Source organism: Mercenaria mercenaria, unplaced genomic scaffold (assembly GCF_021730395.1).
Source record: "Mercenaria mercenaria strain notata unplaced genomic scaffold, MADL_Memer_1 contig_1768, whole genome shotgun sequence".
Taxonomy (NCBI): domain Eukaryota; kingdom Metazoa; phylum Mollusca; class Bivalvia; order Venerida; family Veneridae; genus Mercenaria; species Mercenaria mercenaria.
The window spans coordinates 3,050-75,138 of NW_026459770.1; the positions used below are offsets into that span (position 1 = coordinate 3,050).

General features: G+C 34.2%; 1 protein-coding gene and 1 long non-coding RNA gene across 2 annotated transcripts; one reads left to right on the forward strand and one right to left on the reverse strand.

The window, feature by feature from the left end:
- Nucleotides 1-26,892: 26,892 nt before the first annotated feature.
- Nucleotides 26,893-29,926, reverse strand: LOC128551855 (uncharacterized). The gene is made up of 2 exons (XR_008368907.1): nt 29,292-29,926; nt 26,893-28,486 (listed from the first exon to the last, which is right to left on the reverse strand). It is a non-coding gene; the product is annotated as an uncharacterized LOC128551855 (long non-coding RNA).
- A 2,996-nt stretch (nt 29,927-32,922) lies between these two features.
- On the forward strand, nt 32,923-36,370 carry LOC128551856 (uncharacterized). The gene is made up of 2 exons (XM_053532781.1): nt 32,923-33,188; nt 35,989-36,370. Exons 1-2 carry the CDS (start codon nt 32,959-32,961, stop codon nt 36,206-36,208), a joined length of 450 nt encoding a protein of 149 aa, XP_053388756.1. The 5' UTR covers nt 32,923-32,958; the 3' UTR covers nt 36,209-36,370.
- Nucleotides 36,371-72,089: the final 35,719 nt, after the last annotated feature.

Here is a 72,089-nt window from a genome sequence, read left to right on the forward strand (position 1 = left end):
TATTTTGGATATTCTCGATATCATTTACTTATTTGCGTACACTTGATCCAGTTCAAAGAGGTGCGAATGCGCACGAAATCTTTAACATCGAAACAGTTTGTGGACGAATGTATATTCGTAGTAAGCACAGTTAACATTATCCTTTGTCTTTTCGTTTCCGGCTCTCGGATGAGTAACATATCAGAATTCACTAACATATTTTAACTCGTTTTCCATAGTACATATTAAAAGGCAAGGATGCCTGGACGAGGAAAGGGGTTGAGGAAGAGGAAAAGTACTATATAAGAGGACCAGGAACGGGATGAAAAGAAGAAACGTTTAAGTAGGACGGATCGGGGAACGTCACCACCGAATATAAGCCACGAGACACTAGACGAGCAATGAACATAGAGGTTGCAATTGTTAGACTTGAGACCGTCATCTAGCGGTACACGTAAGAACAATTTCATGGATTTTGAAAACATATTAAATAATGTACAAATTAATGCAATAAGCACTGATAATTTAGTCAGACAGACAAATCCAGAAATGGTGAGGTGTGGTTGGGATCATTTATCCCTGCATGTACCTGAATCCGTGCAAACAAATATAAAAAATCACCAATATGTCAATCTTGCTATGTTGCTTAAAGGTGGTGTCGCATTGTCCCAGATTGAGGATGGATATATTTTGCCACTTAGTGATAAAGGTCATTTGCAAACTTGTAATCGTGGGGATACGTCCGAATTAAATTCAGTCGAACGCTGGACTGATGCATTTTTGATATATAGCAGTATATACCTGTCTGCTCATCATGAAAATATTCAGGACATGTTAAAGTATATGTCTTGCACAAAAACAAACTAGTTTTAGCTGGCGCACATATGAGGAGCAATTGAGGTTAAGGCAATGCATTAATTTACATTCATGGGGCAAAATAGATACAGACTTGTGGCTCCGATGCTTCTCCATATCTCAGTGGCACTCGGTGGCTACATCGGCAGTATCTACACCGAACCCAGTCAGATATGTAAGGATTTCAACACAGGTTTTTATCAGTGGCCTAATTGTAGATATATGCACAAATGCAAAATCTGTTTTTCATATATCATGGCAAGTTTAACTACCCGCAAGCTGGGTTTAATGCAAGTAATCAGATTCAGAATATCGAGCAAGTAACAAGAGATATGGTACCTGTTGGTGAATTCTTTCGGGGAAATAGGGGCACAAAATGTTATCCCAGAAACGCTGCACGAGGGCGTTTTACAAAATAAAAAATGTCATCAAAAGGATATTTACCAATTAGCAATTTCGCCTGTATCTATAAGACAACTTGAAGTTGAACTTTCTGTTTACACCAATAAGGAAGAATCAGAATTTCTTTTAAATGGTTTTAAAAACAGATTTCCATTAACTTATGAAGAGCCGCGGGAGCCAGTTGAATCTAACAATTTGAAATCTGCAGACGAAAGCCCAACAATTGTGCGTACAAAATAGAAAAAGAGGTAAAGTTAGGTCGCATAGCTGGCCAATTTATCACACGACCGATAGGAAATTTGCGCGTTTCGCCTATTGGACTGGTGCCAAGAAAGGACCTAACGAATACCGATTAATACATGATTTGTCATATCCGCTGGGCGGTTCTGTTAACGATTTTACAGACAAAAATTATTGCTCAGTGCAGATACGAAATTTGACACCGCCGTTCAAATGATCAGGAGTAAGTGCAGAGATGTGAACTTAGATTAAATTAGATATAAGATCGGGGCTCCGTTTATTGCCTGTTACAGACTTTGATCAAATAGGTTTTATATTAGATGGTAAATATTATTTTCAGAAGTGCATGCCGTTTGGATGTTCGGTGAGTTGTAGTACATTCGAGAAATTTGCTACATTTTTAGAAATTTGCGGGCGCAGAAAGGCTCGGAGTAAGCATTTAATTCATTATTTGGATGATTTCTTGGGAGATAAGATACGGGCGAATGTCTCTATCTTATGCGCACATTTAACAAATGTCTTAGTCAGCTGAATGTTCCAATAGCAGACAGTAAAACGGAAGGCCCAAGGACAATTTTGTGTTTCTTGGTCTTGATTCGGAAAATATGCTTGTCAGAATTCCTTTAGATAAAGTAAAGGAGATATTAAAGCATATTGATCATATCCGAAATAAAAGTAGCAAACGGGCCACGTTGAGAGAGATGCAGAGCTTGATTGGAATACTGAATTTCGCATGTCGAGGTATTGTCCCCGGAAGACCCTTTCGCAGAAGACCTATTAAATCCTTTTGCGGTTTCAGCAAGCCTTATCAATATTAATAAATAAAGGTGAAAGACAGGCTTTGCTCATGTGGAAATACTTTTTCTAGACAGTGCGTCAGGTGAAGGCTTAGGTTTTGGTATTTATTTTTCTGGTCAGTGGGCATATGCGGAGTGGCCAAAGGAATGGTTCACAGAAGGCTTTACGCATGATATTACTGTATTGGAATTGTTCCCAATACTCGCGGCGCTTTTTATTTGGGGCAATGAATTAAGATATAAAAAGATTAGTGTTAGGTGTGATAATTTGGTAGTACTGCACATTTTGACCTCGAAATCAGATAACGTGATGGATCTTGTACGCAATTTAACAATCAAATGTATGAAGGAGAATATTGTAATTAAGGCTCAGCATATAAGTGGTGTTCGTAACGTTTTATGTGGTGCGTTATCTCGTTTACAGATAGACAAATTTCGGATGTTGGTACCGGAGGCAGACGCAGAACCAAAAATGGTCCCAAGCCGTCTTCACAAAGAAGGGTTAATTGTATCATAAGGAATAGCATCACTGAAAATACATGCAACTTTTATAGTAACGCAGTGAGAAGTTGTAATAGGTTTAGGGATGATTACAGTTTGAATCATCAGTGGCCGGCTCCATTGTTTCATATTTTGTTGTATATTTCTTTCTGCTTTGAATCTGACTATGCGCCAAAAGCAATTAATTTGTATGTGGATGGAATAAGCTTTGAACATATAATTCATAACTGGCCAGATCCATCGGCATGTTTTATTGTCAAAAAAATGCTGGAGGGTTGCAAACGACTGCGTTCTAGGAAAGATGCCCGTGCTCCGATAACCCTATCTATATTAGTACGTATTTGCCAAGCGTTGCCGCATATTTGTCATTCCTACTATGAGAGCAAGTTGTTTCAAGCCATATACTCTCTTGCATATTTTTGTCTCTCCCAAGTAGGTGAGTTAGTGGCAGCAACGGCACAGTCCGTCGGAAAAGCACTTAAGGTCCGTGATTTGCAGGTCGAAAATGGGAATAAAATACAAATTACGCTGCGTACTTCGAAAACGTCTCAGTACGGCATAGCAACTGTTATTCGTATATTGAAATCAATGTCGACCCAGATTTGTTACGAAAAGCTTCAAAATTACATGCAAGTTAGAATTAACCGCAGTGAATTGTTATTTTGCCATATTGATGGTTCTCCAGTGACGCGAGCTCAATTTTCGGGGTTTCTATCTAAGGCATTAATGTTTATGGGTTCCACATGCGGGAAGTATCGCTCACACAGTTTTTGTATTGGTAGAGCTAGCGAACTGGCAATGCAAGGTGTATCTGAGGAGAATATAAAACAGATCGGCCGTTGGTCTTCAGGGGCTTACAAAGCCTATATTCGATTATAATTAGGCATCCGTACATGTCATAAAGTCGGACCTCCAGGATTAGTGTAAATAGCCCCAAATAGCGCTTATTGTAACTTTACTGTAAATGAAATTACTTTACAGAGGTATGGATCATGGGTGACTCTATTGTTTATTGGGCTGATGAGAGAGCATCTCAACGAGGCAAGAACAATGTTAGAGACATGAGCATTCACTGGAACTGAATGTCGGGCATGAAAATTAGGCAACTTCATGGATACATACAGTACGGTCTTATTCAAGGCAAAAACCCAAGTATTATCATTCTTTACTTGGGAGGAAATGATATAACTAGCTCCAACATATGTAAAATTACAAGACAGTTGACAAACAAATTTGATTATTTATTCAGATGCTTTCCGGAAGCATTAGTTGTCTGGACATACATTTTACTTCGTCTACAGTGGGTACAATCATCTAATACAGAAGTTAAAAGTTCTAGATTTAAAGAGAAAGCGCATTAATAGGAAAATGAGGCAACATGTTCTAAAGCATTCATGTGGCAGAGTTATAATACATACTAATATTGATCGTCAAACACCTGGGCTTTACCGCTCGGACGGAACGCACTTATCGCCAGTTGGGAATGACATGTACTTATTAACACTTTTTGAGGCCATCCCCATGTTTCAGGATAAGCCGGATTTGAGATTAATTGGGGATGATAGTTGAACCTAGTCTAGAATTTTGGAGGACAAACTGCCTTAAATGTCGACACAATAGTTTAAGCAGTTTGCTGTTGCGGAAAAGTCTAGTCAACCGTTGGAATCGTCATTTGTCCTATAGTTTAAGGATAGTCTTGCTAACCAAGGGAGATCATTTCGACGGTAATTATTCTGTTAAGGCTTGGATGGATTACTTCCCCTGATATTTGTTCACTAAGGTGAAGTAACCGGAGTGGGTAGGAAATTCCATCTAGCATCTTCAAATTCAATGGTAGCAATTAGAGGCCAGGGTTCGCTTGATCAGCTATGCTGGGAGGTAAACCCGTGTATCCTCTAATTTGTGGCAGATGCGTTTATGGTTATTGCGATCATAAACAAATATGTGCATGATGCGCGTTTATAGCCATTGCGACTGCAAGGTATAGATGGGCATGACCTTTCGATCTTCGGTTTGCTTTGAGTTTTCATAAATCTTTACTCGGCAAACTCTTATAACAGAGACTGATGTCTGCGATCAAATTTTTCCACATAATTATATTTTTGTTCGTTTATTTGAATCATATGTTCCGTTACAAAAATGTTTTATTTTCATTTCATTTTGTATGAAAATATGTATAATAACAATAATGAAATTATAAAAGTTATTCATTGTTCATTGGCAAATGAGCGGAAAATTCTAGTCAACCGTTTGTCGAATCGTCATTTGTCCCATAGTTTAAGGTTAGTCTCGCTAACCAAGGGAGATGATTTAGGCGGTATTTATTCTTTAACTTCAAGGGCTTGGATGAATTACTGCCCCTAATATTGGTTCACTAAGGTGAAGTAACCGGAGTTGGGAGGAAATTCCATCTAGCATCTTCAAATTCAATGGTAGCATTTAGAGGCCAGGGTTCGCTCGATCAGCTATGTTAGGAGGTAAACCCGTGGTTCCTCTAATTTTTGGCAGATGCGTTTATGGTTATTGCGATCAAAAACATATATAACAGTTAGTTTCATGTGCGTCTATGGTTATTGCGATCATAAACAAGTATGTGTAATGCTGCGCGTTTATGGCCGTTGCGACCAAAAACAGAATGATTAGCGATCATATGTGTTTATTTTCATGTGCGTCTATGATTAAAGCGATCATAGACGTAGGCGTTTATGGTTATTGCGATCATAAACAAATATGTGCTATTGCTGGTCGTTTATGGACATTGCGACCATAAACACAATGAGTGCAAGGTATAGATGAGCATGACCTTTCGATCTTCGGTTAGCTTTGAGTTTTCATAAATCTCTACTCGGCAAAATCTGAATTTTATGCTTACTCCGAGCCGTTTCGCGCCCGCAAGCTACTAATAAAAGTAGCAAATTTGTCAAATTTAATGTAAAGTGTTAAAGAACAAATATACAATGTCTGCACCTTAGGCCATTTATACATGACAGGTAGTTTATATCTGTTAAATTCTATGAGTGAGTTGGTTGATAAGTATTTAATTATAGTGACATATGTACGCTTATTATAAAACACATTATTAAATGTCTATAAGTAATACACATTCTATAATCCAGTGGGCTTATAATTCAGTAAACTCGAAAGGAATTTAAGAAAAAATAAAACATTGTTCAGAATGATATTTATGCTACATTGTCAAGTGTCATGATGTGACAGTTGCATTGACAAAGTGTGAGTGTCTTCAGTGTCAAGGTCTAACAGCTGATACGTCTTCAAAATTGTCCTGGTCTTTTTCACATTTCTATTTCAAATAAAGAAAACTTGTAACCTTACCTGAAACTGTGTATCAAATTCGAATCGTGTGTTTATAAAATATCAGAAAGCTGTAGTGTTTTCAGATAAACTGTTCGGGAGGTATAAAAATTCGAGGAAGCTCGCAATAATATATTGTGGTCCTTAAAACTAATAACATTGCAAAAATTTAAAGTTATATTATTCTAAACGTTAATACTCGTTAAAACAATGCTTCCTTGTGACACTTTCTGTAGGGTCTTGTACATTATCCTTACGTGAACTTGACTACAAGTTGTAAACTTTATTGTTCGAACTATATTTTTTTTTCTGTCATGTAACAGGATGTCCGGTTATTCTTTTGAAAACTAGTTTCGCCGTGTAATATATTTATGTGCATGCATGAATGTTTTAATTGCTATACCAATCCATTACAATACCCACTCTATCTATTCAGGCATTTAACGATGAATATTTATATATTGCTTCAGTTTAGTTTGATATGATCACTATTTAGTCGGATTGTGTTGTTACTTTTTATTCTTTACATGTTATATAAAACGTTTTCTGCTTAACAATACAAAACTGTATAATATTAGTTTCGATAGTGGGTAAATATCTAATACAGATACAATATATAGACGCCAACGTGCAGAAGATTTACCAAAAGTTGAAAGTAAAAAGGAAAGTCAGCAGATGTGGACCGACGAATCACTCGCTATTTTTGACTGTAGAGAGAGACATAAAAACTATGCGTTTGCTGTCGATATTGACCTTGATGAATTTGTTGTGACACAGATTGTAAAACATAATGCGATCAAAACACATTTGGTGAGTTGATGATTTTGCAATTTTTAGCATACTGTTCTTGAAATATATCCATTGTTTAATGTTCTGATTTTTTACTTTTGATCAATAACATTTCGAATATGATTATCTTAAGCAGAAAAAAACTTGTTATGATCGTCAAAAAAAAAAATGCGTTTACCATAAATACTGAAATGTTAATCAGTAAAAATTTGCAAAGAACGGAAAACTCAGGTGGGTGATATTTAATTCATTATCTAATGCATTCTTGTCGTATATTTGTACAATCAAACATAGTATTTATGACAAAAATATGGATTTTAACTAAATGAAAGGTATCCTTTGCTGAAAAACAATTTGGTTTTACTTTCCTAAAAAGGCATTTTTGAAGTTATATGCACACTTGATTAATTTTTGCTCGACCATAAAACATCTATCTAATTAATATGATATATTACACAGAGTAAAGTACATAGTTTGGATCGAAACGGCATCTGTCACATGGAAAAAGCGTTATATTATATATCGTTCTTTTTTATTTTTAATGTTTGTTATAAAAGAAATATGGATCACTAATTCATATAGAATATTGGCCGTTTTGATGGTATTTATCACCAAAGTTCATCTAACAAAATCCCTAAAGCAGGAAGATGATTCTTTTGAAAATATGATAAATGCTACAGAGAATGATGTATTTAAGCCGATAAAGGGTTTTGTCAAAAGTAAATGAGAATCATAGATTTGCAGAAAAATTTGAAACGGACCTGCATACTCAATCTGTTATCAGCTAAAAAGAACAAGGATAATTATCAAACAGGGAATGCCACGTTCCAAAAACGTAGCATCCCCAAACATTAACCCAGCACGCGGACTAGCACACGACCAACACACACACACTCTCGCACAAAGCAAACACAAAGCAAACACATTAGGACAAAACGAACAAATAAGGGAACACAGTGGGGTACCGCCTTGGAACGGTCAGTGGCAAACCCACCACTGGGGAGCTTAAACCGGTTTATGGTGCGCACCCAACCTCACTCTTACCTCCACCAAAGACACGGACCGTGTAAATAAAAGTAATCCTTGCCAGGTAAATATCTAACACATGTAATGGAAACATCAAGGCATGGCATGTAAAACACAAAAATGTTCCTGTATAATAATATTAAAAGCAAACCTTAAGAACCAAATACGTATATACTGAATGCCTTTGCAGAAGACAGAGCATCAAGAGAAACACCCTTAAGGGCCCGGCGAAACAGACCAGAAGACAGATATCAAAACAGTTCAGTCCTGGTGGAATTTAAAAACTGCTTATCATAGAGTCCTCCCCGTCTTCCCTCAGACACAATCAAATAGGGAAGCGTAGTGTTCAACTGTAAAAGGGTTGTACACTAAACATGCGGTATGTCTCAATACAGTTGGGTCGTAACATCTTTTAACGATACGTTTTATAATTTTACCAAATACAGTTGGACAAGGCAGTCTGAACGACAGCTATATCCCCGCCAATGTTATGGATAGTGAGTTGATGGTATTGGGTGGAACTATTAAACATTCGAGTTTTGACCTTGACCTTAAGCTGGCAGGGGTGAATTTTGAATTCTGCACATTGTCTTGATAAGGGGAATATTACAGCCAAGTCATATTAAAATAATTCAAGGGGTTTAGGAGAATAGCAGATGTAGTGGTAGTAGTAGTTGTTGTTGTTGTAATGGTAGTAGTAGTAGTAGTAGGAGGAGTTGTATGTTATGTTCAGTGATTTCGTGGAACTTGATTCTTAAAAGAAAATCAGGTGATTTATTATTATTATTATTATTAGCAGTAGGAATTGTAGTTGTAGTAGTAGTAGAAATAGTAACAACAGTAGTTGCAGTAGTAGTATTTAATGTTCAGAGATTTTCCGTTCGTGTACATGTTCAACTATGAAATCGCAAATTCTCATTCAATCATTGGCATTTGCCATAATAAGTTTCATCATAAGTCGTGACCAGACATCGCATGAAGTTAGAACGTAAGTTCGAACCTAGTTAAACAGGAGTCGTACGAGTTCAAGCCTTAATGAGGTAAATATGGGATTTCTATTCTTTGAAAAGACTAAATTAAGGTGGATTCTGTGGGAGATTTTTTCAATTAATATTGATTTGATTTCAATTTGACCAGGATAGCATATTTTCAAGTTATTTGAATCGATGTTTTTCAAAATAAATTTATAACTGTTAGCAGTTGCTGTTTTGTTTATCTGTAACTTTTATTATTTTTAAGTAACAATCAATTTTTGCCCTTAAACGTAACAGAAACCGGGGGCTTATATTGGATTGAAAATTGATTAGTTAAAACATACAAATAAAGTTCGAATTTAAAGAAAGAATGTGGATAGAGAAGTAGAAGTTAGAAATGGGGTGAAAAGAAAGAGAGTGAAAAGAAAGAGAGCAGGAGAGTGAAGAAAGAGAAAGAGAGTGGAAGAGAGAGGAAAAAGAAACAGAGCAGATGAAAGAAAAAAGAAATAGAGAGGCAGGAAGAAACGAACGAAATTTGAAGTAGAAATGAAAATATTGAAACTGGCAAGTAGAAAAACGAAGCCTTCCCGAAGATCTTATTACTTTGATGTCACAAATAATATCAGATTAGTTCAAACCTTTCAAGAAAAAAAAAGATATATATTTCATGCATTTTAAAGAAAGTAGCTGAAAATCTTAAATGATCCTTGGAAAATTTGAGTCTTCTGTGGAGTCACTTTTCTTTCCAACACTCGACCCTTTTATCTACCCCTGACTCTCATCCGACTTCCCCACTCTTTTCTGTATTTTGCATACAAATAAAATGTACCTGTTGTTGGAATTTTTAAGCAACCCGTCAACAATATTTTTCCGTTACAGCTTCTTTTTGATGTAGGCCTACTTTGTGATGCATGGCTCTAATTCTGTGTTTGGGATGCTCTCTATCCACCCTTTCCTTTTATCATCTATTCAAAGCCAATAAAATATACACAGGGCTGTCTGAATTTCAAAGCTTAAATTTTGATGTTGTTATGAGAGGTTATGAGCTAGTTCCCTGGCATACAGGCAAGATTCCGAAATTGTTAAACAGCAGATATTGATAGGTAGTGTACATCAAAAAAGATATGTACAGCTGAGACAGCTAATCTTAACGGAAGAACTTAACAGGTATACTGCACTGAGGTTAATAGTTTCTTGGATGAAAAACAGGTTGAAAATTTAGAAGTAGCTGCTAGATTTGTTAATGACTCATAACGTTTCCTTCGACAAACAAATGCTTTCAAAAAGAAACCCTCTTTTACACAAAATACTTCTAGGCTCTCATCTGGTAAAAATTCTAAAAAGGAAAGTCTCAAAAATCAAAATTTACAGCAAATAAACCTTCTGAAAAACCCTTACCTCTGCCCACACGCAGCTATTGCAAGAAAACTAGGCACATTATCCATGATGTTCCACTCTAAAGAGGAATCAGGAAACATATCAGACAAAGATTACATGTTTTACCTTTCTGAGATCTAAACCCCAGTCGTATTTTTATGTTAATACTATTATAGTGGTCAAGGATACCAATTCTGATTATATCATGGAGGTTTACAAACCATGTACGTTTATGTGTTTCTCGGGTAGATATGAGGCTCAATAAATTACGTTAAATATTGACCATTTCTAAATGATTCATCACTTAAGCTTAACTAATACAATCGCTTAAGCGAACTTATGTTTGTTTTCTAAAGCAATATATGCGTTTCAGTGCGATCCTGATTAAGCCGACATATGAGTAAGCAAAAATTATGAAACAAATTCATATGCAGTTAATTTTGAGACCTACCTGTATGTCCGGTGTACAAAAAGTATGTTGCTTTTCGTATCTTTACATTGTTTGATATTCTCGGTAGTATTATAATTGGTATTGTTGTAATTAATACTTAAAGTAAAGTGTTTAAGAAAGGCATATGCTTCTCAAGCGTGTGCATATTCAGGAATGTATCTATTATGCACTTTTCCAGTTTCAATATTACAAAAAATAATGACATTAGTATAAGGAATAGCGCTATAGACGCATGACCCTTAACCTTAAATTTGCATTTAACAGTTTCATCTGTACTTATAACAATTCGTCATGATTTATAATCACTATCTGTCAAATCCTGTACATGCTTGCAAATTATGTTTATTTCAACGTCTGTCATATCAGATTTATTTTCACGTTCCTCCATTGTATCAGACAAAATCTTGTTTCTTTTTCAACTTTAACTTGTAACTCAACTATTACTTTTTCATTGATTTTGTGTCTTTTGTTAATTATTATTCTGTTTCGAATGTCTCTTTGATACTTTTAATGTCTCCGAGGTTGTAGTTTGTCTGGACATAAATGTTAACCCTGCATCATTTGGCTTGTCTGACATTTTTAGTTTGATTACTTCATTACCGCTCATATCTAACGGTCTGGTGATTTTGATATCCATTTTTTTTATTTTATGAAGATATAATTCCATTTCTCTGCTAAGAATTTTATATTGTTGCTTAGTAGAACATCAACTTAAGTCAATTTCAAATCTAACAGAGTCCTTAGTTCTTAAATTTTTAGTAGTTTTGAATATTCCCCTTTATATAATCTAATGCTATAATGTTAATTATTTTGACTAAAGGTTTACAATTTACCATAAAATATTTCTAGCAATTAATGTTCTCATAAAGAAAGTCGTATCGATTCTCTGTTGTTTCTGTTATTTTTTCTTTATCAATATTTTGTTCATCATATTATTTTCATTTTTACAGGGGGCTTTCAAATAAAACATAGGGTGAACAATTAAGTCTAATATTCATTGGAGTTTTGTAACATGATTGTTTGTTTTGTTGGGTTTATCGTCGCAACGACGCAATTATAGGTCATATAGCGACTTTCCAGTTTTAATGGTGGCTTCACAGGTGCTTGGCCGAGACCTGGTTTGAAAACATAATGCCCCCACCCCTACTCTACAACGCCTCTTATACTCCTTCTACAACCCCCAGTAACAATTGAACACTTTAAATTGTCCAATCACATATAGATATCATCATAATATCATGTTACAAGATTGTCACAACTTTTTGTAAACATTTTTCTAGTGACATATATAATTATTAGATGGTGGATGTCTAACATACAAAACAGATGTACATGTTCTTTCAAATGCTTTGTAACTCGTACATTTTTTTGTCGATTTCTTTCAGCATGGTCTTAAATTACGCGTGTTATATTATAATTTATGAACACATACCCAAGTTTAGCTTTATTTATGACACAGAGGCTGTACGACCGATGTGACCGCTTTGAAACGTACCGTAAACAACGGGTAAAACCCGTCAAATACGTATGTCAGACACAAATTACCGCTTGCAGTAACTAACATGCAATAAACGAAAGAACTTACGCCACACGATGGACGCCTGTAACGCTTCCACGCAAAGGAACAGCGTATTGTCCTAGAACGTCTTCTTCAAAAACTCTCAGCAGCCATTTCCAATTCCGTTTTGGTGCGTACGCTGATTGTAACACGGCTTCTCATTGGTCAATTTGCACACACCTCCTGTGGTACCCGGTGCTCTATATGTTAAGTTCATCTGAAAACAGGGGAAAATCCATTGCTGTTGGCGGATATTTCGAAAGTTGCTTTTTTCAGAGTTAACAGCTGTTGAAAGGCATCCATTGTTTCCGTGTGAAGATTGTACAACCAAACAATGCCAATCATAATATCATAATATGGTAATTATTTAGAATGCTTCAACATATTGATTAAGCTACTATATCCATATCTTTTTCTAGGGTTTTGGGGAAAAAGGACCCTGTCAAATTGGGAATTTTTAACGCGGTAAATTGTCAAAATTGGGAAAATGTATCGGCAAATCAAGCAAGTTTATAACATTTAATTTTCTTAGTTTAAAAACTTCAGTTTTAAGTTTTACTGGTAGACATTCAAATTAATTACAAATTTAAAGTATGCCTTTGTGAAATTTTGAAAAAGAAAATTCAGGATTGTTTTCCAAGTTGCTAATACTATACTGCAAAAATGAAATACAGTAACTCTTCATTTGTCATGTTTAAACTTTTGTTAACAGTTTGTTTTCACAACAGTTATAATTGATTTCTCCAACAAGTAGACTGGCAAAGTGTGTGTATGTTCGAGTGAAAAAAAACGGGGTCGCGAAAATATGTGACAATTGATTTTAATGGTTTAAGAACTATCTGTCATGTTTTAGGTACTTTATTCAATAAATATTGATGTATATATGCATTTTGAGAGGTTTTTGCGTACAAATCATACACTCTTTTATTTAATTTTTGCCGAGGTTGCAGACGGTCATGTTACTTAAAATAGAAACGAGTTGTTTTTACCAAAATTTTGTTTCATTTCCTTGGCAAACAAAACTTAATATGCAAAAATTATCTTTGAATAACAAAAATAACTGATTTCAGTTAGGAATTTTTTCTTTGGATGGGAATTTTTTCCCCCAGATTGGGAAAAATGGAGCATATTTGACATTGGGAATGGGGCCGAATATCGTCCCCGTGAGACAGGAGGGAAAAGCCCTGGTACTCCTCCCCTCCCTTTCGCGCACAGTTGGAGAAGTGACCTATACTTGGCAAAGTTTTGATAATTTCATACCAATATTAAAAATAATAAATTTGTATACCACTCCAATAAAAACAACGGGTTGTCACAATATAAAAATTGGAGCAGACTGATGAACTGTAATGTTTAAAGATATAGTATGCCCAATTTTCGCTAAAATATTTTAGCATTAGATATTGGTTTAACTTGGAAAAATATATAACCTAGCTGTATATGTAGAGCTGCAATTAAAATAAAATGTTATCTAGCAGTCTTGAGCCATTTGTGGTTACTTATTCACACTGTGTTTACTGATATACTAGCACACACATTTAAACACGACTTACAGGAAATACTTTCTAATAATTGGTCCTTTTATTAAAATATGATATTTTGGCAAAGTATAAATTAAAGTCCATTTATGTAATTAATTCTTGGACTAGCCAGGCAATAGTCAATGGCTTGCCAGTTAATAGTAAATATATTTGGCTTTGGTACATTGACAATGTTCAGTCAAGCCATTCAAGAAACATGTGTATGAATTAATTACAGGACTCTTTGTGTACCTAAATGATAATAAATCACCTGTAGTTTCTTCCGTATGGGACAGATGTTTAATTTATTGGGCTAAATTATAACTTGAAAAAATATGTAGACATTTATTTCTTTCTTCTAAGAATGGTTTACTAGCCAATAGTTGAAATCATTTGCCTCGAACAATTTTGACTACTGACTAGCAAGCCATTCAATAATTGTATATAAAATAAATAAATTGTATATGATGTTGAATCTGGGTAAAGCAGTCATCAAATCAATCTGACTAAAGTACATATCCTATTACGCTACGCATAGGATCTGAGAACGACCTATTCATTGCCTCGTTCTGACGACCCTTTCGCTAGCCAATCAGAGCCTAACTTACAACATCTTGCAAATCTACCTGTAGCCTTGACTTTTGATATTTACAATTCTTATGTCATAATGTATCAGATAGCCGGTTAGCTCAATCGGTAGGCCACTTGCTTTGTAAGCGAGGGGTCCTGGGTTCGAGCCCTGGAATAACTGCACATTTTTGTTACTCTTTGACATTCGAACATGTCGTCTGATTGGATAAAATAAAAATAGCAATACTGGAAATCCAAAATATACAGAAGACGAATGTGAATGGGTCGTTCTCATATCTTCGTTTAGAAGATCAAGTACTTTAGTCAGATTGTCATCAAATTGAAGAGTTTCAAAGATGGAAAAGCCTTTCTGCCACATACATACATTAAGAATTATAGTCTAGCAATATTTTCTGCATGTAATTACTTGATAAAATGTACTGCCGGTTGAGGAAATATACAGGTGTTTTTATTGCAACAGTTACTGTATTATAAATAGAGTCAAATAGGCACGGGCCTTTAACATGAAACAGAATGCTTATCTGTCCATTTATGAAATAACTCGATTGCTATCCGAGGTAATTGCAATCATTGCAATAAAACTTTGAGCCTTAATGGATGGCTTTTCCACTTCATATGATGTTGTAGTCCAGTACAGGTACATTGAAGCCACTTATTGCATCAGTCAAAATGGATCCATAAAATGGCCCCTCTGAAGTATTTTTTCTGATTTTTTCTTTCAATATTATTCTGTTTTTCCTTTACAGTCTGTCCTTCATTGTTTTCATCATCTTCAGAACTACTACTTTCAACATTTAGTCTTTCTCCTCTTTCTTTTTGACTTTTTTTCCTTTGAATTTCCTCCATGTCTTCACTGCTGAAACTACCACTTTCTACAGCAACAGCAACACTTTTCTTTTTTCTTTTCTTTGCAGATGTAACATTGTCGTCAGATGTACCTGGTTTTTGGGACAACTCTTCAGCGTGATTTTTTTTTGTTTTAAATGTAGATTTTCCTAATTTTGATTGATACCGTCCAAGTTGAGAAATTCTGACCTGCTTTCTGTGCGTCATCTTTTTTTTAATGACAAAAGTTTCAAGCACATCTTTCCTAAACTGATTTACCATTGCTGTCAGAAACAACGAAATTATCTTTTGGTAAATATTAAGAATATATTCTTTTTGAATTTCTTTACCTAGAGGCTGTTTTACTTCATCTGGTTCCTTATTTAACATTTTTGCCCACAACTTCCCAAAACTTTTCATATAATTCCTGTTTTTCCATTATTTCTGTGAATAAGTTTTCCCAGTATTTATTTAAGTTTTTATCTATTAAAAGTGATAAACAAATTTCACTCACTTTCTAGAAAAAGTTGAACTTGTTGTCATCAATATTTGTAAATGATCTGTGTGTTTTTGTCTCTTACTAACATCAAGCAATGATTCTGGCTCATTTATGGTAGATATTTTGTATTGCTCTTCTACCTTAAGACAATCTAGTATATCCACAGCTAGCTTTGATTCATCATATAATGCTTGACTAGCTGCATCTGCTTTGTACAATATTGCTTTTTTTTCTTTTTACTGTACTTATACCAAACTTTTGCTATGTAGTAGCCACCCACATAACGAAATCTTGCATGTTACGCATTAGACAAAGGCTTCTGAGATCTTTTCCTCTGGACAACTGGAAACAGTTCTGCCTTTTTTAAAAATAAATACTTTAGAATATCGTTCGAGATGTTAAAGCAAATATGTATATTGTCTTCAGTAAATTTTGAATTCCCATAAAAAATAAAAAATGTAAGACAGCTCATTCTAACCTCTGCACTTGTTTGATAAGAACGAACTTTGCTTTAGAGTCCAAATTGATATTTTGCTGAAACAGGCACTGATGAATCGATATTCAAATAGAACAAGAGGGCCAAGATGGCCCTATATCGCTCAACAGAGTTGATCTGACCTACTGATATAGTTTTTTACCCCACATGAACCAGATTCGAATTTAAACTTGAAATCATCAAGACAAACATTCTGACCAAGTTTCATAAAGATTGAGTCACAAATGTTGCCTTTAAAGTGTTCACAAACTTTTCCTTTGATTTGACCGTGTGACTTAGTTTTTGACCCCAAATGACCCAGATTAAAACTTGATCTAGAAATTATCAAGACAAACATTCTGACCAAGTTTCATAAAGATTGAGTCAGAAATGTTGCCTTTAAAGTGTTCACAAACTTTTCCTTTGATTTGACCATGTGACCTAGTTTTTGACCCCAAATGACCCAGATTAAAACTTGATCTAGAAATCATCAAGACAAACAGTCTGACCAAGTTTCATAAAGATTGAGTCACAACCGTGGCCTATAGAGTGTTCACAAACTTTTCCTTTGATCAGGCCTTCTGACCTAGTTTTTGTTTTGATTCAACATGACCCAGTTTCAAAACTAATCTAGAGATCACCAAGGCAAACATTCTGACAAAGTTTCATAAATATTGGATCACAACTGTAACCTCTAGAGTGTTCACAAGCTTTTCCCTTGATCTGAGCTACTGACCTAGTTTTTGAACCCCACATAACCCAGCTGTTGAAGATTTGACACCTTAGCATTAATTCATCTTCATCTTTTGTTGGTAGTGTTGGCAAAAAAAAAAGATTGGAGACTGCACGAAAACAAACCCTTGAAAGTGGTGCAAAAAAGATGGAACAATTTTTGGAACTTTGGCTGAAGATAAAAACATTAATGTATTTTAAAAAGACTGTAACACCAATCGAATTTATCATAGCTGACGGTAATTTAATTGTTGCGGAATCAATTAAGAATGAATAAGTATTATAATGATGACGTTAGTATAAGAATAAACAGAAAAGATAGTGGGTCGAAGTCAAACCTTCATAATTGTAGAAATATAATAAATAGACTTATTTATGGAAAATGCTTTTTTGCCAATATACATAGATTCTACATATTTCGATCAAAAAATAGAGTGAAAAATATGAACAAACAATTAATGATGTTCATACTTCAATTAGTTTAATGGTAATTCTGAAGTAAGTTTTAAATTTGATTACCTTGCTGAATGTAAATATTATGCTGAGGCAGATCAAATTGCTTAATCAACAATGCAACTTCAATACTGGATTAACTTGTTATTACACCAAATTAAAAAATTGTCTTTGTCTGTAATAATTTGTATAAAGTAGCAAATATATAGAATTAAGTTAAATTACCTGAAGATAAGTGATTTATCAAGAATTGGGGTCAACAAACTGCTCACGATATTTTGCATGTGACATCATCTAGTGATCCTCTACCAAAATATTTCAAATTATGCCGCTTTTACATACATATATAGGAAAATTAAAAAAAATAATCTTCTTGTCTGAAACCACAAGACCTAGGCCTTTGATATTTGGTATGTAGCATTGCCTTGTGCCAAGTTTTACATAGACTTATATAGGAACAAACTTTAAAAATCTTCTTGGCTGAAACTGCAAAGTGTAGGCTTTTGATATTTGGTATGATGCATTGCCTAGTAGTGCTGTACCAAACTTGTTCAAATTATGCCCCTGGGGTGAAAAGAGGCCCTGTCCTGGGGGGTCCCAAGACTTATAAAGGAAAATACTTTAAAAAATATTCTTGTCTGAAAGTTCAAGACCAAGCTTTTGATATTTGGTATGTACCATTGCCTAGTAGTTCTCTAACAAAATTGTTCAAATTATGCCCCTAGGGGGTCACTGGTAATATGAGTTATATAGGAAAAAATACTTAAAAATATATCTGATCATATTTCCTAGACTGTTCAATTATAATAATCTGATGACATAAAGTAATTAAGGGTCACTTGACTGTGACCTTGATCTACTGACCTACTTTCTTGTTTTTTAAGATACAGCCTTAAAATGGATAACGTATACAGTTTTGCACACCGATCTTAACACTGACTTTCAGTGACCATTAATGTGACCTACTGATCTACTTTCTTAATATTTTAGCATCAGCTTGAAACATTTGAAACATGTAGCTCATATTACTCAGGTGAGCGATCCAGGGTCATCATGATCCTCTTGTTTTGAATGAACTAGTTTTAAGTGCTTATTAATATTTGATTTTGACCTTTAAGTAGGAACTAAAATGTTTTACTATTGCCGAAACATGACATCAGAAATAAAATTCTTTAAATGTAGTAAAAATAAAGATTTTCTTCTGTAAGAACGATAGTTTACTTACGATGATGAAGCTGTCTGTCTTAAATGAAAAACAGTTTAACATTACCATCACGGATAAAGTGAACCTTCAACTTTAAATCGGATGTTTTTCAAATCTGAAATTATCTATTTGGGCGCAGCAATCACACACAACACCCTGCCCCCCCCCCCCCCCCCCCCCCCCCCCCCCCCCCCCGCACACACACACAAACAGAAATAGATTTTGTAAATAAGCTGAAAATGCGGTCTAAGTCTTTTCTTTGGTTAATGACAGAGTTCTCTCCGGAAAACTTTCACATATGTTAAAAAATAATGAAAAACGCATACCTTCATAAAAGTCTGTGGTTTCTGAAATATGACAAAATACCAAATCTGTTTTAAAATATACCTGATTAAATCTTGAAGATTCTACAAAAATATTCTCATAAAAACAATATTCAAATGTTTCAGATATCGGCAATGGTATTTTTTTTTTTCAATTGTATATGTCATATAATCTTGTACATGACAACAACAATGCTTACTACATCCAAACTATAAACAACGAGTCTCCTCTTTGTTTTTCTTTAATAATAACTAATGTTGAGGTAACGCATGTTTTTTTTTTTGGTGTCATAACATCTGCAGTATCCCGAGGAATTGGTTGTTGCCCAAGCCAGGAAGATGTTATAACACGAAATGAACATGTGTTAACGCTATTCTAGCATAAAACGCGTAAAAACTAATAAATGAATAACTATCCCTTAGTCATTAAATTTCTATGAAACGCGCTGGATTGTCTGCGTTGGTTTTTCAAGTTGACGTTATTTCCTTTTGAATCATCCGTTTTGGGCCATAATACGTTTACGCTTTGCCACGGAACGCGCATATATAAAAAAGATGTTTTAACAGCATGTGAGCGCGAGAATCTCTCTGTTAACACATGTTGCCTCTCCTGTTAAAACTCCCTCAGAAAAGTGACATGTTTTATGCTAGAATTCTAGTAGCAATACACATACCATTTATCTTTGTGGTTTTTTTTTTCTTCTTCTTTTTAAAATCATCATTGACACAGGAACAAACCAATTTGGTGAAAAACAAATGTTCCCTAAAAATATGTTTCAGTACCTATGTTGCACATGTTTATGCACGATGTTTTACAAAAAGAAAATTGAAGTGTCTGTTTACATCAGAAATTAAATCAGCAACTTGGAACAAATAACCGTACAAATAAACCGAAAACTTCAGTACAGACAATGATATGACCTGCCATGCGAGCATTTCAGGATAAATCCGTAAGCCATAGTAATTCAAGCATCGCACGTATTGTACCGTTATATACCACTAATGAAACATATATCAGTATTTAAGCAGAAGTCTTGAACAAATGGTAATGTGTTATCTTTAAAGTAATGTTCAAAGATGCATGATTGCATTACAGAAATGTGCCGATAGTTCAATAATTATTATGGAACGATGGTCTTGTCCAAAAAAGTAGAATAGACTATTTCCATGTTCAGTAAAAATTTTTTTCCAAATCAAAAGCATACACATGTCATGTCATCGTTGGCATGTTTTCAGTAATGTAAGTTATCCAATTCGGAAATTTTGACAGAAAAAAATAATCTTATATTTTTGGCATCTTTAAGCACTAAAATTCAAAATAGCATAAATTAGCTTGCAGAGACAGTTACAATAAAAGAAATATATCGGTACACCAAATTTTACTGATAAGGACATATTCTTAAGAACATTAATTGACCCATTTTATTGAGAAACAGCGTTTGATTAATATGTATTGAATTTGTATGGACGTTTACGATGGAAGCTTAATACAATACTGTATGTTATCAAGATCTAGTTATTCGGATAATTGTTTTAGATTTTAAAAACAGCCGAAAATGTAATCTGAGTGGGGAAGGGTGTCTTAACCCCTACATTTCGGTAGAAATCGTTGTAATGTTAAAGAAACTTTACCAACTAGCTCATGGTTACTTTAAAAGAATTATGTAGTCAAAATGGTAGAGTCAAACTTACTTGAGGGGCCACGTCAATTAAGAGACCGCTTGCACGAAGAGGCCACTTTTTCATTTCCAATTTGTGTTAAAAAAGAATAAATTATGTTATATTAAGAGACCAGTTGTGTTAAGAGACCACTTTTTGTCCTTTCCTAGGGTAGTCTCTTAATGCAATAGAATAAGTGGTAACTCCGAAGGCCGCTCATCATGATATAAATGTGGAAATGCAAGCTACCGTCTACACCCTCTAGCCCCGACTTGAGCCGAACTCAACATTTACTCATGTTACAAGTACCGAAACGAATTTAGAGACATCCGCATATGCTTTCGTACGGCGGTGCACATGGAATCTTGAATGATACACTAGTGAGCAATTCCATACAGAACGGCGTGCGGTTCCCAGTTGAAAAAATGGGCTTGCTCTAAACGAGAAAATAATAGGCAGAACTAATCAAGCTGGGATGTAGAATAAGATCTGAGGTTACGGAGCCTGCATACCACCGAAACTGCCATAATACAAAATTAAAAAGCATTTTACAATACTCAAAAGCTATGGAAGCTGTTGTACTGGAACCATCCAAGCCGATATTTTTAAGCTGACAAAACATTAATGTCGTGCTGAACGATCTAAAGAGATAGCAAATTGTAATGTATTTCAAACTAAGTATTAAAACAGCTGTCAGATCTCATTTGTAAGCGATGGATGTTTAAAGAGATAGCATTTGACATTTAATATACCGGGTAAATTGAAATATGTCTAATTGTTGAGCGCGCGATTCGGCATTATATGGATAATTTAGAGGCCTTAAAGAAGCCTGACTTCGAACAGCTTCTGCGTTTAAATAAAAATATGTTAAACCCAATTTTATGCGTTTTTCATGATGTGAACTAAGATAAGTTCTGAAGCATCAATGAGAGGTACAAGAATGGAAGTATATTTCTTAATAAATAATTTTGGTCCTTTACTACAACAATGAGCTATAAAAACTCAGTCACTCTGTCAGGTATTAAGGGCTAGGTATTACTGCGTTTTGTAAACGTAATAAACTGAGAATATACGTAGTAAAAACAAAGAAAAATATCAAACAGGGAATGCCACGCACCAAAAGCGCAGCCTCCTCAAAACGAACCCCCCGGCACGCAAACGCGTGCACCACACACACACACACACACACACACTCAAAGCTTACACATCAGGACAAAACGAACAACACACACACACACACTCAAAGCCAACACATAAGGACAAGACGAACAATAAGCATACACACACGCGCGCACACAAAGTCAACACACAAGGACAAAACGAACAAACAAAGGAACACAGTGGGGCACCGCCTTGGAACGGTCAGTGGCAAAAACACCACTGGGGAGCTTAAACCGGTTTATGGTGCGCACCCAACCTCACTCTTACCCCCACCATGTTCCAAAGACATGGGACAGTGTAAATAAAAGTAATCCCCTCCAGGTGAATCTCTAACACACGTAATGGAAACAAAAAGGCATGGCATGTAAAACATAAAAATGCTCGTGTATAAATATATAAAAAGCAAACCTTAAGAACCAAAAACGTATGTACTCAATGCCTTTTCAGAAGACAGAGCAACAAGAGAAACACCCTTAAGGGCCCGACGAAACAGGCCAGAAGACAATTATCAAAACAGTTCAGTCCTGGTAGGATTTAAAAACTGCTCATCATAGAGTCCTCCCCCTCTTCCGTCAGACGCAATCAAAGAGGGAAGCGTAGTGTCCAACTGTAAACGGGTTGAACACTAAACATGCGGTATGTCTCAAAACAGTTGGGTCATAACCTCATTTAATAAAACGTTTGATAATCTTTCCAAATACATTTGGAAAATTACCATGACCCAAGATCTTACGAAGTTTGTAAACCACATCCCCATAAAAAACGGGTTTAGAAATACCTTCTCGCAGAAGTGTCTTTAAATTACTATTGAATTTTAAAACTAAATCAGAATTACGATAATAAAATTTAGTAAAATATTTACGCAATTTGTAATAACGGTAGCCTTGCTGAAGAAGTTTACTTGCAATATCTTGATTACGTTCATTGAAATGCTTGACATGACTACACGCTCTGGCAAACCGAATTAATTGAGAAATATATACCCCATAAGATGTAGCCTGAGGTACATCCCCATCCAAATGGGGAAAATTTACAATACTAAACTTAAAATCATCCCTCTTGTCATAAATTTTGGTATGTATAATATTGTCATAAATAGAGAGATGTAAATCTAAAAATGAAGCATCAGTATCCCAATTGTTAGTTTTAATTAACTGAAGCTCTCTAGGATAAATAGTACCCACCAAATGACCAAAAAACGGATTATCCATACTTATTAGACAGATCTATACACAAAACGATGACTTCTCCAGACGCGTTTGGTTTGCACTGTTTGAAAACAAACGTAGGATTTTTGATATACGTAGCATATACCTAGTAAAACGAGGTAAAACGTTTTAAGACAAAACATACAAAAAGTAAAAGAAACGCATTTTAAACGAAAAAAGCCCTAAGCAAAACGGAACTGTCATCTACTTACTAAGACGTATTATCTAAGCTTAAACATTTTTATTACGTCTTGCTACGTTTTGATCTACGTCTTATTAGATTTTGGTAGGTATTGCTTATTATTCCTTTGTTTCAGTACGTATCTCCACGAGTTGGTACGTTTTACTACGTTTTAGGCTTTTAGTTGATTGGTAGGTATCGTTTCGTAATTATACGTATTGCTAAGATTAGCTACGCTTTACTACGTATTTTTGTTATTGACTCTACCTAGTTATTCGTATTAAAAACGTACAGATACATATGAAACGTATTTATCCGAAGTGATAGTGTTAAGGTAAGCCGTAATGATAACCGGCCTGCTGCATGTCAAACTGGACAATACGTAGAAAAATGTAATGGAAGCTTACTAGAACCCAAAGTTAAAACTTATATCCACAAAACAGGGAAAAGCAGAATATTTACATATATTTTGCTGTATTAATCTTCTCTTCTCACGTTCGCAAACTTTCATGTTATTCAAAATAAATTCAAATAAATACTATCTATACAGATGTAAAGGACACTTTATAGTGTGTAGGTAATCGGAAATCGGTGTTTCCATTCTTTAGGAAAGCACCAATATTCATATATTTAAAGTATGCGAAATTAAAACCTAATGGGAGATACGCAATTAGTTGACATTATTTATCGCAAAATGAGAGCGTTAAGTGGACCAATGTTTTATCAATTTGAATTCAATCTATTAAGTTTAAATACATTTCGAAAAAGTAATTTATGGCCTTAAATTATATCTATTGAGATATGTTTTATATATAAGATAGGTGATATAGAGGAGGCCATATTCTAAAGTGGTGAAAATGGTCAAATATCTCATGATAGGATGAATTTATTTTCGTTATGAATATCATATCACTTAAGGATGTTGGATACATTTCAGGCCAATTTGTTCTACAATTAAGAATTTTTTCATACTTTGCATGTTTGAAGATCTTTAGTATCTATTTCATATAAAAGCAAAAAAAACGGTAGGTCACCGAACTCCTTTTCATTATATCGGTCATTTTCTACACACACTGTCAAGACAAAAGTGAAATTTGAAAAACCTGGAAAAATTGGGGCTACATTTCAAAACACAAACTATCTTTATCAGTTGTAAAATAATTGTATTTCTAACAATTCAGTTTGACTATGCTATGAAGTCAGTATGAAATTTTAATGATTTTCACATAATACTGTTACTCATTTTCACAAGGCGATATAATTACCCCACCCACTTTTTTCCAATGGGACCAGTACTTGCATCAGTCTAAAGATAGCATAACATTATTTCTACAATTAAGATTTTTGAAATACTTTTTGTATATATTGTGTCTCAAAACTGCTTCAAAATAAGGGTAAAAAAATTGGGGGTCACCGGACATATAAGAGAGATATTCTGTATTTTATCATGAAAGTACCAAAATTTTAGAATATTGGGGTTTGCTGGCAAATAAGATATAACAACAAATATTTTCATGAAAAAAAAACGCCTAAACAATATGAACATGTGTGCAAAACATAATTTTAAATAACAAAATAGTTCCAAACCATTTACATCGACATTTCATCATAAAAAACAGATGTAATATTACCACACCCACTTTTTTAAAGTTAAGTATGAATTATATAGCATTGTTAACACTCCAGCATGAATATTACTATAACAATCTTCACCAAAGTAAAAAAACAATATGCATGGCTACATAATCTGGAATGTGTTGCATTATGGGGATGATCCGACCAGTATATCAAGAGTAATGTGCCCCTGATATAGTAAAAAATAGCAATATTTACCCATTTTTTACAACTGTATCATTTTTATTTAAAGCAATCTTGAATAAACTTAGAAAATTGTCTAAAATAGACAATGTGTACGGCCATAGGGTCTTGCAAGACCTAGATTTCAGGCATTTTCAGACTAGCAAGTCCAGAGTTATCTGTCCCTGTTATATAAAATGTTGCAATATTTGACAATTTTAACGCTCTAGTTTGAACATTTTCACAACAATTTTGATCAGATTTAATGGCAATGTATACGAGCACAAGCTCTTGGAATAACTCGATTTTGGGTATGATCAGACCAGCTTGTCCGGAATTATGTGCTCCTGATATATCACAAAAGCTGTCTGTTAACAGCACACTTGAAGGGGTTTAGGAGATACAGAGCAGACACAAAACTGAAGGCTTTGAGTTGTGACCTTGACCTTGAACCGACATGGGAGACTCATGGGTTCTGCACATTGTCTTGATGAGGTGATTATTTGAACCAAGTTTCATGAAAATCCTTCAACATGTTCAAGGGGGTTTAGGAGATACAGAGCGGACACAAAATGTTACGGAAGTAGGGAAGTAGGGAAGGATGGACAGAGACCATTCCTATAACCCCACTTGTGGCGGGGGAGTTATAAACACCACGACAATAACCATGGAGGAAATGACCTTCAATTCAGCACCTATAAAATTTCATGTTGTGATAATTGCCTGGAAAAACAAGTCCCAGTACTGTACCGTATTATCATTTTCTAACAGATGGTTAACCACCTTAAATATTTCTAACAGGTAGTGAACCACCCCAAGTAATCTAAAATATTTCTAACTGTCACTCAAAAATGTTCTGGTATGTAGGACTCAATGAAAATTATCTTATATCATATATGATAATAAATCACCTTAATGTCCAGAAGTTGTGTTGAGCTACCTTAAATAATTCTTCCTATAGTAAGTTACTGAATTAAACCAACAAGAGCTGTCAGAGGACAGCACGCTCGACTATTCTCAGTGCTTAATAAGCAATGAGTAAAACTTTAACATTACTATAAGTATATTCTAAGTCGAAAAGGGGCCATAATTCAGTCAAAATGCTTGATAGAGTTGCCTCCTCCTTTTTACAGACTGGGATCATGATGGTAAACAAGTATGCAAAATATGAAAACAATATCTCAATGGACTTTGAAAATATTTGGGGTGGTACGCAAACTTTAACATTTATTCTAAGTCAAAAAGGGGCCATAATTCAGTCAAAATGCTTGATAGAGTTACCTCCTCCTTTTCACAGACTGGGGTCATGATGGTAAACAAGTATGCAAAATATGAAAGCAATACCTCAATGGACTTTAAAATATTTGGGGTGGTACGCAAACTTTAACATTTATTCTAAGTCGAAAAGGGGCCATAATTCAGTCAAAATGCTTGACAGAGTTGCCTCCTCTTTTTTAAAGACTGGGGTCATGATGGTAAACAAGTATGTAAAATATGAAAGCAATATCTTAATGCACTTTGAAAATATTTGGGGTGGTACGCAAACTTTAACTTTACAATAAGCATATTCTAAGTCGAAAAGGGGCCATAATTCAGTCAAAATGCTTGACAGAGTTGCCTCCTCTTTTTTACAGACTGGGGTCATGATGGTAAACAAGTATGCAAAATATGAAAGCAATATCTTAATGCACTTTGAAAATATTTGGGGTGGTACACAAACTTTAACATTTATTCTAAGTCGAAAAGGGGCCATAATTCAGTCAAAATGCTTGACAGATTTGCCTCCTCTTTTTTACAGACTGGGGTCATGATGGTAAACAAGTATGTAAAATATGAAAGCAATATCTTAATGCACTTTGAAAATATTTGGGGTGGTACGCAAACTTTAACATTTGTGTGACGCTCACGCTCATGCCGGGGCGAGTAGGATAGCTCCCCTATTCTTCGAATAGTCGAGCTAAAAACCTATCAAAGTATCTTTCAAGTTCAGAACTGACTAGTACTGAAATAAATAAATTTCTTTTTAATTCACTGCACAAGATATTATATTTGAAAATTTCTATTAATTGACTATTTGAGAAAAGTACCTTGGACCTTTCATCAACGAAATTTACCAAAATTCTCTAATATAAAGCAAAGAAAACCTGTAATTTGTTCAGGATAATATTAAACAGTAATGTTCAAATCAAATAAAAGTACATGAATTTGTATACTGGGTATAAATAACTCAAACATATTTTCTGAAAATCTATTAATAGAACAGTTTTACTTTATGCTAAAATTAGTTAACCACTGGACCAGTGAAAAATCAATACTACCTTGTAATGAGGATGTGGAAAATTGCTGGAATCCCAAAATGTGTACAGTAACTAATAAATGGGGATCCAGAAACTGAATTAAAAAAAATAGAGCGAGTCTAAAAATAAATTCCATTGACTAAGATTAGTAACAAAGTACTGGCTTGTTGAATATACCTTTTAATTGTTAAATATATTGTTTTTAAAAGAAATTTTTATTTTGATGGCAATTTCAATAGATTTAAGAGACAGAATTTAGTTTGAAAAGAGATAGATAGAAGATACATCCAAAGAACTACAAAATACATTATAGCTATTTGATACAACATGCAGATTCCTTCACCAATTATAGTTTAATTCTGTTAAAATCCCTTTTACCAAGTTAATGTGACTTGTGAATTTTCTTTCTATCTTTTACAATAGCACATCAACTTGGCTGATAGTGATTCTTTTTTTTTTTAATTTGTACTTTATTGAAATCACTCAAAAATCCTAACTGATTACTGAAATACTAAACAGTTGTAAAGTTTCAACATCCAATTTTGAAAAATTTTGATTGATTTAAATACACATTAAGTTTACATTCACTCTAAACCTGTATGATATAATGAACACAATTCTCTCAGATCACTAGCTGTTTACTGGAGGAATCACCGTGTAAAAGTCAAATCAAAATAAGTGTAGACCAGTCTGTAAATACTGTCTCTTCTGTCAATGGTAAACCTGCTTCCAAACTTTTCCATACACTAAAAGTTTTCATTTTACTAGTATAATCTTTCTATGTATGTTGTTTCGTCAGAATCACCGGATTTTTTCTGCATCCTAAACTCAGTGTTGTCGACCTCTGTAATTGACTTTGTAATTCTGTTCTGTCACCCACTAACATTCATAAAATTTCTTCACTTGACAAATTAATCACCACATATGTATAAACATCAACATATATGTGTGAAGTCTGGAGTACATCTGACATTGTACTTATAATATAAAATTCTGGTTCACGTATTTTTTAAGAGTATCCTGCACAAAGCTCAGCAAAAATTTCTCTCAGAATTGATAATTTATAAATTAATGTTACTTCAAATACTTGTCAATCTGACTGCACATCATTTAACGACCACACATTTACAGTTGACACCTCATCACGAACTCTCACTGGGGCTGCATTATTGTACTCGCCCTTACTTCGAACTTTACCAGTTATAAGAAGGAGAAATGTGGTCTGTTCTGCTCTTTATTATTTCCTTAGTATCTGTTCTACCAAGACATTTCTCAAACTGTACTCTACTCATATCTGGTTCTGAAAATAGACATAATCATATCTGGTTCTGAAAATTGACAATCAATACAATTCGCATTGTTACAGAATACTAACTTGATTACTTATAATTAAATATTTTAAAATTATGTATACTAGGTCTTTATTAATTCATTCATAAATCATCATGATAAAACATATTTAAGCACGATGGTCCATTACTCCAGAAAAGATAAAAGAACCTTAAGGCCTCAACAGATATTAAGTTCTAGCTGTACAACACTAATTTAATTATCTCAAAGATGTACTATTTTAAAATAGGTACTGAAAAGAATGTCTGAATGTAACCATTCTTAATAAAAATAATATCCAATGAATTTGATTATGCATGACACAAATGAGCCACGCCATGAGAAAACCAACATAGTGGCTTTGCGACCAGCATGGATCAAGACCAGCCTGTGCATCCACGCAGTCTGATCAGGATCAATGATGTTTGCTTTCAAAGTCTATTGCAATTAGAGAAACCATTTCATAGCGAACAGCATGGACAAGACTGCGCAGATGCTGGTCGGAAAGGCAATATGTTTGTTTTCTCATGACACGGCTCAAATCTTACAAAATAGAACATGTCCTAATCTGTAGGTCAAGAAAGATTTACGAAATCAAGGAATAGCATCGTACACACGATAACATTTGGCTGTACATCTTAAATTTAATTGGTGTTGTACAACAAAAACCTACCGTCTGTTGAGGGCTTTAGAATGAACTAAAATAATTAAACAACAATTATAGTACAGTATGATCTACTATCAAATGACAATACAATATATTTTACATGACTCACCACACTTTTGGAATCTGTAAACCATAAATGAACAGGAACAATGCCACACCACTCATGACAACTTCCGCATTCATTCTGGTGCTGTGCTATTTTGTGTTGATGTCGTATGTATTTCCATGTTGTTTTTTTTCCAGTATTTATTTTGGAAATTTTATGGAAAATGTAGACAAGCTTTAATTTACTGTCCCCCAGTGGCTGCTTTTAAATTTCTGACTTTTGTAAGCTGCCTTGTCAAGTGGTCCAATTCAATAAGTCCTTCCTTCCTGCCATTCTGGAAACTGGATAAAGTCCTCATGGATCACTAGTGTAGGAATTCCGAATGCCAGACAAAATGTCCTTTTTTACGAACCATATTTAGATCTATAGAAATACTTCACAGTCTGTTCCGGTACTCTCAACAGCTAACAGTTACTGCCTAAAACTGATGGCAAACGTAAAACAAATGACAGACGTTGTGAGACGAAGAATTCGTCAACTTTTAAGCCAAAAAACTGCATCAAGACGACACTTCCGCATTGCGCCAAAACAAACGACCGCTTTACGAAACCGGTGAATGTCGTTAAAAATCCCGCGATAAACTTAAATTTAAAGCCTCAACGAATAGTTTCCTTCTACCTTTTCCATTAAGACGCCGGTTATTGAAGATTCTCTTGGATAGCAATTAAAAAATAAGTAAAATTCAACACACTTAAATTTTTCGACTTTACGTAAAACGAGACCATTCGCGCATGCGCACAAAATGTATCGAACTACCTTAAGTGAACGAAACTAATTTTGGCGTGTTTAAGCAATTATTGATATTTAAACAAGAGTTAAACACACTTAATGGTCATTAATAGTATTTCAAAAACAAGTTAACTTGTACATACATCGTTTATTTTAGATACTAGTCTGCATTCCTGTCCCGTCCTATTTTCTTTCCCACATCTATTTTTCAGTACTAATACTGTACTTGGGGTATCAATAGCTAGATATGTTCTATTAATATATTAGGCCAATGGATTTATTTCAAAAGAGCAAGCACTTCTATGTGTTTGGTCTTGTAACGCAAAACATCTTATTTAAAACCCTGTAAAATATTTTATATAAAACATTATATTTTATGTTCTAAAAGACAATATATGAGTTAAAGCTCAAGCACACCATCATTCTAATGCTTCATTGAGAAAATCAGATGTTAAATAAATGCACCATTATTATTATCATTATTATCAATATTATTATTGTTGGTGTTGTTGTTGCTGATGATGTTATTTATTTTTATCACATTTAATAATACGAATGTACTTAAACTTGATTCAGATGGATGCTTTCAGCATCAAAATTTTAAGATTAGCCTTGAAAACAGCCTTAGTTTCGTTTTGGGGGGTATTGAATGTACGACGCATTTGCAACCAAACCCTCTCTCCCCTTGAACCCTTCAGATTTATTTAGCTGAAGAGTTATGTTTATAAATATACATGTTTCTAAAGTGTTGAGCTTTACTGCATACATCCTGGTAACACAAACAACTACGTATATAATTTAGGTACACATGCGTACAGAAAAAAAGGAAACATTTTAAATGGATTTAGATGAACTGAATGATTTTTATTGTGTAAATTTATTCGAATATGAACAATTTTATCACAAATACAAAAATACAGTTGTTTGTAATAACTTATGGACATGTCACAATAACTCAGTTCTACTTACTTACTAACGAAACAGCTATCTTACTGTATCTTAATATTCTAATACTTTATTAATTTTATCTGATGCCTGATCTTTTGTTTAATACTTACTAAATAGTTTATTCACAATGATATTTATGCTCATTTATTTCATACATCTTTAAAATGTCTTAAGTTTTAGACGTCTTTTTTATGTGTTTGTAAAACGCCATTGGATATGTTTTACGTAAAAAATGGCGTTTAATCAAATAAAACAGTTTCAGTTTTTTTCTTTTTATGTAAAACATTAAACGTCAAGATTAATCGGTCAGTTTACAAAATCTTCTTTAAGAAACTGAGCAACGGTTATCACACATAAGACTTTTAGACAAGTAATGAAACAGTGCCTTTTTATGTTAGATTCGAAATCGGCCTGTAATATAGACTTTGAAACGTTCGTGTAGAGTATTGTTTGTTTGGACTAAAATCTTATGTTATGTATAGCCAATGGAGACCATTCGACACAAATAAAATTATTTTAGTAGGACACCGTGCTTTCTATCAAATACAGTGTTAGGAATACAACTCAGCATCACAAATATAAGGCCTAGAATAACAGTTTGTTTAGGTTAACACAACCAACTTGAACAGTCCAAATTGAATTTAGTATATCCAAAGTATATCAATCCTCTTTTCAAAGATATTTTTAAAGCCACAATATTAATGTAAATCCTTCAAATGTTATATGTCCAAACTGGTAATGATTTGTTATTTAAAAATACAGGATAGTTTTTCAATTAGATAGATATTACTGTAGTTTCTCCTCTGTCCTAAGGCAGCTTCCTATTTAAAGTATCATGGAAGGTTCCAGAATCGTCAAGAATAAAAAGAAAAATCAAGAACAATCCAGATTTTAAAAAAAATGTAACATCCTGCTTATCAGTATTGTGGTAGAACATTATGGAGCACCATAGAAAATAAATAACTTATTGACATAATGATCTTGCAAAACTAGGTCAGTAAACAATGAGCTATCAATAAAGTAAAGCCTAAAGGAGAATGATTAGTACATTACAATTTCTCAAAACGTGACTGGACATTTTTGTTTTCTTACATCTGAAGCGGTAGTCGTAAATGATACCTTCTTACTCCCTTTAAACCCCTAACACCACCGCTTAAACGTTCTTTCTTATGTCACTTTAGTATGTTCATTTTTAACAAGCAACTTACACTTTTTCTAATTGTCTATTCAAAATACAAAATAATAAATTGATTTTCAGACGATGACCAACATAGTTCGCCGGCCCAATATTTTAATGATGGTACATTTATAATTTGATGTTATTGGCGTAACGCTTAAAATTCACGTAATATTCACCAAATTTACGAAAATGAACTTTGAATGTAAGTTAGTGGTATGTAATGTTTAATCGAATGCAAAGAAGAATAAGACATAAAAATGTGCCGGATGACGTCGCATGACGTTGCTATGGTGACTAGAATTTCCTTAAGTTTTCAAAAGAAAAAATTAAGTTGACATATCAATTAAACATTCCTATATCTATATTATATAACCGTTTAAAGGATTTGTTTTATTTTTGATGATATATGAAGAGATGAGGGTATGTGAAGAAAGGGAATTATTCCGGGAAATTATTGAACATCCCTCTTACTTTTTAGCGTATTTTATAAAGAACGGTACAGATGCTAATTATAGTACCTGCAGAAAGTTTTTATATAATGTCTATACCAAAAGTACGTAGAAATTTCAGTACTCTGACAAAAACAACTTCTGTTTCGAAAGAATAAAACTAATTCGAATCAGCCCGCTTAAATGTTGTAGGATTATTGTTATACCTTGAACTGCGTGCTTTAGAATTAATACAAATTGTTTTTCCTCTACATGTAAAGTATTATTACGTGTTCTTTCAAATTTGTCTCTCAATAGAAATACATGTCTTTGTCGTCATACGAATAACTGATCAGTATTGCAAACAGGAATTATATATTTACATATGAAGACAAACTTATTTCGAAAGGACACGATAGGAGTATATTCGCTGTACGCAAATCTTCACTTTACATCCGGAATAGCTACCAATGCAACACATCCGTTGTTGATAGGAAGATACCAAGATGCAACTCAACCAGTTGATGATAGGGTAAAAAACATTTATATGCCATCACGAGTTCAAGTCGGTAAAGGGATGATACACCAACTTATTCCGAAAAATGGCTTTTTGAGGTAAAAAAGCTATAATTTGAAATGTTTTCAACTGCTTGCTTGTAGTTGTGAGATGTCTTTTATCCAATTTATTCTTTTAATGTTAAGAATACCCGAGGGAAGAATGTTTCTCAAAACCTTCATTCTTTGCTTTGCAGCATATATAAAAGTATTGTGTTACTTTAAAACATCCTTACATTTTCTGCTCCGTGATGACTTTTTTTCCTGATATTGTTTTGTTTTCAAATAACACTTTATTTCATCTTTTTTAGTTTAGATCTGATTTTCGAAGATGACACTCGCATTTAAAGTGATTACAATATGTAAAGGAGATGGAAACCGAAAATAGTTTTTTAAAATAGAAAGACTTTTATTTGGTCCGTCATTTAAATTGTCTGCTAAAAATAGGTTTGCATGCGCTGTGTGGACAGCCAGAAGGCGAAATCACTATAATATATTCGTATGTATTATTTCATGTTTAAAGTGTTGATAGTTGAAACAGTCTTCTGCGCCCTGCATCATCTCGTTTTGTGTAAACATTGTAAATGGTTTGTAAAACGTTAAATTTACTATATAAAGTGCAAGAGTAATAAACAATGACATTCACATTAAACTAGCGATGCCACCACAAGCGTGATTGTTATCCCCTTTTATATGTGATCCATGTTATTTATGTTAAGTGGGATGAAACATGATTAGATGCAGAATAAAGACAACTAATTTAGACTAATAGGAGTTGCTTAGGATTCAAATGTTTGCTGTATTACTAAATTCATTACTCAGGCCTGTATAGGAAAATAACAATCAATACATTACATAAATGAGATCACATGAGAAAGACATTTAAATGTACATTGTTACTAAATTAACTTAACTTTTTCTGCTAGAAATCTTTCGTACATACATGTATGTTTGTGTTTTGGTTTAGCGCCTTTTTTAAACAGTATTTTAATATTTTAACGACTGACAATAAGCTCACCAATGTTCCTAGGTTCTGTACCTGTACTAGCATGTTCTTTGACAGTAACTGCAAAATTCTGCAAATGAGGTGGAAGTCACACTGACTTCAAACACGACGTGTTTTTTATAAAATCGACACGTGGAACATACGCCTTGTCTGGCGTTCGAATTCAAGACCACGTGATACCTAGAAGTGCACTGTCCATGCTGAACTAAGCAAGCATATAAATTCAACAAATGAAGATAATTTTATACCTCGTAACATAAATAAAAAATATATATCAGATGTTGTGATGAATGACTGAATCAATTTTACTAAGCATGAGCAAGTACTGAGCATAAGAAAATGCAATATCAACCTGTTTACTAAATACATGTCTATTTCTATCAGGCCCATGTTATTGTCTAAATACTAAAATCCCAAATGAACAAAATTGATTTTTACTGTTCATCTATGATCCAAATGCAAGATAGCAAATAGAACAGACATGGTCGATTTTTACATTTGAACGGGTTTTAACAACAAGCACCTGCTTTGCCCAAGAAGAAATTTACCAAGTCAAATATTATTGTTATTTCAATGAATGTTGTCAACAACATGTTATCTCATAGTAATTGATAGCGCTTATAATAATAATTCTTGTCTGTAGGTGTTCTTTGAAATAGTTAGGGGATCTCCGTTGCCGAGTGGTAAAGGTTACTTACTTCAAATGAAATTTATGCCCCTCACTGATTTGGGTTCATGTGTGGAAGTCTTACGGAAGGTTAGTGGTTTTAACAAGGTGCCCGTCAGTGATGCAATAATAATTTAAAAACATCATGTTATGACATGTAATAATGAGTGCAATGAATATTACATAGGTCAGACAGGAGACAAATTAAGACCTAGAAGAACAATTCATTTACAACAAATTAGACACCCATCGGTAAGAGGTAAATGAGGCTTATGGTTATTTAAAATATTAACAATATTGATTTCCAATGTCAAAAGCTTTATGTACGTATGTTGCTTCATGTTCATGTTAATATTAACATTTTAAGACGTATTTATTCAATACATCTTGGTATATATAGTATTAACCAGTAATATTTCTTTATATTCCTTTTTCTCAAATCATATATAAGCGAGTTTTCTTATACAAAACAAATTTCATCCTCAAACTTAAAACAATAGTTACATTTTCTGTCAGTGGTGGGAATCGGGACAGGTTTATGACAAATTTCTGCTTCAATATCTAGTCTGTGTGATTAGACTCTTAAGTGCATTTCTAAACTTAATGACATTTTCTAATTTACTTGAAACTTTAAAACAAAGTATAACTGTGTGCCCTTGATGAATGGCTGATATCTCAGACAACCAGTTTTGTATGAATTCAGTTAATCTAGTTTTAAGTACAGATATAAATACAGTATTATGACTAACACCATTGAATAGCCAATCCGATTTTTTCGATTTTGTCAAAAAATTCTATTTGGCCTTACTGTTAATTGTCTGCACATCAAATAATCATAAAAAGCTATTACATAATTTTAATTCATTTCATACAATTCTCGCCAATATCCAATAACACCCACACCTCTTCTTATAAACAATGATGTCCTACCAAGCTCACCATATATAAAATTATTTTGGTTTGGATTTCTACCTGTTCTTCCATTTAATATCCTTAAACCCGTGGATTGACAAAATTTTATGTTTATTTACCTTTTTATCTATATTCTTTCTTGGTATAAAAGCCTTACTTATGAGATTTAAAAAATAAATGTGCGCATATTAAATATCTTCTTCAATCATAGGTCCTGTCGCTAATTTGATATTGTCTACGTGGCCAAGTATTAAATTATGAACATTACTTTTCAGAGAATATCTTGATCCTAGCATAGCAACGTTTCATCATTTCCGAGAATGCAAGACAAAAACGTCATTTGCTGTGTCGGCATATTCAAATGGATCTACAAAACTAATCAGGATTAGATGTGACTCATTAATGAAGTATAACTCTACAGCTATACAGCAACTACTCAATCTGAAAATTATACTTACAAACATTTTAAATGTATTTAGAACTCTAAAAATCTAAGTGATAAACATCTTCGGTTTCGATAGTTTCAAAATACGCACAAAACATTTGAAAACGCACAACCATGGTTTTTCTCCGTTTTCGTAGAATCAGCAAAACAAATTTTCAAAAACACTAATTCGGATTAAGACGTTTTAGAAGATATATTAAAGCTTTTAGAGTTTTAAACCAGTGTAAGCTGTATGGACTTGTTCCTAAAAGCTGAAGAATCAATAAATTTTACTTTTTACATTAAGAATACGTTGAATCTTTTTAAAAGTGTATAATAAAATTTATGTTATTGATGTGATAAAGAGTAACATTTTCTGACTTTAAACCACGTCGTTTACAGAAAATATCATAAAATAAAACTGGTATTGAAAAGAAAAGAAACGAATTATAAAAATTAAAACGTTCCAGTTTTCAACAAAATTGCTATACTACAATGCTCTTTGTGAACGTTAGTTTCGTTTGAAGATTATTTGCCCACTGAAATGTTTAAATGTTGGACTACATAAAAATATTTTTACGCATGCGAACGAAATAAAATATCCAAACTCTAAAGATCTTCAGAATGTTAAAGAAAATGTTTAGTTATAATGTTGCCGTTTTAATAAAAAAAACATGAGCGGTTTTAAATGTACTGAGAGTATATTTTGCTAATTTTATGTTATTTCTGTTAATATGAACAACATAGGCTTTATCTATTGCTATGCAGTAAAACAGTAATTTTGCTTTTGTTAAACAGCATATGACGTTTTTAACAAATCAAAAAAGGATGATACTTATTTTTATTGATTTCTTGCATGGGCTACTGCATTTTTAACAAGAGGTATATGGAGGTGCTGTATCGCTTATCTGATCAACATTTTCAAACTCGCTCCGGTTTTCAAAAAGCCACACATTCTGATAAAGTTTCAGAATGATTGGGATAAAAAGTAGGTTAAAAGGGTAGATTTGATAAGAAGACCTCGTTTATAAATTCAGATGACACTGTTTTAAACTTTTCCTAGAAGTTTAACGTATATCAGGTAGCAAATGCGGCCTTGAGAGTGTAAATAAGTATTTTCTATGATTTAATGAAGTGACATCAAATGCACTCCTCAAATGATCATATTTTAAACATAACTTCGATTACGTACAGGTAAACATTTAAAGCTCTGGAAGAAGATGTGATTTCCGTAGTGCTAAGAAGACGTTTGTATTTTTTGACATAGTGACGTATTTTTTGACCATCAATGACGTTTCTTATGTTCTTTTTCTCTTACTTTTTTGACATAATAATATACAAAGATCAATATTCTGACAAGGCTTATATGGTCAAGGTAGATAATATTGCATGTAATGCAGACACTTGTCTGATTTGGCTTGATAACCTAGCTATTGATCGAAATGAGCAAGATGCATACCGAGCCTACAATAAAGACTGTTATGACGACATTTCAAATAGAAATTGTAGAAAATTTATGATTCGACAAGCTAACCTAGTTTACGACCAGGATGCCTAGTTTCTAATTTAGATTTCATAAGGACAAACGTCCTTGTTACAATTTTCAGATATGACAGGTAGAAAACATGGCGTCTAGTCAAAGACTTTTATGATTTAAGAAAATTAACCTTATTTTTGAAAATAGATGAACCGCTTTAAACTTGTCCAAACGTTTGTTGAGACAAAGATTCTGACCAACAAGGATAATTATCAGGCAGGAAATGCCACGTTTCAAAAACGCAGTCTCCCCAAAACAAAACTCACAGCACGCATATGTGCACACTACCAACATGCACACTCATACACAGATCAAACACACGAGGCAAAAACATACACAGTGGGTCAACGCCTTGGAACTGTCAGTGGCAAAACCACCACTGGGGAGTCCTCCCCCTCTTCTGTCAGACACAATCAAACAGGGAAACGTAGTGTCCAACTGTAAAAACATGCGGTGTGTCTCAAAACAGTTGGGTCGTAACCTCTTTAAATAAAACGTTTTGTAATTTTACAAATTTGTAATCGGGATTTGAAATACCTTCTCGCAGATGTGTCTTTAAATTACTACTGAATTTTAAAAACAAATCAGAATAACGATAGTAAAATTTAGCGAAATATGTACGCAATTTGTAATAACGGTAGCCCTGCTGAAGATGTTTTGTTTGTAATATATTGATTATGTTCATTGAAATCCTAAACATGACTACACGCTCTGGCAAACCGATTTACTTGAGAAATATATACCCCATAAGATGTAGCCTGAGATAATGGGGGAAATTTACAATACTAAAATTAAAATCATACCTCTTGTCATAAATTTCGGTATGTATAATATTGCCATAGATAGGGAGATGTAAAAATGTAGCAGTAGTATCCGAATTGTTAGATGTTTTAACTGGAGCCACCGGGGATAAATAGTATCCACCAATTGACCAAATAAAACGGAGTATCCATATGAAGAATATCATCCAGATAGCATGATGTCTTAGTAAATGCAGTAATAATGTTCGCCTGCGTATCTGGAGAAAGGTCCAACGTAACAATATAAAAACAAATCTGCGACAAGGGTGCACAATTTGTTCCCATGGGAATACAAATTACTTGTCTGAAAACTGCGTTCCCAAACCTGATGTAAATGTTGTTCAATAAAACGGAAAGAGCTTCACAAACTTGATCACAGGTCCATATTGTATATTATGATATATTCTAATAATAACCTAAATTTCATTGGCCGAAACCGCTCATCATCTTTCAAAGTATATTTCATGTTTAATGGTTAGTAGGTTTCCCCCATTAAACATAACTTTCTAAAAATAGAATAGAAGTTTCACACAGTTATTGTTACTTTCAAATATTAAATATGTTGCAAGAAATATTTGTTCATATAATAAAACAGTTATTGACTCTTGAGCCATTGGATATGATGTGATATTCACCGGAAGAAGGCAATATTGACCTCGGCTGAGGTCAATATTGCCTTCTTCCGGTGAATATCACATCATATCCAATGGCTCAAGAGACAATAATTGTATAATGTTTAATAATGCAGCTAGAAAAATAATGTTATGTCTAGCGTCTTAACAGTGCAGTCGTTTACCGTGTTTGCATACTGCATTTCCTCTGACTGTCGTCTGTCAGGTCAATATAACACATTTCTTTGCATTTCCCTTCAAGCAGTTGCAAACACATTATCTGGCTAAGAGATAATATGAAATTCATGCAAAACGCAGCTATGGTTCTTGAGCTCCACAATTTCTTTCATACTCCATTTTTTTCTTGCAATCTCTTCATCGGTATTTTTAAAATTAATCTATTGGCAATAAAAATACAAAATTTTAATCTGAAATTTTTTTTAAAAAAAATACATTGATGGTCTCTGACATAGGGAGGCTTTTTTGTTTACATTTTTAATCCCCCGTCACGAGTGGTGGGGGTTATATGAATGGTCTCCGTCAGACCTTCCGTCCTTCCGTTTGTCCGTAACATTTTGTGTCCGCTCTGTATCTCCTAAACCCCTTAAAGGAATTTCATGAAACTTGGGTCAAATGATCACCTCACCAAGACAATATGCAGAACTTATGAGTCAGCCATGTTGGCTCAAGGTCAAGGTCACAACTCAAGATCAAATGTTTGAGCCTTCCAAATTATGTCCGCTCTGTATCTCTTAAACCCTTGAAGGATTTTCATGAAACTTGGGTCAAATAATCACCTCATCAAGAGGATGTGCAGACCTTATGAGTCAGCCATGTCGGCTCAAGGTCAAGGTCACAACTCAAGGTCAAAAGTTTGAGCTCTGTATCTCCTTGTAGGATTTTCAATACTTGTGTCAAATGATCACCTCATCAAGACGATGTGCAGAACCCATGAGTCAGCCGTGTTGGTTCACGGTCAAGGTCACAACACGGGGTCAAAGGTTTGAGCCTTCCATTTTGTGTCCGCTCTGTATCTCCTAAACCCTTTGAAGAATTTTCAAATTCATTGATGTCGACATACATGGACTATAAAATATACTTAACAACGTCAATGCTTCCAACAAATACCATCAACCCTTTCAATATCCATAACAGCGGCGGAGGATATAACGGACTTTCAGACTGCCTTGTATAGATACACAATATATAATTCAAGTTGCTTTAAAAGAGCTATCTCGGTGAACCCATACACAATAAAATGAACATTTTGAAAATCATCCTACTGTCCATTGTTATTACAAGCCGTTCTCTGAAGAATATGTAAGTTTTTCAAAGTTGACCAGGGTTCTGACAAATTTATTTCAGACAGTGTCAAGTTTTTATCAGTCACTTATGTTCAGGATGTTTATTATAACACATTTGTAAACATTACTTCTTCTGTACACAGAGATTGGGGGGGGGGGGAGGGGATGTTGGGGGGAGATGTTTTATTACCAATTGTTTTGTTGTTATTTTGGTGACGTTCACCCCTGACCGGGACCTGTTTCTGCTACTGATTATTCAACCGCCAGTGAAAGGGATGAAAACTTTTCGCAAAATTGTGGCTTACACTTTTTACAATGCCTTTTACGTGAACTACATGAAATTGATATTGCAGCTAGAAGACTCATATGTTTAGTTTGTTTGTTTGTTTGGTTTTATGCAGTTTTTCAACAGTATTTCAGCTACGTAACAGCGGGCAGTTAACCTAACCAGTGTTCCTGGATTCTGTACCAGTACCAACCTGTTCTCCGCAAGTAACTGCCTACTTCCCCACATGAATCAGAGGTGAAGCACAAATGATTTCAGACACAAAGTATTTTATCAAATCGTCACGGAGAACATATGACCCGCCTGGGGATCGATCTCGCGACCCCGAGATCTGTAGATCTGCGCTCTCGCTATTGAGCTAAGCGGGCGAGTACCGAATATGTTTAACTGAAACTTGGTTAGATAACTATGTTCCAGACTTGGAAATTCTCATTGAAAATTATGGTATACAGCGAAAGGATCGTCACAGGCAAGGTTGTTGAGTGCGCATTTACTGACGGAAAGACTTCCCATACAACAACCACAATGAATTTGAAGCTACTTGGATTGAACTGTTATAAGCTACATCAAAGTCTATGTGGTGACATCTATAGAACTCTAACACAGCAAAACTTTTACTTTATCTTAGATTCTGTTCGTTCCAGTAACAGTATTTTTTAAGAATATGAGACTCTATTGCTTGGAGATTTTAATACAGACGTGTCTTTTACCAAATCGTATCCTCTTTAACAGTGTCTTAAGTCATTTATTGATACGTTTCATTTTAGTCAGTTGATCAGTAAACCTACTAGAATTTTTTCTACTAGTTCAACAACTATTGACTTAATTTTGGTATCGAATTGTGAAAACAATCGCAATCAGGAATGAAGCATACACCTTTTATTGACCACAGCATTATTAACTGCACCAGAAAAAATACTAAATCTTTCATTGGTTCTCACACCCGTATTATCTTAAGATTTTTGGAAAATTATAATAATGAAGACTTTCAAACTAGTCTTTTATCAACAGATTAGAATCCAGTGTTACTGAGTGATAACGTTTAGTTTATTTATATTTTATTGCTGATAAATACATGTTTATGCAGAAAAAAAACTTTACGATACATTGAAAAGCAAAAGGGTTTGGCACAAGTTCTTACAACATTAGCGATCGGCCCTCCCCTTAACGTAAAGGTACTTTTCCCAACAGTTTCTCTTTTTCACTCATGTCTAAATTAATGTTCTTAAATATTTTAACGCCACTCAGTGCACACAAAGCTATTATTAATTGAAAATGATAAGGGTAATATTGTAGGTAGTGTTCTGTTAGACTTAAAGATATCATTTGACACTGTTGATCATTCCATCTTATTAAGCTTCTGGTCTTGGTAATGACATTTGAAGGTGGTTCAACAAGTCATATTGTTCTTAGAGTCTGCAAATTGTTGATGTCTCATGTGTCTTTTCGTCTACTTCAATAGTTACTTGTGGAGTCCAAAGGCTATTGTTATATGCAGACGATTCTGGAATACTTGTATCTTGCAAACATTGATACGATGTAGAACAATGCTGTATCTGACGATTTGTTCTTAGTATGTCAATTTCCTGTCGACAATGGGTTATCATTGCATTTAGGTAAAACTGAGTCTATTGTGCTTGGTTCAATACACAACATCAGGTCTAAATAAAAGTTAAATGTAACTTATAATGGTATACAGCTGTGAAGTCTCTCGGGGTTACTAAAGATCAGCAATTGTCCTTAGGTGACCTGGCCTACTAAGTTATTAAAAAAGACAATGCTAGGTTAAATTGTCTGTACTGTAAGAAAGACTTTCTTATCCATCCTAACAAAAATATCTTTGTTATGTCCTTGATTCAGTGTCATTTTGATTATGCTTGTTCTGTCTGGCACAAAGGTTTAACTCAAGTCTTAAAAAACAAGTTTCAAACGACTCAAAATACGTTATTGAGATGTGTGGTAAATCGTGATTCCAGAGACCATGTAGAACATGAACATTTTAATTTTCAAGTTAGCAAGAGAGATGAACAAATCATGCTGTGTCATAGTTTTACGGTTAAAACAAACTAGCTCCAGATTATTTGAATAAAATGTTTGTAAAGACATTATACATATAGGTCCGGGTTCAAAATCTTTTAGTTTCATTGGTTCTTACTTTGAAACAGTCTTCCAGCGGATACCACTAAATTTAACAAATAGCAAAATAAAGTTAAAATAAAATCTATGACAAGATAGAAAAGGAAAGGGAATTTATTAAAAGAATATAACCATTGAAACTGAGTATGAAGAAACAAACGAAATATGAAGAGAAAACAATGTTGGTGGGATAGGGCGTGGGACTCCTGGACAACATAATCAAAAATATAATATAGCGATAGAGAGAATTTATACGAACTAAATCACCACCACAATACACCAGTTCAATTACGGCAAAGCGCCTAGCAGTACAAACGAGCGCACACATGCCACAGCAAGTCCACTAAGTTAACCCAATAAGATTAGTTTCGATGCTGCTTTATATACACACCCGAATTGTACCACACATTCGTACTGGTTCAACATTTGCATATATACTCAAATCGCTGTTTTCATTTCATATATATAAGATTATGGCATCACTTAATTGAGCTATTGTACTGTTACCAAAACTTCCAAAGGGAAAAGTAAGTTGTATTAAGGTATACGAAAGCTCAATATCTTTATGGTTTCCTTTCTCTACCCCTTATCCTTTTTTGTATTTTGCATATAGTTTAAGTGTACACGTTGTAGGATTTTTGAAGCGACCTGTCTGCTACATCTTTCCAGTATAATTTATGTTTGCGTTGCATGGCTTTCTGGTTGTGTTTGGTGTGCTCTGTGCTTCCGGAAAATATACCCAAACCTTTTATTTTTTCGTTTCGTAAGTCAGGACATATTTTTCTGCTTTGACTAGAACTTTACCCCATGATTTAATAACTGACAATTTGAAAGTAACAGATACAATTCAAAAGTTTTTCCAATATCTGTCGTAATATTTGTTCACTTTTGTTAAATAATTTTCCTCTAGATCATCATTTAATTGTTTCAATTTGCCGGACCATACAAAGGGCCATAAATCTTGTCTTTCTTAACCAATTAAATTGACAGAATCAGGGTTGCATCGCTCTCTAGCAGTCATTTCTACCATGTTTAATTAAAATCCTTCCAACTATGTCTGTGATATGACTCCGGACGGTCAGAAGATTGAATAAATCACTATATAATGTATGTACAAAGGGCCATAACTCTTGTTTTAATCATGCAATCTGTCCGAGATTTGTAGGATAGCCATTCCCTACAGCAGTTAACCATGTTTTGTCATAATACTCACCATGTCATAGAAATTGTTTTGGACGGACGGACGGAATGGAAAGACGGACGGACAACGCCAAAACTATACCCTCCGTCTTCGGAGGGGAATAATAAATATATATTAATATTGCATAACTCTTAAGCACAAGCCAGCTTCATGTTGATCATGTTTACAGAGTTTTATTTGATCTGGAAGAAGATTGTAGTTGAGTACACACGAAAGTATGCATGACATTCCAAACACTAAATGCCTATCAGGTCTCCGACACCAGGGGCATTCACAAAATCAAGGAGAAAAGCAATATCCCATGATGGAAGTGGAAGCATAACACACACTTAGTGTAAATTTCCATATTTTATATAAAATTCCTAAAAGGTATCATACATCTTAAGTGACACCAGTTTTTACAATATATCTAAGCGGCATACATCTCCTTTCTTTCATGGTTGGGGACACGTGACCTCAGGTTACAACTATGTATTCTGATAAATATTCATGCAAGTTTTCAAAACGTTAGGTAAAATACGTTTGGTTTCACATGTGACACAATGTACAAACGCCAGTTCCACTAAATCAAGGTCAATGACTCTGAAGGTGGAAGGGGGCAAACAACCATTTGTGTACAACTTCATATGTGTGTGTGTGTGTGTGTTCGGGTTTAACTTCTTTTTCAACATTTTTTTTCAGTCATATAAACGACGGTGTCAACTTGTAGCAGTGAGCACAATGCCCAACTTTATAATGCTGCTTTACTGGAATATCACGCCGTAGACACGTGGCATGATACCCCACCCAGTCACATTATACTGACAACCTCATATGCTGAATAATATTCATTTGAAGTGTCATTCCTCTAGGTTATATAATTATTGTTCAAACAATATTTTCAATACATCTAGGGACAAAAACTTAACCTGCAAATATATATTCCATTTCTTACGACTTTTAGCAGTACTGTAACAGTAATTGAAGGGGAAGGAATTAAATGACGAAAACTCTAAAGTGTCTGTGGCGGGATTAGAACCCGGGTCGCTCAGGTGAAAACCCAATGTTCTAACCACTGAGCCAAAGAGTCGACTCCCTGAAGCTGTTGTCAGAGATTGGTTTTAAACGTACAGGCTATACTTAAGTGACCGTAACACTTCCCATCTTCAAAGAAGTCATCATTTATGATGATTTCTATAGGCCCTTTCTGCATAGAAAGTGCCATTTTAGGCACGAGATAAAGTCCATATCACGGAAGAGCCCCCATCTTACGACTTAAGAGCGTAACAAACCAAAGAACATAGCAGGCTTTAGAATGAAAAATCCCAACTGCCTGTGATTGGATTCGATCCCGGGCCCCTGTGGTGCTAGTCCAATGCTATAAACACTCAGCCAAAGAGTCGACACCTTGACGCACTTGTCAGAGATTGGTTTCAAAGGACAAGGGATGCCTGAAAATGATTTCATATGAAAGTCATCCTCTAGCCTTTCATAACGCTGAAAGGATTTTTAAAATCGGACCACTATTGAAATAAAAATAACATTTTAGTGTATTTATGACGTCATTTACACACTGCTGAATTTCTTATTTAGCAAATACCCTTTTAAATAGATAATTTTCAAATATATATCTCGAACATTAATAAATACGCCATTTTGTCATTTGTTGCCATGGAAACATAATGGCCGACATTTTTGATCAAATATTTAAGCGCTCATAACTTACACATTTTTAATCTGACTTCTTTTAATGTTTTATAAAATCCTAGCAGACGGTATTAACATGCGAACAACATTGCCTTTCCCTTTAAACTTACAATCTATGCGTAAGCGACCGTAACACTACCCTTCTTCAAAGGTTCATCATTTATGATGACGTTTAGGCAATTTTGGCATAGAAAGTGCCATTTATGGTACGAGATAAAGTCCATTCCGCGGACGAGACCCCATATTACGACTTCTGGGCGTAACAGAAATTGGAGAGGATAGAGTTTTATGACGCAAGGATGGAAGTGCAATGCTCTAAATGAGCCAGAGTCGACTCCCTGACGCATTTGTCAGCGATTTTAAACGTACAGGCTATGCTTAAGCGACGGTAACACGATGAAATTTCATGGCATTATGTAGAAATGTTTTTGCTGAACTCAGGAAAAAAAATCTGGTCTGCAAAAGAATAGGCTGGCAGACAAAAAAACGCAAAATTTAATCTAAGTGCCACAGAAATGAGTTTACAAAAATATCACAAGCATGCCATTTTAATATCATGAAAGTCAGTTGACAATTTTCAGCGAACTGCATGCATTTTCTGTTGTTACTCAGAGACAAGCATGGCAAAACTGGTTTGAGGTTACACTTCGATGATTAATTCTCGCAGCTAATTAATTTGGGGGAAATATGAAAACTGCAATTAATTTACAAACTGAACAGTTTGGTTTGTTGGTTGTGTGTTCAGTTAATTTCTTCTGCCCTGTGCAGGCTATCTAGGCAGTTTACCTGTACCGGATTTGTTAAAATCTGTGCTTAACTTACAACTTGTGTTACAAGAGGATGAATTTATATGTCTACTGGGAAGACTTGTTTTCGGATTCATTTTTCTACTTGTATGAATTGTCAAAACTGGACACTACTAACCTTAATAGCAAAATATATGCCGTTTACACTGATGATTATTTAGCCTAACCTCATGCATAATGTTCCCTCCTGCTGAAAAATTTCGATTGTAAGAACCAATTTAAGACGTTTAATATTCGCAGAAGGCTGCTTGTACAGCGACTGCAATTCTAATCCCTTTCCATTAAACTTGAGGAAGAAAAATTGAACTGAATTATTTATTCTTTTTCCCTTTTACCAGGATGTAAAGAAGAGAATGTTGAAGTATTTCATTTCTTTATTGCAAAGTATAAAACATTAGCAAGAATTAAATTTCATTGCATAACTAGACAGAAAATTAAAGAAATTTTCTTAAAAAGGTCTGCGTGCTCAATTTTATTTCTACAATGCAGAATTTGCTTAAAAACTTAAAAATATATAATTCGGTAAAAAAACAAAACAAACAGTTATGGTCATGTACTTGATCTTTTGCTAGAATGGTTTGAAAGATTTGGACCCCACACAAGTTTGCATACCGGACGTCTATAGTAAGATCAAAAGTTAGATTACACTTACGCGCTCAGACGTTTTTCAATAATGTAGATTTGACAAAACTTCTCACAGTCGTAAAATTACACATGGGCTCTAGTATGGTGAAATAAAAAGTCTAGGTCTTCATGCTTGTTTTAAAAATATTTGCCCATGATTTAAAAAGTCTGCACATTACACGCTGAAGACATACTTTGGACTATTTACCGTGTCAAATATTTTGATATCATATTTTATCTTTATAAAGATAGTAACGTTGCAGTTTTAATGAATTTGTTCACGGGCTGCTATCAATTATCAAACGATTTTCATTTCCGTATACCGAGTATAGGCTTTATTTTACGCTCGTATAAATGACCTTACCCCTATTACTTCAGGTTTATCAAACGTGCATAACAACTGTTACAGTAAAGGATAAATAACAAGCAATTCAGTGATTGGTATACTGCACCAAATGCAGTTAAGGTAGTTTTGCAGGTTTGATTAACAGGAAGTGTCGACATAACGCCATTTATCCGGAACTTCTAGAATATTGCCTGGTGGCTGTTATACAGGTAGTGTAAATGTTGCCGAAATCTATTATATCCCATGTATTAAGTGTCGAAATGTCAGCACTACTGTCTTTCTCAAGGTTAATTTTGACAATTAATCGGTTTTGATGTTCAAAACCCAAAACAGTAATATAAAAAAAGCAACAATGTAAGGACTAAAATTGGTATTTGGCGAATTGTGTAAAGTTCAGCACACGGACCATTACATTTTATTTGGTCATATGATTAGAAATAGATAAATCAACAACTATGAAAAGTTGCATTAAAATCTGTATTGTAGAACTTTTTATATACTCGCAAATGTCATCAAATGTGCGTTTTCCCACAGAAGCCTATTGTGAAAATTGCTCAGATGACCATAATTTCACATTGGTCAAACAAAAATCTTTTTTATTTGCTGAACTAACTTTGGATACAATGATGCCTTGATTAAATTTAACATTGTAGAAAATGTTTTATTGACACATGCATAAATAACTTAAACAGGGTTGTGATAGCCCTAAATAGCTCAACTGACCTTAACCATTTTAATTTTTAGACACCGGTAACATAAATAGTAATAATTATGTTCAGACAGTATGAAAAACATAAATGATGAAATGCGTATAAAGTTAAGACAAGAAATCAGGACTTATAAACTCTGAGACATTAACCTTGAAAATGTGTAAAGACACAATGTCTTATCACTGGAATCAATTACATATAGCATGAAAACAATGCAGCAAACTAGCTACATATAATATCCTGAATTGACAATATAAAATATATACCAGTTTATCTTTAATCAGAGTGTGAAATAAAGATATTTTTAATTAAACAATCACACTATCATTTTAATACGATCTTTTACAAGAGCTATCTAACGACAGTGCATTCGACTATTTGATGCTCTTCAACCTAATACTAGCTTACATACAAAAGCTTTGGAAAAATGTTCTAAGTTGAAAAATGGGCATAGTTTTGCTAAAATTTAAGTAAGAGTAAATATTATGAAATAAGACATGTAAGGGCATCTTTTATGTCAAAAAACATGTAGGGAATCGGAAAACATTATTTTAAGTAATTCCTACGACGTATGCTTACACGCACAACTGTCACAAAATTTTAATTTTTTGACAAAATAAAAACTAAAGTTATGTTACCTGCTACATGAAGTCACTTCGTGATGCTTAAGCTATATGTGAACTTCAAGTGGTTTATGTGAAACCTGCTTATATGCAAAAGGTAAACCTGAAATTCTAGGTTAAAAATAGTAATAATTTAAAACAATAAACGCATGAGTTATGTAACTTGACCTTGGAGATCATCTTTAAATTTAAAATACATGTGTGAAGTATAAAAGCATTTGAACTTACATGCAAAACCTTAACTTCATCCAAAAGTTCTAAGTTAAAAGAGGCATAATTTTGATAAAATAATAGCTAGAGTTATATTACTTATTGTGTGAAAACCATGCTTTTATTTCTGTTATCAACAATCTTGATCTTGACCCAAGCAACTGAAATGCATTATATCTACAATATCTCATTTGTTACTGGAGTTATTAGGCAATAAAAGCTGTCGGAAGGACAGCGCACTTGACTATTACAAAATGTTTACCAAGGTAAGATGTGTGTCTAACATTACTTCAATTGTTCCAGTGAACATATCCTGAAGATAAATAGATAATCTTGTCATTAAACTATTACAATATTTGACTCCAGTAACGTTGACCTTTAAGGCATCTGCCCCTTACCAAGAAAAAACCTTTGTTTGAAATGGGAAGTAGTTACTTATGTTGTTAGCTACCAAAACTCTTTTCTTAAGCCGCAATTTGATAGAATAGGCCGCATTTCCCTACAGCAGTCAACATTTCTACAATGCAGTATGTTTCATCATATAAATATTAAGGGACACAACCGCCTCGGTAGCCTAGTGGTAGAGCGTCCGCTTCGAGTGCGGGAGGTCGTGGGTTCGATCCCCGGCCGCGTCATACCAAAGACGTAAAAAGATGGTACTAGCAGCTTCCTCGCTTGGCGCTCAGCATTAAGGGGATAGTGCTAGGACTGGTCAGCCCGGTGTCAGTATAATGTGACTGGGTGGGGTATCATGCCACGTGTCTACGGCGTGATATTCCAGTGAGGCAGCACTATAAAGTTGGGCATTGTACTCACTGCTACAAGTAGACACCGTCGTGAATATGACTGACAAATTGTTGAAAAAGACGTAAAACCCGTACACACACACACACACACACACATACACGCACACCCCCGTTTGTATAGCAACAGTTGTGAGGACTTTGACATTTTACCCCTTTCTGAGGACTATAAGAAATAAAGGGTATACAGGGTCCAGCTGTTTAGCAGAAACACGGGACCTTGTAAAAGGAACCATGGGATACTTGTTTTTTCTTTACACTCTCCTTAATTCACCGTAAAACGCTTCGAGGACATTTCATGTATTTGCCCTCAAAACGAGAACTTTGTCCCCTGAGGAACCCCGAATTTGCATAAATTAAAACAAAATTTAACACCAAAAAAATATAGACCCAAAAACCCTAATTTTGCAAAAACCCCAAATTCCCAAACCCCAGAACGGGAAAAGAAGGGGCGGCCAAAAGCCCTAAAACAAAAAATTTTAAGCACAACCAAAAAAATTTTATAGGATTTTGGGCTTTTAAATTTTTAAATTTTTTTTTTTTAATAAATCACAATCCCAAACCAAAAAAAAAAAAAATTTTGGGGGGGTTATAAAAAAGTGTCCCCAAAAGGTCGATTAATATAGGGAAAAAAAATTTTTATATAAAATAAGCGACCAAAACCCCCCCGTTTTTACAGTTTTTCCCCCAAGGGGAAAAAAGGATAAAAATTGGGTTTTTTTTTTCGACCCCGTGAATTTCGCCATTTCCTTTGGGTTTTAATTTAAAAAAAGAAAATAAATTTTAAAAACCCCTTTTTTTAAAAAAAAAAACAACCCTGCCCCGCCCTTTTTTAAAAACCTAGGGCCCGCGTACAAGTTAAAAGTTCCCGGTTTTTTTTTTACGACTTTGGCAAGTAAAAAAACCCCAACGTTCTTCAAAAACGACATGAAAAGTCCCCAAACCCTTTCGCAGGTTTGTATAGCAAAATTTGGGACTTTTTACAGTTGGGACCCCTTTCCCTTTAAGGGAAAACCCCCCAAAAAAAAAAAAAAAGAAAAATTTTAAAGGGGGGATAAAAGGGTCCCCCCCTTTTTTTGCAGAAACCCCGGGAACCCTTTTTAAAGGAAAACCCCCGGGGTCTTTGTTTTTTTACCCCTCCAAAACCCTTTTCAAACCCTAAAAACGGGTTCCCAAGGGCCCTTCCCCTTAAATTTTCAACTTTGAAAAACGAAATCCCCTGGGGGACCTGAATTTGCAGTTTTAAAAATTTCAACCCAAAAAAACACCAAAAATATAGACGGGAATAAAATTCAAAAAACAAATTCCCAAACCCCAGAAAAGGGATGAGGACCCATGCTAAAAATTTAAACACAAAAGCATACATATTTTAAAAGGGTTTTTACTTCAAAATTTTTAAACAAAATTTCCCCTAAACCAATCTCTTAAACCCTAAATTGGGATTTTGTTTAACCCGGGGTTCCCAAATTTGTCGATTAGATATATAAAAAAAAAAAATGGATAAAAAGGTTTTTGGGGGGACCCAAGTTTTAAAATTTTGCCAAATTTTTTTTATATTTTAAACCCGAAAAATTTTTTTGAAACCCCCTTTTTAAAAAGATAACCCCCAAGCCCCAACAAACTTTTAAATTCCCCAGTGACTTTCGTTTCAAGTGTGGGGGTCCCGTTTTTTTCCCCCCACGAAATTTTTGCCAAGTAAAAATACGAACTGGGTTTTTTCAAAATTTGACTGAAACCCCGTCCCCCACCTCCGGGGCCCGGTTTTTTATGCAACAGTTTTTTGAAGGGGCTTTTGGGCAGTTTTTGGGACCTTTTCCTTTTGGGCATAAAAAAAAAGGGGAAAAAACAGGGTCCCCCTTTTTAAACAAAAAACACGGGACCTTGTTTTTAAGGGAAACCCAAAGGGGTAAATTTTTTTTTTTTTCATTACAATCCCCCTTAATTCACCGTAAAACGCTTTTTGAGGACAATTTCCCTGTAAATTTTTTAAAATCTTTGGGAAAAGTAGTTTCCCTGAGGACCTGAAAAATTTTCCCGTAAATTTAACAAAAACAACACCAAATAAATAGACAGGGCGTAACTTGCCAAAAACAAAACACTTCCCAACCCAGAACCGGTTTTGAAAGGAAAAGCATGCGTTAAAAAAAAAATTAAGCCCAAAAGCAACATATTTTAAAAAAGGGAATTTTTAATTTAATTTCTAAAAAAAATTTCAAAAATATATCACAAAACTCTCCCAAAAAATTTTGGGAAAATTTGAAAAAAGGTCCCAAAAAAAGGCCCCAAATTTAAAATATTTTAAAAATATGTGGGGAAAAAATGGTTTAAATTTGGTTTTTTGGGGAACCCCCCAGGGGAATTTCGCCCATTTTCTTATTAAATTTTTAAAAGAAATTAAATTTTAAACCCGTTTAATTTAAAAAACAAAAAATGCCCAAACCTTTTAAATTTCCCAGTGACTGCGAAAAGGGTAAAGTCTGTTTTTTTCCCCCACTTTTTGCCCCAATTTAAAATTTCGAACTGTTTTTCAAAATCGACAGAACCCCTTTCCCCACCCGGGGCAGGTTTTGTATAGCAAACCCGTTTGAAAGGAAAATTGACCGTTTGGGAAACCTTTTTTTTTAAAAGGAACCCATAAAGGAAAAAAAAGGGGGAAAACTGGGTCCACCTTTTTTTTGCCAAAAAAAAAAAACCCAAAAAAGGGGAAACCCCCCTTGGTTTAAAAAGGAAACCCAAAAGGGTTTCTTTGTTTTTTTTTTTTACCCTCTCCTTAAATTCCCCCGTAAAAAAACCTTTTTGAAGACATTTTTTAAAATTTGCATCCCTTCTGAAACGTTAAATCAAAAAGGGCCCCGAAAATTTTCAAATAAAAAACACAAAATCAACCCCCCAAATATATAGACGGGGGAAAAATTTTTGCAAACACACTTTTCCCAACCCCCAGAAAAAAGGAAAAGAGGAAACCTTTCCCCCTTTTCAAAAATTTTAAACACAACGCAAAAAAACATAATTTTTTTAAAAGGGTTTTTTACTTTAATTTCTAAACAAAAAATTTTTCTATTAAACCCCAAACTCTACCCTAAAAATTGGGTTTGGGGTTTTTTTAAAAGGTTTGAAAAAAGTCCCATTTTGATTTTATATATAATTTTTGTAAAAAAAGAAAGATTTGGGTTTTGGGGGTTTGTAAAATTTTCCCCTTTCCCTTTTTTAAAATTTTTAAAAAGAAAAAAAATTTTTAAAACCCCTTTTTTAAAAAAGAAAAACAAAAAATGCTCAGCAAAAACCTTTTTAATTTTTCCCGTGACTGCCTACAAGTTAAAGTTTTGTTTTTTTCCTTTTTCCCCCCACTTTTTGCCCAAGTAAGATTAAAGAAACCCTTTTTTCAAAAACCCCACATACTGTCCTTTCCCTTTTTTGCGCAGGTTTGTATACAAAGTTTTTTGGGGGAAAAAAAATTTGACAGTTTTTGGAACCCTTTTTTTAGGGCTATAAAAATAAAAAGGGGGAAAACAGGGTCCAAACCTTTTTTGCAAAACAACGGGGCCTTTTTAAAAAGGGGAAACCCAAAGGGGAAACTTGTTTTTTTCTTTTAACACTCCCCCTTAATTCCAAAACCCGAAAAAAAGCTTCGGGACTTTTTATTATTTGCATTCCCTTTTTGAGAAAAGTAAAATCCCTGAGGGGCCTAATTTGCAAAATAAATTTTCACCCAAAAACAACCCAAAAAAAATAACGGGAAAGTAAAAATTCATACACAAAATTTTCCCAAACCCGAAACGGATGGGGGGCGCATGCGAAAACCCCAAAATTTTAAACACAACCCCATACATATTTTTTAGGAATTTTTGAAAATTTTAATTTTTTAAACAAAAAAATTTTATATTCACAATCCTAAACCCAAAAAAAGGGATTTTTAAACAAAGGGGCCCCAAAAAGTTTGATTTGATTAATTTTATAATGTAAAAAAGGGGTAAATTGGTTTTTGGAAAACCCAAGTGAATTTCGGGGCCCTTTCCCTTTTATATTTAAAAAAAAATTTCCCCCTTTTAAAAACCCGGGTTTTTAAATAACAACAAACCCCAAAACAAAAAATTTTTAATTTTCCCAAAGGAACCCCGCGTTTTCAAGGTTTAAAGTCCGTTTTTTCCCCCCCACTTTGCCAAGTAAATACGAACTGTTTTTTTTTCAAAATCGACAAGAAAAATGGGGCCCCAAACCCCGGGGCGCAGGTTTTTTAAAAAGCAAAAAGTTTTTTTTGAGGGCCTTTTTACCCGTTTTTGGGAAACCCTTTTTTAAAGGAAATAAAAAAAAATAAAGGGTATAAAAGGGTCCCAAAACCTTTTTTTTGCAGAAACACGGGACCTTTTAAAAGAACCAAGGATAAAAATTTTTTTTTTTTTTCTTTACACTCCCTTTTTAATTTACCGTAAAAAAACCTTTTGAGGGCATTTCATGTATTTTAAAATTCCGAAAAAGAGTCCCCCTGAAAGGCCCCGAAAAATTTTTAAATAAAATTAAAACAAAAAAAAAAAACCCCAAAAATATAGACGAGGAAAAAGTTAAAAAAGCATACCCACTTCCAACCCGAGAACGGTAAAGAGGAAACCCCTTTCTAAAACCCAAAATTTTTTTGCACAAAAAAATAAATTTTTTTATCATTTACCCTCAATTTTTTTAAACAAAATTTTCAATATTTCTCAATCTCAAAAACCCTAAAATTTTAAATTTTTGTAACAGGGTAAAAGGGCCCAATTTGATATAAAAATAAAAGCGGGTTCCCCAACCCAAAAAAAACAGTTTCCGTTTAATTAAAAAAGGATTTGGTGGTTTTTTTTCGCTCTGAATTTTTTGCCCCTTTTTTTGTTATACAAAACTGAAATTTTATCTGAAACCCCCTTAATAAGAAAAAAAATGCCCCCAGCACCTTTAAATCCTTTGGGACTGCCCTTTTTTAAATGTAAAGTCCCCGTTTTTTTTTTCCCCGACTTCGCCCCCAAATTTAAAAAACGAAAATGTTCTTCAAAAACCCCACAAAGGAAACCCTTTTAACCCCCTGCGCATTTCCCGTTTTCTTTTAAAAAGATTTAAAAAAAAATGTACCCAAGCCCCATGCTTCCTGCTTTTTTTTTTAAGTTTTTTCCCGAAAAGAAATTTCCCGGGGAGATCGAGCGGGGGCCCCCCCGGTTTAAAAAACCAAAATTTTTTTGTAAAAAATAAAAAAAACTCAACCTTCCAGTAAAACCCTCCCAAAACGTCCCCCCGGGAAACCCCAAATTTAGTTTTCCGTAAAAATTAATGAATTGTTTTTACCGCCCTCCCCAAAAATCCCTAAACCGGGTTTTCAGCGGAAACAATTGATCTAAAATTTAAAACAACAAAATACATTAAAAACCCCCTAAAAAACATTAAAAGGGAATTTTCAAAAAAAATTTTAAAGATATTTAAAATGGGAAAAAGGGGCCCAAAAATCTGGGTGAAAAATTTTCCAAAATTTTTTTTTTTCAAAAAGAGACGGAATTTAACTAAAGCAATTTTTAGGGGGGGGCCTCATTAAAAGAAAAAAAAAAAAATAAAAAAAATTTAAAGCAAAAATCACAAAGGGTGGGCATTTTTGGTTTAAAATTTCCCCTTTAAAAAGTCCCCTTAAAAAATTGTTTTTTTAGTTTTGCACCCATTTTTTTTAACCATTTCCCCACATTAACCGGTTTTTAAAAAAAAAAAATGTCCTAAAAAAACCCAAAAATTAAATTTCCAATTAAAGGGGGGGAAAATTTTAAAGGGGGGGGAGGGGAAAAGGGAGGGGGTTTTTTTTCCCCTTTTTTTTTTTAAAACCCCGAGTTTCCAAAAAGAAAGGGGGGCCCGTTTACCTTAACCCATCGTTTTTCCCGGAAGGACCAGTACTAGAAAACCCCCTCGTTCCCCCCTTTGAAAAAACCAAAATTTTCAAATAAAAGAAACCAAAGGTTGGTACGGGGGGTCGAACCCCCGACCCTCTAAACATGAGAGGTTTACAGTGATTTGAATCAGCGAATTCAAAACCCAAGGAGGCGCCCCTTTTTTTCAAAATTTTAAGGGGGGCCTTTTTTTTTTTTTTTGTTGGGAAAAAAACGAAAAATTCCTTTTTAAAAAAAAAACCCCCCCCCTTCCCCCAAAGGGGGTTTTTTAAAAAAAAAACAAATTTTTAAACGGTTCAAACCCTTTTAAACCCAGGACTCGAAAAACGCTGGGGCCCCCCACCCAAACCCCGCTTTTTTTTTAAAAAAAATTTAGGCCTCCCCAACCCTTACATAAAAACAAAAACCCAAGCCCCCCCTTAAATGGGGAATAAAACTTGGGGAGCGCGGCCTTTTTTTAGGGCCCATAAACTACAAATCCTCGGAAAAATTTCATAAGAAAAGGGAAAATTTAATTTTTTAAAACTCGTGAACCGAAAACCCTGATTAAAAATTTTTTTTTACACAGCCCCCAAAACCCCGGGAAAAAGGAAAAATTTTTTTTTAGTTTCAAAAACCCAATGGGTCCCAAAATAATGGAAAAACTGTCCCAATTCAAACAGCTTTACTGGAAAAAAAAATTCCCCCAAATTGAAGATGGGGTTTTTTTTTATTTTTGGGCCCCCCCTTTTTATTGGGAGGCCCGACTGAAAAAGTTTTCAAAGTAAAAAAAACAGAATTCCCAAATTTTTAGAAAATTTTTGGATTTCTTGCAAAACCCCGGTTTCCCCTTGTAAAAAACAACGAAATTTTTTAAAATTGTCCCAAAAACCCCCCAGCTAGCATTAAAAATTTTGGGCCCCCCCTATTTTTTCTTGGCAATCACTAAACCGGGTTTTTTGGCTTGACCAGGTATTATTTATTTGCAAGGGGAAAGGTTTTAAATTTTTTAAAGGACAAAATAAGAAAAAAAAAACCCCCAAAAGATTTTTTTTTTTTAATTCCCTTGGGCCCCCAAAAAAAAATTTTTTTCAATGGACCCGCAAAAGTAAAAATTTTAGCCGCATTTTGACCCTTTCATTAAACTATTTAATTTCAGTCCCTGGGGTGCCCCCCAGTCCCGTAACCCTGTGGAAAGTTCGAAAAAATTTTAAACCAAAAAGTTAAAATCCCTTTAAAAAAAAAAGTGGAAAAAATAAAAAAACATCCAAACCCCTGAACAAAAAAAAAAAAATTAAAGGGGGGCCAAAAATTTAGGGGGGCCCCCCCCCCCAAAAAAATTCCCCCCTTTTTCCCCCCCCTTGAATCATTGCACTGAAGAGGGAAAAAAAAGGGCCCAAAAATTTTAAAAACCCGGGAAATCCCCTTAAAAAATTTTTGGAAATTTAAAATTAAAGGCCCAAGAACAAAGGAGGGCCAAATTCCCTATATAATTCCCCCCCGAAATCATCAAAGACCTAAAAATTTGGGAAAAAAATTCAAACCACAAGTCTATCGAAAAATTGTGACCCCCCCCCCCCCCAGTTGGGGGCCCCCTTTCAAACCCGGGGGAAAACTTTTTTTAACCAATTTTTGGTAAGGAACCCCCTGGGCAATGCTGCCAAAACCAAATTTTCAAAACCCCCAGGCTTTTTTTGGTTTTTTTAAAAAGAAAAAAAAAATTTTTTTTTTTTAAAGTTTTTTTTTCCAAAATAAGCCCCTGTGAAAAAATTTTTGACCCCCCTGGGGGGTTTTTGGGCCCAAAATTTTAACCCCCCAAAGGGGAAAAAATTGAAAAACTCCTTTTAGAAAAACTTAAATAGGCAAAGCACATAAACCCAAAAATTAAAAAAAGGGTTTGGGATAAAATGGTATTTGGGGAAGAAAAAAATTTTTTAACCTTTTTTATTTTCCTAAAAGGCTAAAAGTCCAAAACTTGTGCCCCCCCGGGTGTGGGCCCCTTTTTTTTTTATCCCCAGGGACATAAAATTTTTTTTAAAAAATCTTTGTAAGGGGCAAGGAAGGGAAGCCTTTATACAAAATTTTCCAAAATCCTAGGCCCTTTTTGGGTTTTTCAGAAAGGGGAAATTTTTTTTTAAATTTTTTTTTCCTAAGTAAATCCCATGAAAACTTGTGAAACCTTCCCGGGGACCCCCCAGGGGGAAATTTGAACATTCTTGGTAGAGGCCCCAAAAAGGAAATGCGGGAAAACCAAAATTTTCAAAGGCCTAGGCCTTGTGGTTTTTAAAAAAAAAATTTTAAAAAATTTTTTTCCTATTTTAATTTTAAATAAAAAAACTTGTGGGGCCCCCAGGGCGGGGGGCCCGTTTTTGACCCCCAGGGCAAAAATAATTTTGGAAAAAATCTTGGGGAGAGAACCCTAGGGAATGCGCAAAAATCAAAATTTTCAAAAGCCCCAGGGCCCTTGGGGGGTTTTGAGAAAAAAGATTTTTTAAAGTTTCCTTTCCCCACATAAACCCCAAAGTAAAACTTTGGGGACCCCCCGGGGGGGGCCCCTTTTTTTACCCCCAAAGGGCAATTTTTTTGAAAAAAATCTTGGTAGGGAAACCAAATAACAATGGGTAAAAATAACCCAAAAAACAAAGGCCTAGGCCTTTGGTTTTTCCCCGAGGAGGATTTTTAAAATTTTTTCCCATAAAAAATCTAAATAAAACTTGGGAAAAACCCCCCGGGGGGGGCCCTTTTTTTTCCCCGGGGGCATAATTTTGAAATTTAAACCCCTTTTAAGGACCCCCTAGGCCAAAAGCCTTTTTACCAAAATCAAAAAGGGCCCAGGGCCCGGTTGGGCCTTTTAGAAAATTTTTTTAAGTTTTTCCCCTTTTGGATGGGCCCGAAAAAGACGGACATTGACCCCAAACAAAAAGCTTTAGCCTTCGGCTTTTTGGTAAAATAAAACTGGGCCCCGTTTTTTTGGGTTTTTCCCCAATATGCCTATGTACATTCAAGTAAACCCCGGGGCTGGGTCCCAATTTTTTTCCCAAACGAAGGGAATAAATTTTTATAACTTTTGAACTGCCCTATTTTGCATTTTTACAATGCCAAACCCAACAATAGGCCCCCCAATGATTTCCCAAATTTTTTTTTAAAACTTTTTCCTAATTTTAACCTAAAAGAAAAAACAAGTAAAAACCCTGCGGCAAAGGCCCCCCCGTTTTTTCCCCGGTGGCCCTGACTTTTTGGGACAATTTTGGGGAAGGCACAAGCAAAACTTTAAAATGCCAATAACCCAAAAATTTTCAAATATAAAAGCTCTGGGTTTGGGGGTTTTTAAAAAGACCTTTTTTTTAAAAATATTTTTTTTCCCTTTTTGCCCCTGACCAATTTAATTTGGGAAAAATTTTTAAAAAAACTTTGGGAAAGGTTTCCCCGCAAGAAATATCCCGCCAAAAATTTTCCAAACAAATGGCCCAAGGTGGTTTTTAGATGCCTGGTTTTTTTAAAAAAACTGTCCATAAAACAGCGCGCCCCCGAAATTTTTCCCTGCTTGACCCCTGAATTAAAAGCCCTTTGGGGCCCTTAAAAAAAAACCCCAATTTTTAAAAAGGGGCATTTTCCTGCCAAAAAATTTAAAACCCGAGTTTTTTGGGGGTTTGTTTTTCCCTGGTGTAGAAAATTTTTATAGTAAAAAACATTTTTATTTTAAGTCAAAATTTTAAAAAATAAAAAAAAGAAAAAAAAAATTTTTTTTTTTTTTTGGAAAAAAATTTTTTAAAAAAACCCAAAAAAAAACCCCTTTTTTTTTTTTTTTTAAAAAAAAAATTTTCTAAGGTTTTAAAAAGGGGCCCCAAAAACTGTTTAAAATTCAAAACAAGTTTAAAGGGGATTTTTGTAACTTTTTATGGTAAATAAGGGAAATTTTTTTAAAATTTTTCAAATAAAAAGGTTTTGGGTAGTAAAAAAATTTTTTGGGCTTTTAAACAAAAACTTTTAAAACCCCAAAATTTTTAAGTTTAAAAAAGGGGGATAACTCTGCAAAAAATTTAAAACCCAAAATTTTTGGGGATTGGGGGTCCCCCCTGGGGTAGACTTTGTGTAAAAACTAAATTTTTTAGTTTTTTAAGTCAAAAGCCTTTTAAAAGTAAAAAAGAGATATTTTTTTGGGTTTAAACCCAAAAAAATTTTTTCAAAAAAAAATCTAATTAAAAAAAAGGGGGAAAAAAATTCCCGTCAAAAAATTAAAAAAAAAGAATTAAAAGAAAAAATAGTTTTTTTCCTGGTTTAAAAACTTTTTTATGGGAAAATAACTATTTTTTAGTTTTTAAAATCAAAAAAACTTTAAAAAGTAACAGAGAATTTTACCTTTAAAACAAAAACCTTTTAACCCCAAAAAAAACTTTTTTTAAAAAGGGGCATAAATTTTTTGCCAAAAAACAAAAAGAGTTGGGGAATTTTTTTTCTCCTGGGGAAAATTTTGAAAGTAAATTTAAAAATTTAAGTTTCCAAAACCCCAAAAGTTTTTTGATAGTAAAAGATATATTTGACCCTTTAAAAAAAAACTTTAACCAACGGTGGAACCCCCCGAAAGGCCCGGGGGGGGTTTCCCAAAAGCTCTACTTTTTTTTTTTGAAAAGTCGAGGGTAAAAATGGTGATTTTATTTTGCCCCAATCCTGGGAAGGGAATTTATAACCCCGCAAATTTTCACCTTTTAAAATTTAAAGAAAAAAATAAAATTTTTGAAAAAAACATTGTTTAGAAGAAAATGGGGCCTGTGACTCCCCTTTAATAAAAATCAAATTTAAATTAAAAATATTTTTTAAAAATCAAATGTTTTTTTTCCCCAACAATAAAAAATCCAACTTTCATCAAAACTTGGGGAAGTTTTCTTTAAAAAGTCTCCCCAAGGAAAAAAATCAAGGCCCTAAAAGGAAAAAAAATTTTTTTATATTTATGTGTAAAAACTCCCCCCAAAAATCATCTGGGGTTTTGGGGGGTTTAAAATTTTTAAAAAAACAAATATAATTTTTTTTTTGTTTTCAAGTTTTTTTAAATTTCAGCAAAAAATTACACAAAATCTAAAACTTTTAAAAATGAATCTTTTTACTACAACTTTTTTTTAAAAAAAGACCCCTTTTAAAATTCCCCTTTATCCGTACAAGAAAAATTTTTCCCCTTCCACTAGAAAAAAAATACATTTTTTCATTTTTTCGACCAGCCCTGGGGGTTTTAAAAAGCCCCCGCACAACGTGGGGATCCCCCATCAGGGGTCCCCTACTGTTTTTGCTGTCCCCAAAAAAGAAACTTTTTGCGAAACAGTAAAAAGGAACCTGACCAACCCCCGTTAGCGCAGGGTAATCTTTGGGTTCATGCCTGGTTTGGGAAACCACCAAATGTACAATTTTTTTTCCCTGGCGCGGGCCATGTTTTTTCTTTTTGGGGCCCCCATTTTGAAAAACCCTTTTATATGCAGCAGTAGTACTTTTTTGGCCTTTTAAGAAATTTCTTTTTTTCCGAATTTTACCCCCCTGCCCTTTTAAATAAAATAGTTTTTTAAATAATGGTTTTTAACCACTAAAAAAAAAAGAAATTCCCAATCAGAGTGCCCAAACCCAAAAAAATTAGACTTTGACTGTTTGAATAATTTTTAAAATTTTTAAAAATGGGGAAAAAAAAAATAAAATTTAAAACAAAAAATACCCAAAAGAAACCTAACAAATTTTTTTTAATTAAAAAAAAGGCAAAAAATTCCCCGTCAAAATTTCAATCAGAGTTTTTTGGGAAATTTTTTTTATCCCAAAAAAGAAAGTTTATTTAAAAATACATTTTGTAACCCGTATTTTTAAATTTTTTACCCGAATCCCTTTTTTAAAAGTTTTTTTTTAAAAAATATGGGTTTTAAACCAAAAAATTTCCCCAAGTTTTTAAAAAAAAACTAATTGAAGCATAATTTTAGTTACAAAAAGGGCCATGGAAAAAGGCCCTATTAAAACGCTCCCCCCCGGGGATCACTCCAAAAAATTTTGGCCCCTTTTTCAGAAATAAATCGTACAAAAAAAACAGCCCCCATAAATTTTTCCCGTCCCCCCCTCAAAAAAATTTTATTGGGGGGGGTACCCGAAAAATTTTTCTGCCCTTTCTATTAACAAAAGGGGGCCCGATAGCCCTTTTTTTTCCCCAAACCCGGAAAACCCCCAAAAAGCCCCCCAAAATCCCATACCCAGTTTTGAGGGATGACCCCAGTTTAATCATACCCAAAAATTTTCATAAAGTCAAATCGAAAGAATGGCCCCCCAAGTGTAAAAATTGGTTTTTTTCCCAAAAATATACCCTGGGACCTAAAATTTTTTTTTTACCCCCAAAATGAAAACCCCTTTTCAAAAAATGAAACCGATTTCCCTAAAGAAAAAAAATTTTTAAAAATTTCAAAAGCCCTTTAATTTAAAAAGGGAAACCCTTTAAATGGGGGAAAAAGGTTTTTTTTCTATGATTTTTCCCTGATACCTAATTTTTTCCCAAAATTGACGAGTTTTATCAATGCAAATATTCCCGACCAAGTTTTCATAAAGAATTTTTTACCCCAAAAAAGACCTCTAGTCATTTTAAAAAGGGTTTTTTTTGAGATTTTTTCCCTGGTGACTTGTTTTTTTTACCCCCATGCCCCAAATTTAACAAACTTTTTACCTAGATTTTTTATCAAGGCAAAAAATTTTTGGGCCCCAAATTTCAATAAAAAACTGAAAAACAAAAAAAGTTTAAACCCCTTGAAAAATTTTTTTAAGCCCCAAATGGGAACAGACGACAAACCACAACAAAGGAAAAACCCCAACAGCTCACCGAAACCCCTTCATGCCCCGGGAGCTAAAAAAAACAAAAAAAAAGTTTTTAGGGGGTTTTTTCATCCCCAAAGCAATTTTTTTTAATAAAGTTCCTATTTTTAAAATTTTCCCGGGCGAAATTTTTTGGGGGAAATTTTTTTTTTAAAAATATAGGGGGTACAAAAAAACCCAAAAACCCGAAAGCTGCCCCCCAGTTTTTTTTTTTCAAAAAATTGCCCCGCCCTGTCTTTTTAAAAGCATAAAAAAAAAAACCCGTTTTTTTAAGATTTTTTGTTTTAAATATCATTGTCCCCTGGGAAAAACATTTCCCCTTTTATTGGAAAAGTCCCTTGCCCCAAGGGTTCCTCAGGCAAAATTTTGGGATAAAAACCCGCCATTAAAGTTTTTTTTAAGAAAAAAAATAAATTAAAAAAAAATGGGGCCCCTGCCACCAGAAAACGTATAAAGGGGGAATTTTTCAACCCGAATGGGGTTTCCAAAACAGTTCCCCCATCAGGATCAATATTTTTTTTTCTAACAGACACCAAGGAAATTGCAGACCCTTTTAAACGAACCCGTAAAAGGATCAGATTTTTACTGCGCCATTTTTGGGAAAGGTTTCCCCTGGAACCCCCTGGCCCCAAAAACGCACTATGTTTCTTTTTTTCTCGGGGGGCGGCTCAAATTTATTTAAAATTTCAGTCCCACTCCAGACCCACTTGGTTAAATAATACCTCATAAAAAAAACAGCCCTTTTGGGGGGAACCAAAAAAGTTTTTTTGTCCCCCAAAAAACTGAAGCAAAACCTGATTTTAAAAAGGGCTGGAAAATGGACCAAAAAGGGTGGGGAGGAAAACTTGTTTTTTTTTAAACCTCAAAATTTTTGGTACAGTAGAAACCCCCCCAAACCCGAACCCCCCCAAACCCCAAAACCCCTCTAAAAAAGGGCCCAAAATTTTCCGGGCCCCCATTCTTTGCTATTTTTTTATCCCGTAATCCGGAAAAACCAAAAATTTAAAACTGGATAAACCCGGGAAAACTTTTTGGTGAAAAATGTTTTTCAAAACCAAATAAAATTTTCCCCCCTAAATTAAAATTGGGGAAATTTCTAATACAATTCCCTAGAACTGAAAAAAGACATAAAAAAAAAAATTTTTATTTTTTTATAAAAACCCCTTTTTAATTTTTCCCTTCTTTTTTTGATAAAATTTAAATAAACTATAATTTTTTCACTGTTTTTTGTTTAAAAAATTTTAAAAAAAGTTTGGGGTAACCAATCAGGAAAGGGGAAAATGGGCCCCGTTTTTTCTAAAAATTTTTACTAAAAAAACTGTCCCAACCCAAAATTTTTTTTTAAATTTGTTTTTTTTTAAATTTCAAGTATAAAATTTAAAACGAAAAAAGCAATTGTGTTTCACAAAAAAAAAAAGGAATTTTTTTAAAAATAAACAAAGAAATTAAAACCGTATATTAGAGCAAAACCCATAAGAAACCCTTTAAAATTGGGGCCCCCCATAAATAAATTTTCCCTCTAAAACCCCAAAATAAAAACCCCTTTTCCCCCGGGCCCCCTCCCCCGTTTTTTTGAAGCGGTTTTCTTTGTTTTAAATAATAAAAAATCTAAACAAAAAAAAGGGAGCATAAAAGGGAAAAAAATAAAAACCCAAACACTGAAAATATTAAAAACCCCCCGCCCTTTTGGGTGGACACAGAAAAAAAGGGCCCCGAAGAAAAAAAAAAAGCCAATAAAAATGTACACAGAAACATTCAACAAGCTGTCATTAGACAATCTTTAACCATTATCATGCTGTGGAAATTGTCATCTGTCTAGTCTTTTAATTTCATCCACTTTTGTCATAATTGTGGAAGAACTATTGATTGCCAATAGGCAATGCTACATACCAAATATCAATGGCCTAGGCCTTGTGGTTTCGGCATTATCCTGTTATTTGGTCCGCGGACCAAATAAATTCCACAACATTTAAATGATATGTTTAGCTTCGGCTTTGTAAAAAAATCATAGTGTATCCATCCGCCATTCTAAAAAAATCATTGTGTATCCTTCCGCCATTCACTGTTGAGGTCATGTAAGGTCGCGTAGGAATACACATAATAAATTATACATGTGCGGACCAAATACCAGGAGTATATATAGAGAGACGAAAATGTTTTCCAATAGATTCATTCTAATGCCTTTTAAGGGGAAGTATCCCCGGGAAAGGGGTTTTCTTTGGGGGATCATATTTTCAGAAAAAGGGGCTTGGTAGTCTTTTGGGGGTGACATTTTTAAAATAATTCGTTAATATAGAAGTTTTCAGGTGCGGACCAAATACCAGGAGTATATATAGCGACGAAGAATTTATTTGGTCCGCGGACCAAATACCAGGAGTATATATATAGAGACGAAAATGTTTTCCAATAGATTCATTCTAATGCCTTTTAAGGGAAGTATCCCGGGAAAAGGGTTTTCTTTGGGGATCATATTTTCAGAAAATGGGGCTTGGCAGTCTTTTGGGGGTGATATTCTCAAAATGATTCGTTAATATAGAAGTTTTCAGATGCGGACCAAATACCAGGAGTATAATATAGCGACGAAGAATTTATTTGGTCCGCGGACCAAATACCAGGAGTATATATAGAGAGACGAAATTGTTTTCCAATAGATTCATTCTAATGCCTTTTAAGGGGAAGTATCCCCGGGAAAAGGGTTTTCTTTGGGGGATAATATTTCAGAAAATGGGGCTTGGCAGTCTTTTGGGGGTGACATTCTCAAAATAATTCGTTAATATAGAAGTTTTCAGATGCGGACCAAATACCAGGAGTATATATAGCGACGAAGAATTTATTTGGTCCGCGGACCAAATACCAGGAGTATATATAGAGAGACGAAATTGTTTTCCAATAGATTCATTCTAATGCCTTTTAAGGGGAAGTATCCCCGGGAAAAGGGTTTTCTTTGGGGGATCATATTTTCAGAAAATGGGGCTTGGCAGTCTTTTGGGGGTGACATTCTCAAAATAATTCGTTTATAAAGAAGTTTTCAGATGCGGACCAAATACCAGGAGTATATATAGCGACGAGGAATTTATTTGGTCCACGGACCAAATACCAGGAGTATATATATAGAGACGAAAATGTTTTCCAGTAGATTAATTCTAATGCCTTTTAAAGGGAAGTATCCCGGGAAAAGGGTTTTCTTTGGGGGAGCATATTTTCAGAAAAATGGGGCTTGGTAGTCTTTTGGGGGGGGGACATTCTTAAATAATTCGTTATATGGAAGTTTTCAGATGCGGACCAAATACCAGGAGTATATATAGCGACGAAGAATTTATTTGGTCCGCGGACCAAATACCAGGAGAATATATAGTGAGGTCAGGCATTCTGCAGACAATGTTTACCCATAATTTTACGTTCAGATCAAAAGATAACCATGTACTTCGAATGAACCCATTAACATAGTTCACAGAGATGTTACTGCCAATTTCAGAAAAGCTCGCCGAATGGGCGTTTACATCAAACGCATGTAATAAATGACGTAGCTGTCGTGAGAGGATCACGCGTGTAGTTTGCTCCGCCCAAAAGTGTATTTCTATCGGTCGCAGTGGTTTAAAATGTACAAAAAAAAAAAAAAAAACGATGTAAAGGGTTAGGTACAAAAGTAAAATATTGCGGGAATTTATTTCAAGATAATCCTGCATAATGCGTACATACATGTGCATGACACGTCCGCAGCATATACACGTAAAATTATTTAGATTAAAGATTTGAACTGTCTGATGATTGATACTGATGTACTAAACGAAATACAACAAAACTTATTATTTCTTAGTTCGATTCTTTCCAACCAAATCATTCGGAGAAGTAACAACAAACACTGTGATGTATTGAGTAGGTACAGTCTCGTATTGTGTAATAAACTTTAACAATATTTCTTTACAATTATACCTGTAGCAATGTCACTATATCGTTAAAAAACAAAGTTTTGTGTTAAAAGTTTTCAGTCTGTTAAAAACTAGATCTATGTGTCTTTCAGTCTAATCATGTGTCAACATTTTCAATGTTCATTCCAAAGTTATTACATAATGATAATAAGCACAGTTCAAGTATCGAAATTGTAGAATGACAACTCTCCTTATATAGTCCAACATAAACAATTCATCATTTGTTTTCCTAGTTCTTGTAAACGATCACTTCAATCATTTGTAAATTTAATGACTATTAATAAACTTTGATAATGTAGCAGTTGACCTCTTTGCAATCGACACCGTTTACTTTCAAATACAGGTTGCAATATAGCCCCAAGGTAATTGTATGACGGATATCTTTCAACACCCACGGGCTTATCAAGGATACATACAATACTCCAACACCACTCATTGAGTACACTCAAATAAATTGCTTAACGGTCACGTCTTTACTCAGGAAAGATTCCATTTGTATTCATAAAGGTGAGTGACAGTCGAGCCAACTCTCAAGAGTGGGTGACTGTTGAGGGAGGTCTTGGGGACCCTTGAGTGTTTCCCAAGGTCTCATAATATTAGTTTAGATGATAAATTTTCAATATCGAATTAATTTGAACGTAAGACAACAGTGTCATGTTAAAGCGGAAGTTCATATTTGTGAAAGGTATTTTGGAAAAATATAATATGTTCTTTTTTTAATACATGTTGTTGAGAACGATGAAAACACAAAAAAGGCCCAGCAAATCAAAAGACTGTTCGAATATACAATTACGAAACCTAGCCTAACGGGGCTCATCAGCCCACAACCCAGAAACAAACGACGTAGTAATAAATATTTACATTTCACAAGCTTAGATATCCGTTAATTTATATTGAAATATATACAATCCGTCAAATTAAATGTCATAAAGAATCTATCATTATTAAATCTCACTGTTAAAATGACAACGGAAACATTTACTTATACAAAAAAAAATATGAGCCGCGACATGGGAAAACCAACATAGTGCGTCTGTAGTCTGGCCAGGATCTATGCTGTTCGCTTTCAACGCCAATTGCAATTAGAGTAACTATTAGCGAACAGTAAGAATCATGAGTAGAGTGCACCGATGCGCAGGTTGATCTGGATTCATGCTGGTCGCAAACGCACTATTTTGGTTTTCTCATGGTGCGGCTCAATTATGTTTTTAACTAATACATATTTTTTCCTACATGGTAAAAAGCTACATATGATGAGATGTAATCCGATCGTCGGTAAAATACAATGTGATGAGATCACTACTAGTATAATTTTGCGTCTATCTGGGTCTGGTGTCTAAATGCTACATGTATTTCGATTTTTCAAAGTTCGACGCCCAGAATTGTAGGAGTTGGACAAGATATGATAGGAAAACTATAGTTATGATTTTAAACTTTCAAAAGCACATGTGACTCTGATTAACTGCATATTGTCAAATGGTACGGTCGTTAAATTCTAGTATTTGTGACAGGCAATTTAACGGTGAATAAAGTCTATGCAAGATCGCCTTTTACAATTCAAATTCTACTATCACAGTTTTAAATGAAATTAAAGATAAAATACTTTTACCGATATTTTCTCCCAAACGAGTCCACTTTTGAGACACGTAAGTTCTGTATATATACGCGTGATGTGTAAAATATTAAAACAAAGGATTGTCATCGATTGAAATTTCGTTGGAAAAGAATTCCATATCAAAAATTATACATTTTTCATAGAAATCCGTCAAATTATTACTGCATACAGAAACCGTTGTAGTATGTGATGTCATGAACATTTTAGTCAAACGGAAAAAAAAAGATGTAAAAATAAGCTGTTAGTCTAACTCGTCGCCCTAAGTCAATGCTGACTTCTGCTTTATTGCAATAATGTGCCCGTGTGATTTCTAAACTAGGAATTGTAGTATCCATTTATCATGTGACTATCCCCGTAGTCAAGTGGTTAGTCGCTAACTTGAAATCACTGTAATCTCTGATTTGGTCAATTCGGTGGGTGGGGAGGGCATGGGTTCGAGCCTTGCTACCGGTCATATCTCTTTATCTGAGAAATTTGGACGTTTCTTGCAGAGGTTCTTCCCATGTACCACGGCTATATTTCAGTTAATTAAAGCCAATATTTGGTAGAATCTCAAACTCACAGAACTGTTTATTGCCTTTATAGCTTGAGTAACGTATTTAAACAGGGAGTTTATGTTTAAATTAAATATTTTACTTTTCTGACATGAAAAGTGATGCCAATCGGGCTATGATTTACTATTGTAAACTTAGATCTCTGACCAAGTGGTAAAAACACATGTGTAATTTTACATGTATAAACTTTATGCGCTGACTTAATTTGCATTTTGTAGTGAGGCTATAATGAATTAATGATTTTTATCATCGATGACAGAAAAATTAAGTACTTTTAGATAATGCGACACTAATCGGGACAGTTTTACGTAATTGTAATCAGTCACAGATTGTAAAAATGTTTGATTTGAAACTGATTCTCAGATACGGCTTAAACTGTAATATCATCAAGTTTTAAAACCATAAATACATTGTAGGACTGACAATTTATGTGTTGTTCAGACAAATTAATGGGAAAAACCCACATAACTTGACTCGCGACTTGGGCGGAGTTAATGTAAATGACGGTTACAAAATTAGCCACTCACGATAAGAAAATCGGTATCAGTCAGTGACTACAAGTGTATGATGCAAACACTGAAACGGCGAGCTATTCTGAAATTGGCAGTAATATGCCTTGATTTTGATTGCAAGTTTCAATTGACCGTTAGCTATGGAAGAAGAAAAATTTACACACAATGGATGATAATACAAGACATTATTGGAGATGCTAAAAAGTGGCCAAAGCTAATTAGATGACTGTTTTGGTAGATAGGTGTTAAACATTTTGATCGTTTATTATTAGCTGCATTCGTGTATGTCAATGAATGAAATCCAGATATATTTCTAAAGTGGGCTTATCTGACAAATTTGTGCAGGGATGAGAGCGGATATAAACATTTTCGCGATTTATTCCGTCTGTTTGACGAAAAGAAATACAATCTGTATGCATTTAATGTCACAAATAACCGATACGAGTATATTGATTTTTTGTGTGTGTACGTAAACAGTATCTCGGAATAAAGACTTTACTAATTTTGTGCTGGAACTGTTCCTTTAAAACTTGTATATTTCGTTGTTCATTTGCTGGGAAGTAATTTTGGACTTCTAACTGACATGTAAGTAGTTTTCATATTCGGTTACTTTACGGAATAAATAGCATTAGTCTATTGATACAGACTATAGTCACCAGAGGTTAGGGACTATTTTTTCAACACTGTACGGAATAAATAGCATTAGTCTTTTGATACAGACTATAGTCACCTGAGGAAGGGACTTTTTTGCAACACTATATGAACTACTTTTTAGGATGGACTACTTTTTGACCCCAATACGGTGAGAAACACCGATATATAATTTCAAGAAAGTCACATTAATACAAGAAAATAAGACCGGAAAGTTTCTGGTCCGCGGACCAAATAACAGGATAATGCCGTGGTTTCAGACAAGAAGATTTTTAAAGTTTTTTCCTATACAAGTCTATGTTAAACTTGTGACCCCCTGGGCGGGGCCTCTTTTCACCCCAGGGGCATCATTTGAACAATCTTGGTAGAGGACAATAGGCAATGCTACATACCAAATATCAAAGGCCTAGTCATTGTGGTTTCAGACAAGAAGATTTTTAAAGTTTTTTCCTATACAAATCTATGTAAAACTTGGGACCACCCCCCACCCCCCGGGTGGGCCACTTTTCACCCCAGGGGCATAATTTGAACAATCTTGGTAGAGGACCACTAGGCAATGCTACATACCAAATATCAAAGGCCTAGGTATTGTGGTTTCAGACAAGAAGATTTTTAAAGTTTTTTCCTATATAAGCCATTTTTATGTGTCCTTGTCATTTTACTAGTAGAAAAAGAGCTGTATACGGATGTTCACTGTGTTGACTTATCAGTAGATCTATATATATGTGCTGTCTTTGAAAAATGGAAATTTTCAGATAGAAGGTCATTAAACCTTAAAATGTCAGCTAAAACATGCAGAAATTTGCATTTTTTGGCTGTCCCACGAAAAGGTGCATAAATATAACCAAGAGATAAAGAAGCACGAACACTGCTGAATAGAAAAGACTACTTCTAAATAATTTCAAACAAATCATAGTTTGGATGAATATCATTTATTTTGTAGCCACAGAAGATAAAAATTTTCATCAAATTTTATACCACTGTCCCCAAAATAGCTTTAACCTCCGTTATCACACTTAAGACGATGAAAAGTACCACATAAATATTTGTTATAACAGTAGAAAGGTGCTTGTGCCCTTCTTTTATGTCATTTGTTTCATTAAAATATTAAGTTTTAGTGATACATCCCACAATATTTTGATATAAATATCAAATGTATATCTGACTGGGATCGTTGAAAATGTCAGTTAACCTCCGTGACCAGGATTTTGAGAAAATATTGAGATTATGAATTATTCAGTTTTAATTCCACTGTACTTGAATATATGGTTTATCAATCAACAGATCGGCAATGTAACGGAGGTTAAAATCTTTGAAAAAGAAAACATAATTATTTAATTTGCCCTTGTTCCAGTTACTTGGAAATGTGTTTTCTCCTTACTCTACCAGTTAAAAACATAAGTGGTTATGTGACTGTAGGTTAATATTTTACAGTATTTTACTGGAGAACAATTTTAGGTGCCATTTGGTGCCAATAGTAACGGAGGTTAAATATATTACAATATTTTGAAACTTGAGTTAAGGATACCAATACACTATTTGAACTGCTGTTGAAACATAACATTTATCTTAATTCCTTTAACTCAAAAAACATTTTTATAGCAGGAAAAAACTATAAACCGAACAGCGACAACCTGAATCAGTCAGGAGTGTAACTGTTTAAAGTTATCGCAGTTTATAACCCATTTGAGTTATTGCTTATACTTTCACAACTTGTTTCAGTTATCATAAAATATTATAAAGCCCTCCTGTGCCAATTCCGTATTTTGAATGTGACTAATGCTATTATTACCTGAATCCTTGATGTTTTATCTTTCCAGCTCTGCAGTAAAAAAATTTACGCAAGGCTGATAAAGTTTTACGCAAGAGTTTTAAAGCTATAAAACTCTTAACATCCCATTATGCTTATCAGGTCATGATCAGACTAAAAGAGAATTTGATTAACCACAGTTTGCTACTAATTTCACTATAAAGGTCACTTTGTGAGAAGAGCAAAAAGACTTTTATTGAATAACTTACCCGAGTTAACAATATTTTATAACTAATACAGGTTATAAAATGCTTGAAAAAGTAACTGAAATCGGTTACATAACTTAAAACAGTTACACCCCTGACTGTGAATACGACATACAATGTAACGGAAGTTAAAATTTGATATATAGATATTTGTTTCTTCCAATCGGACATTGAAAAGAATGTTTGTAATGTTTTAATACTACTGTGAACATGAATATAATTTCACTGCATTATTTAGATAAAGCTTCAACTATAAAAAGTAAGTTGAATAGATGTGATTACAATAACTCTTAG

What these genes read in the sequence shown, in the direction of transcription:
- LOC128551856 (XM_053532781.1), top strand. Translation starts at nt 32,959, where the DNA reads ATGAAGACAAACTTATTTCGAAAGGACACGATAGGAGTATATTCGCTG. An exon ending in CCGAAAAATGGCTTTTTGAG is followed by an intron (nt 33,189 to 35,988) that starts GTAAAAAAGCTA and finishes ATTACTTTTCAG; the next exon opens with AGAATATCTTGATCCTAGCA.